Genomic DNA, 67,358 nt, shown 5'->3' on the forward strand with positions numbered 1-67,358 from the left:
GGCAACGCGACCGGGGGGGGGGGGGGGGGGCCGGGACCCTCCTCTGCGTCCTCCTGTGGCCCAGTCCAAGGGGCCTGGGCCTGGCCGGGGCTGCATTGGACCCCGACCACCCTGGCGTGTGGACTCGCTAAAAATCGGCGATTAGATATTGGATTCCAGCTTCATTGAGGTCATTTCACTAATGAGTGCACCGGAAAGAGTTTCCTAATCCATCTGTGAGGGTGGCAACTGAAAGAGAATTTGAAAGCTGACAGAATAGGCGAGGAAAGGCATAGGAGATTTCCACACCCAGTAAGGAAGCCTTTCCCGAAATGGAAGAAAGAAACGAGCAAACAGAAACACCGGTAGCCCGCCAGGATCAGAGTCTGCCCCCGAGAGAAAGTACCCTGACCAGGTTCACCCGTGGGTGGGTGGCGAGCTAGCGGCATTCAGAAGAGCGAGGCCCGCAGTCTGTGCAGAAGACACCTGCACTCGGGTGTGTGTGGCGGCACGATTCACAAGCAGCTCCAGATGTTAAGCCAAGGAGAAGCCAGGGAGTTCCCAACGCCCCAGGTGTCCTCAGCCCACGACTGGCTGCTGGGGGAATGCGAAGCCCGGCTCCTTGTCTCAGAGCGGGACAACCAGGAGGTGTGACGTACACCCCGGGGTTCCCAGGAGGATCAGGCTGAAGCTGGGACTTGGCCTGAAAGTGTCCCCTCGCATGGCCACCCCCTTCCCCTTCCTGCTCCTCTACTCCTGGTGCCCCTCCATCCAGGGGCCAGACCTTAAAGAGTCACCCGCAAGAGAATCCTGGTCCCAAAGGAGCCTTCTGGGGGACCCGTGCTGAGAGAGGTTGTGGGCATGGCCCGCTGGGGCTCTGCCCGACCCAGGGCTGAGAGATGCAACCTCCCAGCTCTGGGTCCCTGCAGGGGAAGCGTTGGCAAGCACAGGGCCAGTCCTCCAAAGGCCCAGGTGCAGGGAGCCCAGGCCAAGCAGCCTGTGGAAGAAGCCACCCCGGGAAGACGACTGCAGGCCACGGCCCTTCCCACCTCCTCCTCCTCCTCCTCCTGCTCCTCCACCCCCCCCGACCTCCCACCCCCCACCCCCGACATGGCGCAGGGCTCAGAGACACCTCAGACACTTGCTACCCAAAGTGCAAAGGGCATCAGTTGCTCCTCCAAACCCCCCCCCCCTGCCCAGCAGACCGCGTTGTCCAGCCAGCCCCCGGGCCTCCCTGGGGTGCCCAGCACAAAAGTGCAGACAACCACCGGACCCTCAATCTCAGTTTTCGGATGTTTTTGCCACTCTAAGGACCCGCAGGCCAGCTGGGCCTTCTGGCAGGACAGAGAGCCCCGGAATCCGACGTGGAGAGCTGGGTGTACGTCCCCACGAGGAGGCGGTCCCCACCTCCGCGGCTCTCCCCTTGCGGGGGGGGGGGGGAAAGCAGCCACGGGGCCTCAGAGAAGACACCAGGCTGGGCGCCCGCCCCACAGTGGGGGCACGTCCCCCGCAGGCCACTTAGCGACGGCCGCCGGCCGGCGGACGGTTGGGTGGCGCGAGACGCTGCGGCCGCCCTGCTACCGGGTTCCTGGGAGGGCGTCCTGGAACCAGCGTCCACACCAAGCCCTTGGAAGGCCCAGGCGACGGAGGAGCCCCGTCAGGCAGGGGCCGAGGACGGTGACGGCCCGGGCGGGGAGGAGCGTGTCAGGCAGGGGCAGAGGACGGTGACAGGTGACAGGCCGGGCGGGAAGGAGTCAGTCAGGCAGGGGCCGAGGAGGAGACGGGCTGGGTAAGGGTTAGGGTTAGAGTCAGGGCACAAGTCACAATCGCAAAGACCTGGAAGCGACCCGAGTGCCCATCGACCCACGAGTGCGTAAATGAAATGTGGCGCGTGGACACCACGGAGTGCTATTCAGCTAGGAGGAGCAGCGGTGAGAGGGCACCTCTCGTGGTTCTCCTGGCCAGAGCTGGAACCCGTTCCAGTAAGCCAGGTAGCCCAAGAATGGACACACGAGCACCACGTGCTCGCGCTCACCAGCAAATGGGTACGAACCGATGGACACCTAAGTGGACACAGAGGAATCACCTTCATCGGGTGGGTGTCGGGCGGGTGGGGGGAGGGGATGGGCATACACCTCCATTAGGAATGGGGTGGGTGCGCACCGACTGGGGGATGGGCGCACTTGAGGCTCTGACCCGAGGGGGGAGGCAGGGAGAGGGCAACGTACCCGACCCTAACATTGGTACCCCCACAATACGCTGGAACGACATCAGAGGTAAATGAATAAGAACACAGGGGGGAGGGGGGCACGGGCAACACATGTCACCTTAATACTTGGACTCCCATCATCTGCTTGAAAAGAGAGAGAAAAGAAAATGCAATCATAGAGATAAGAGACACTTTTTAAAGATAATGAATCCGAAGAGAAAAGTAAAAGGAGGCCTGTGGAGCAGGTCTGGGTGTGACTCCGGATCCCCCAACATCAGGTGCCACCACCAAAGATTCCTACGTGTAGCCCATAGAACCCCAAAAGCAACGGGACGAGTTCTGGTCACATACTCCCTCCAAATGACATCCTGGCCTTCTTCTGGAACTCCCTCCCCTCTCAGACTCTCAAGGTTTCCTCCAGCGTGTCGGTTCCCACAGAGCAGACCTTTGGTCTGAGACCTGACAGTCCAGAAGCCACGCATGCTGCCGCGTGACGGCGGTGTCGCGGCTTGGGACAAGAGGAGGCCCCACGGTGCGGGCTGGGGCGCCAGGCACCGCGGCGGGCGCTGAGGGTGGGGGTGACCCCCACCCCGGGCCGCCGCCTCGCTCCCAGAGAGGGGACAGAACAGGAGGCAAAACAAAAAAAAAAAAAAGAAGAAGCCGACGGCACCCGGTATTCCCAGGCGGTCTCCCATCCAAGTACTAACCAGGCCCGACCCTGCTTAGCTTCCCAGACCAGACGAGGTCGGGCGCGTTCAGGGTGGTGTGGCCCTAGACGGCGGAGGGCGCCCCTGCCCCGCTCAAGAAGCCGAGCCTCTCTGCACTTCCCCGCCGCCTCCTCCCGCCCCAGGCCCCGCACCGGCGCTGACCCGCGCCGGGCCGGGCCTGTTGAGTTCACCGGCCGGGTCCGGCGGGCTCCGAGGGACGGGGGTGACAGGCGGGGCGGGGCGGGGCGGGCAGGGAGCGGTGGGCCGGGGTGGGGGGCTGTCTCTCTATACACACACAAACACACACACACACACACTCACACTCACTCACTCACACTCACACAAGATGCGCCTCCACGGCTGGACTCGCCAAGGTGGAGACCTTCCAGCCCCCTTCCTCTCCTCGCCTGGCCTCCTTCCCCTACCCGCCCCCCACCCCCAGCTCGTGGCCGCCCCCGCCGCCGCCGCCGCCGCCGCCGCCGCCGCCGCAGCCGCCGCCGATTGCGCACGGGCGGATCGCCCGCCCTTTGACCCCAGGCAGGGGCCGCCCTCCCCGACAACCCCTTTCAGCTGGGCCCCCCACCCTGTGGGTGGGCTGCCGCCTATTCCGCCGGGCCCGGGCTGGAGCACAGCGCATGGGGGAGGGGAGCGAGTGTATGGGGCGTCTCTCTCCCTCTCTAGGGATGTGTCCCATGGGTGGGGTGGCGTGGTTTGTGGGGCGCTGAAGAAATCAGTCCCCTCCATCTCCTACCTCTGGAAAACGCCCAAGCCCTTGGAGAACTGCCGGCAACGCGACCGGGGGGGGGGGGGGGGGGGGGCCGGGACCCTCCTCTGCGTCCTCCTGTGGCCCAGTCCAAGGGGCCTGGGCCTGGCCGGGGCTGCATTGGACCCCGACCACCCTGGCGTGTGGACTCGCTAAAAATCGGCGATTAGATATTGGATTCCAGCTTCATTGAGGTCATTTCACTAATGAGTGCACCGGAAAGAGTTTCCTAATCCATCTGTGAGGGTGGCAACTGAAAGAGAATTTGAAAGCTGACAGAATAGGCGAGGAAAGGCATAGGAGATTTCCACACCCAGTAAGGAAGCCTTTCCCGAAATGGAAGAAAGAAACGAGCAAACAGAAACACCGGTAGCCCGCCAGGATCAGAGTCTGCCCCCGAGAGAAAGTACCCTGACCAGGTTCACCCGTGGGTGGGTGGCGAGCTAGCGGCATTCAGAAGAGCGAGGCCCGCAGTCTGTGCAGAAGACACCTGCACTCGGGTGTGTGTGGCGGCACGATTCACAAGCAGCTCCAGATGTTAAGCCAAGGAGAAGCCAGGGAGTTCCCAACGCCCCAGGTGTCCTCAGCCCACGACTGGCTGCTGGGGGAATGCGAAGCCCGGCTCCTTGTCTCAGAGCGGGACAACCAGGAGGTGTGACGTACACCCCGGGGTTCCCAGGAGGATCAGGCTGAAGCTGGGACTTGGCCTGAAAGTGTCCCCTCGCATGGCCACCCCCTTCCCCTTCCTGCTCCTCTACTCCTGGTGCCCCTCCATCCAGGGGCCAGACCTTAAAGAGTCACCCGCAAGAGAATCCTGGTCCCAAAGGAGCCTTCTGGGGGACCCGTGCTGAGAGAGGTTGTGGGCATGGCCCGCTGGGGCTCTGCCCGACCCAGGGCTGAGAGATGCAACCTCCCAGCTCTGGGTCCCTGCAGGGGAAGCGTTGGCAAGCACAGGGCCAGTCCTCCAAAGGCCCAGGTGCAGGGAGCCCAGGCCAAGCAGCCTGTGGAAGAAGCCACCCCGGGAAGACGACTGCAGGCCACGGCCCTTCCCACCTCCTCCTCCTCCTCCTCCTGCTCCTCCACCCCCCCGACCTCCCACCCCCCACCCCCGACATGGCGCAGGGCTCAGAGACACCTCAGACACTTGCTACCCAAAGTGCAAAGGGCATCAGTTGCTCCTCCAAACCCCCCCCCCCTGCCCAGCAGACCGCGTTGTCCAGCCAGCCCCCGGGCCTCCCTGGGGTGCCCAGCACAAAAGTGCAGACAACCACCGGACCCTCAATCTCAGTTTTCGGATGTTTTTGCCACTCTAAGGACCCGCAGGCCAGCTGGGCCTTCTGGCAGGACAGAGAGCCCCGGAATCCGACGTGGAGAGCTGGGTGTACGTCCCCACGAGGAGGCGGTCCCCACCTCCGCGGCTCTCCCCTTGCGGGGGGGGGGGGAAAGCAGCCACGGGGCCTCAGAGAAGACACCAGGCTGGGCGCCCGCCCCACAGTGGGGGCACGTCCCCCGCAGGCCACTTAGCGACGGCCGCCGGCCGGCGGACGGTTGGGTGGCGCGAGACGCTGCGGCCGCCCTGCTACCGGGTTCCTGGGAGGGCGTCCTGGAACCAGCGTCCACACCAAGCCCTTGGAAGGCCCAGGCGACGGAGGAGCCCCGTCAGGCAGGGGCCGAGGACGGTGACGGCCCGGGCGGGGAGGAGCGTGTCAGGCAGGGGCAGAGGACGGTGACAGGTGACAGGCCGGGCGGGAAGGAGTCAGTCAGGCAGGGGCCGAGGAGGAGACGGGCTGGGTAAGGGTTAGGGTTAGAGTCAGGGCACAAGTCACAATCGCAAAGACCTGGAAGCGACCCGAGTGCCCATCGACCCACGAGTGCGTAAATGAAATGTGGCGCGTGGACACCACGGAGTGCTATTCAGCTAGGAGGAGCAGCGGTGAGAGGGCACCTCTCGTGGTTCTCCTGGCCAGAGCTGGAACCCGTTCCAGTAAGCCAGGTAGCCCAAGAATGGACACACGAGCACCACGTGCTCGCGCTCACCAGCAAATGGGTACGAACCGATGGACACCTAAGTGGACACAGAGGAATCACCTTCATCGGGTGGGTGTCGGGCGGGTGGGGGGAGGGGATGGGCATACACCTCCATTAGGAATGGGGTGGGTGCGCACCGACTGGGGGATGGGCGCACTTGAGGCTCTGACCCGAGGGGGGAGGCAGGGAGAGGGCAACGTACCCGACCCTAACATTGGTACCCCCACAATACGCTGGAACGACATCAGAGGTAAATGAATAAGAACACAGGGGGGAGGGGGGCACGGGCAACACATGTCACCTTAATACTTGGACTCCCATCATCTGCTTGAAAAGAGAGAGAAAAGAAAATGCAATCATAGAGATAAGAGACACTTTTTAAAGATAATGAATCCGAAGAGAAAAGTAAAAGGAGGCCTGTGGAGCAGGTCTGGGTGTGACTCCGGATCCCCCAACATCAGGTGCCACCACCAAAGATTCCTACGTGTAGCCCATAGAACCCCAAAAGCAACGGGACGAGTTCTGGTCACATACTCCCTCCAAATGACATCCTGGCCTTCTTCTGGAACTCCCTCCCCTCTCAGACTCTCAAGGTTTCCTCCAGCGTGTCGGTTCCCACAGAGCAGACCTTTGGTCTGAGACCTGACAGTCCAGAAGCCACGCATGCTGCCGCGTGACGGCGGTGTCGCGGCTTGGGACAAGAGGAGGCCCCACGGTGCGGGCTGGGGCGCCAGGCACCGCGGCGGGCGCTGAGGGTGGGGGTGACCCCCACCCCGGGCCGCCGCCTCGCTCCCAGAGAGGGGACAGAACAGGAGGCAAAACAAAAAAAAAAAAAAGAAGAAGCCGACGGCACCCGGTATTCCCAGGCGGTCTCCCATCCAAGTACTAACCAGGCCCGACCCTGCTTAGCTTCCCAGACCAGACGAGGTCGGGCGCGTTCAGGGTGGTGTGGCCCTAGACGGCGGAGGGCGCCCCTGCCCCGCTCAAGAAGCCGAGCCTCTCTGCACTTCCCCGCCGCCTCCTCCCGCCCCAGGCCCCGCACCGGCGCTGACCCGCGCCGGGCCGGGCCTGTTGAGTTCACCGGCCGGGTCCGGCGGGCTCCGAGGGACGGGGGTGACAGGCGGGGCGGGGCGGGGCGGGCAGGGAGCGGTGGGCCGGGGTGGGGGGCTGTCTCTCTATACACACACAAACACACACACACACACACTCACACTCACTCACTCACACTCACACAAGATGCGCCTCCACGGCTGGACTCGCCAAGGTGGAGACCTTCCAGCCCCCTTCCTCTCCTCGCCTGGCCTCCTTCCCCTACCCGCCCCCCACCCCCAGCTCGTGGCCGCCCCCGCCGCCGCCGCCGCCGCCGCCGCAGCCGCCGCCGATTGCGCACGCGCGGATCGCCCGCCCTTTGACCCCAGGCAGGGGCCGCCCTCCCCGACAACCCCTTTCAGCTGGGCCCCCCACCCTGTGGGTGGGCTGCCGCCTATTCCCCCGGGCCCGGGCTGGGGCACAGCGCATGGGGGAGGGGAGCGAGTGTATGGGGCGTCTCTCTCTCTCTCTAGGGATGTGTCCCATGGGTGGGGTGGCGTGGTTTGTGGGGCGCTGAAGAAATCAGTCCCCTCCATCTCCTACCTCTGGAAAACGCCCAAGCCCTTGGAGAACTGCCGGCAACGCGACGGGGGGGGGGGGGGGCCGGGACCCTCCTCTGCGTCCTCCTGTGGCCCAGTCCAAGGGGCCTGGGCCTGGCCGGGGCTGCATTGGACCCCGACCACCCTGGCGTGTGGACTCGCTAAAAATCGGCGATTAGATATTGGATTCCAGCTTCATTGAGGTCATTTCACTAATGAGTGCACCGGAAAGAGTTTCCTAATCCATCTGTGAGGGTGGCAACTGAAAGAGAATTTGAAAGCTGACAGAATAGGCGAGGAAAGGCATAGGAGATTTCCACACCCAGTAAGGAAGCCTTTCCCGAAATGGAAGAAAGAAACGAGCAAACAGAAACACCGGTAGCCCGCCAGGATCAGAGTCTGCCCCCGAGAGAAAGTACCCTGACCAGGTTCACCCGTGGGTGGGTGGCGAGCTAGCGGCATTCAGAAGAGCGAGGCCCGCAGTCTGTGCAGAAGACACCTGCACTCGGGTGTGTGTGGCGGCACGATTCACAAGCAGCTCCAGATGTTAAGCCAAGGAGAAGCCAGGGAGTTCCCAACGCCCCAGGTGTCCTCAGCCCACGACTGGCTGCTGGGGGAATGCGAAGCCCGGCTCCTTGTCTCAGAGCGGGACAACCAGGAGGTGTGACGTACACCCCGGGGTTCCCAGGAGGATCAGGCTGAAGCTGGGACTTGGCCTGAAAGTGTCCCCTCGCATGGCCACCCCCTTCCCCTTCCTGCTCCTCTACTCCTGGTGCCCCTCCATCCAGGGGCCAGACCTTAAAGAGTCACCCGCAAGAGAATCCTGGTCCCAAAGGAGCCTTCTGGGGGACCCGTGCTGAGAGAGGTTGTGGGCATGGCCCGCTGGGGCTCTGCCCGACCCAGGGCTGAGAGATGCAACCTCCCAGCTCTGGGTCCCTGCAGGGGAAGCGTTGGCAAGCACAGGGCCAGTCCTCCAAAGGCCCAGGTGCAGGGAGCCCAGGCCAAGCAGCCTGTGGAAGAAGCCACCCCGGGAAGACGACTGCAGGCCACGGCCCTTCCCACCTCCTCCTCCTCCTCCTCCTGCTCCTCCACCCCCCCGACCTCCCACCCCCCACCCCCGACATGGCGCAGGGCTCAGAGACACCTCAGACACTTGCTACCCAAAGTGCAAAGGGCATCAGTTGCTCCTCCAAACCCCCCCCCCCTGCCCAGCAGACCGCGTTGTCCAGCCAGCCCCCGGGCCTCCCTGGGGTGCCCAGCACAAAAGTGCAGACAACCACCGGACCCTCAATCTCAGTTTTCGGATGTTTTTGCCACTCTAAGGACCCGCAGGCCAGCTGGGCCTTCTGGCAGGACAGAGAGCCCCGGAATCCGACGTGGAGAGCTGGGTGTACGTCCCCACGAGGAGGCGGTCCCCACCTCCGCGGCTCTCCCCTTGCGGGGGGGGGGGGAAGCAGCCACGGGGCCTCAGAGAAGACACCAGGCTGGGCGCCCGCCCCACAGTGGGGGCACGTCCCCCGCAGGCCACTTAGCGACGGCCGCCGGCCGGCGGACGGTTGGGTGGCGCGAGACGCTGCGGCCGCCCTGCTACCGGGTTCCTGGGAGGGCGTCCTGGAACCAGCGTCCACACCAAGCCCTTGGAAGGCCCAGGCGACGGAGGAGCCCCGTCAGGCAGGGGCCGAGGACGGTGACGGCCCGGGCGGGGAGGAGCGTGTCAGGCAGGGGCAGAGGACGGTGACAGGCCGGGCGGGAAGGAGTCAGTCAGGCAGGGGCCGAGGAGGAGACGGGCTGGGTAAGGGTTAGGGTTAGAGTCAGGGCACAAGTCACAATCGCAAAGACCTGGAAGCGACCCGAGTGCCCATCGACCCACGAGTGCGTAAATGAAATGTGGCGCGTGGACACCACGGAGTGCTATTCAGCTAGGAGGAGCAGCGGTGAGAGGGCACCTCTCGTGGTTCTCCTGGCCAGAGCTGGAACCCGTTCCAGTAAGCCAGGTAGCCCAAGAATGGACACACGAGCACCACGTGCTCGCGCTCACCAGCAAATGGGTACGAACCGATGGACACCTAAGTGGACACAGAGGAATCACCTTCATCGGGTGGGTGTCGGGCGGGTGGGGGGAGGGGATGGGCATACACCTCCATTAGGAATGGGGTGGGTGCGCACCGACTGGGGGATGGGCGCACTTGAGGCTCTGACCCGAGGGGGGAGGCAGGGAGAGGGCAACGTACCCGACCCTAACATTGGTACCCCCACAATACGCTGGAACGACATCAGAGGTAAATGAATAAGAACACAGGGGGGAGGGGGGCACGGGCAACACATGTCACCTTAATACTTGGACTCCCATCATCTGCTTGAAAAGAGAGAGAAAAGAAAATGCAATCATAGAGATAAGAGACACTTTTTAAAGATAATGAATCCGAAGAGAAAAGTAAAAGGAGGCCTGTGGAGCAGGTCTGGGTGTGACTCCGGATCCCCCAACATCAGGTGCCACCACCAAAGATTCCTACGTGTAGCCCATAGAACCCCAAAAGCAACGGGACGAGTTCTGGTCACATACTCCCTCCAAATGACATCCTGGCCTTCTTCTGGAACTCCCTCCCCTCTCAGACTCTCAAGGTTTCCTCCAGCGTGTCGGTTCCCACAGAGCAGACCTTTGGTCTGAGACCTGACAGTCCAGAAGCCACGCATGCTGCCGCGTGACGGCGGTGTCGCGGCTTGGGACAAGAGGAGGCCCCACGGTGCGGGCTGGGGCGCCAGGCACCGCGGCGGGCGCTGAGGGTGGGGGTGACCCCCACCCCGGGCCGCCGCCTCGCTCCCAGAGAGGGGACAGAACAGGAGGCAAAACAAAAAAAAAAAAAAGAAGAAGCCGACGGCACCCGGTATTCCCAGGCGGTCTCCCATCCAAGTACTAACCAGGCCCGACCCTGCTTAGCTTCCCAGACCAGACGAGGTCGGGCGCGTTCAGGGTGGTGTGGCCCTAGACGGCGGAGGGCGCCCCTGCCCCGCTCAAGAAGCCGAGCCTCTCTGCACTTCCCCGCCGCCTCCTCCCGCCCCAGGCCCCGCACCGGCGCTGACCCGCGCCGGGCCGGGCCTGTTGAGTTCACCGGCCGGGTCCGGCGGGCTCCGAGGGACGGGGGTGACAGGCGGGGCGGGGCGGGGCGGGCAGGGAGCGGTGGGCCGGGGTGGGGGGCTGTCTCTCTATACACACACAAACACACACACACACACACTCACACTCACTCACTCACACTCACACAAGATGCGCCTCCACGGCTGGACTCGCCAAGGTGGAGACCTTCCAGCCCCCTTCCTCTCCTCGCCTGGCCTCCTTCCCCTACCCGCCCCCCACCCCCAGCTCGTGGCCGCCCCCGCCGCCGCCGCCGCCGCCGCAGCCGCCGCAGCCGCCGCCGATTGCGCACGCGCGGATCGCCCGCCCTTTGACCCCAGGCAGGGGCCGCCCTCCCCGACAACCCCTTTCAGCTGGGCCCCCCACCCTGTGGGTGGGCTGCCGCCTATTCCCCCGGGCCCGGGCTGGGGCACAGCGCATGGGGGAGGGGAGCGAGTGTATGGGGCGTCTCTCTCCCTCTCTAGGGATGTGTCCCATGGGTGGGGTGGCGTGGTTTGTGGGGCGCTGAAGAAATCAGTCCCCTCCATCTCCTACCTCTGGAAAACGCCCAAGCCCTTGGAGAACTGCCGGCAACGCGACGGGGGGGGGGGGGGGGGGCCGGGACCCTCCTCTGCGTCCTCCTGTGGCCCAGTCCAAGGGGCCTGGGCCTGGCCGGGGCTGCATTGGACCCCGACCACCCTGGCGTGTGGACTCGCTAAAAATCGGCGATTAGATATTGGATTCCAGCTTCATTGAGGTCATTTCACTAATGAGTGCACCGGAAAGAGTTTCCTAATCCATCTGTGAGGGTGGCAACTGAAAGAGAATTTGAAAGCTGACAGAATAGGCGAGGAAAGGCATAGGAGATTTCCACACCCAGTAAGGAAGCCTTTCCCGAAATGGAAGAAAGAAACGAGCAAACAGAAACACCGGTAGCCCGCCAGGATCAGAGTCTGCCCCCGAGAGAAAGTACCCTGACCAGGTTCACCCGTGGGTGGGTGGCGAGCTAGCGGCATTCAGAAGAGCGAGGCCCGCAGTCTGTGCAGAAGACACCTGCACTCGGGTGTGTGTGGCGGCACGATTCACAAGCAGCTCCAGATGTTAAGCCAAGGAGAAGCCAGGGAGTTCCCAACGCCCCAGGTGTCCTCAGCCCACGACTGGCTGCTGGGGGAATGCGAAGCCCGGCTCCTTGTCTCAGAGCGGGACAACCAGGAGGTGTGACGTACACCCCGGGGTTCCCAGGAGGATCAGGCTGAAGCTGGGACTTGGCCTGAAAGTGTCCCCTCGCATGGCCACCCCCTTCCCCTTCCTGCTCCTCTACTCCTGGTGCCCCTCCATCCAGGGGCCAGACCTTAAAGAGTCACCCGCAAGAGAATCCTGGTCCCAAAGGAGCCTTCTGGGGGACCCGTGCTGAGAGAGGTTGTGGGCATGGCCCGCTGGGGCTCTGCCCGACCCAGGGCTGAGAGATGCAACCTCCCAGCTCTGGGTCCCTGCAGGGGAAGCGTTGGCAAGCACAGGGCCAGTCCTCCAAAGGCCCAGGTGCAGGGAGCCCAGGCCAAGCAGCCTGTGGAAGAAGCCACCCCGGGAAGACGACTGCAGGCCACGGCCCTTCCCACCTCCTCCTCCTCCTCCTCCTGCTCCTCCACCCCCCCGACCTCCCACCCCCCACCCCCGACATGGCGCAGGGCTCAGAGACACCTCAGACACTTGCTACCCAAAGTGCAAAGGGCATCAGTTGCTCCTCCAAACCCCCCCCCCCTGCCCAGCAGACCGCGTTGTCCAGCCAGCCCCCGGGCCTCCCTGGGGTGCCCAGCACAAAAGTGCAGACAACCACCGGACCCTCAATCTCAGTTTTCGGATGTTTTTGCCACTCTAAGGACCCGCAGGCCAGCTGGGCCTTCTGGCAGGACAGAGAGCCCCGGAATCCGACGTGGAGAGCTGGGTGTACGTCCCCACGAGGAGGCGGTCCCCACCTCCGCGGCTCTCCCCTTGCGGGGGGGGGGGGGAAAGCAGCCACGGGGCCTCAGAGAAGACACCAGGCTGGGCGCCCGCCCCACAGTGGGGGCACGTCCCCCGCAGGCCACTTAGCGACGGCCGCCGGCCGGCGGACGGTTGGGTGGCGCGAGACGCTGCGGCCGCCCTGCTACCGGGTTCCTGGGAGGGCGTCCTGGAACCAGCGTCCACACCAAGCCCTTGGAAGGCCCAGGCGACGGAGGAGCCCCGTCAGGCAGGGGCCGAGGACGGTGACGGCCCGGGCGGGGAGGAGCGTGTCAGGCAGGGGCAGAGGACGGTGACAGGTGACAGGCCGGGCGGGAAGGAGTCAGTCAGGCAGGGGCCGAGGAGGAGACGGGCTGGGTAAGGGTTAGGGTTAGAGTCAGGGCACAAGTCACAATCGCAAAGACCTGGAAGCGACCCGAGTGCCCATCGACCCACGAGTGCGTAAATGAAATGTGGCGCGTGGACACCACGGAGTGCTATTCAGCTAGGAGGAGCAGCGGTGAGAGGGCACCTCTCGTGGTTCTCCTGGCCAGAGCTGGAACCCGTTCCAGTAAGCCAGGTAGCCCAAGAATGGACACACGAGCACCACGTGCTCGCGCTCACCAGCAAATGGGTACGAACCGATGGACACCTAAGTGGACACAGAGGAATCACCTTCATCGGGTGGGTGTCGGGCGGGTGGGGGGAGGGGATGGGCATACACCTCCATTAGGAATGGGGTGGGTGCGCACCGACTGGGGGATGGGCGCACTTGAGGCTCTGACCCGAGGGGGGAGGCAGGGAGAGGGCAACGTACCCGACCCTAACATTGGTACCCCCACAATACGCTGGAACGACATCAGAGGTAAATGAATAAGAACACAGGGGGGAGGGGGGCACGGGCAACACATGTCACCTTAATACTTGGACTCCCATCATCTGCTTGAAAAGAGAGAGAAAAGAAAATGCAATCATAGAGATAAGAGACACTTTTTAAAGATAATGAATCCGAAGAGAAAAGTAAAAGGAGGCCTGTGGAGCAGGTCTGGGTGTGACTCCGGATCCCCCAACATCAGGTGCCACCACCAAAGATTCCTACGTGTAGCCCATAGAACCCCAAAAGCAACGGGACGAGTTCTGGTCACATACTCCCTCCAAATGACATCCTGGCCTTCTTCTGGAACTCCCTCCCCTCTCAGACTCTCAAGGTTTCCTCCAGCGTGTCGGTTCCCACAGAGCAGACCTTTGGTCTGAGACCTGACAGTCCAGAAGCCACGCATGCTGCCGCGTGACGGCGGTGTCGCGGCTTGGGACAAGAGGAGGCCCCACGGTGCGGGCTGGGGCGCCAGGCACCGCGGCGGGCGCTGAGGGTGGGGGTGACCCCCACCCCGGGCCGCCGCCTCGCTCCCAGAGAGGGGACAGAACAGGAGGCAAAACAAAAAAAAAAAAAAGAAGAAGCCGACGGCACCCGGTATTCCCAGGCGGTCTCCCATCCAAGTACTAACCAGGCCCGACCCTGCTTAGCTTCCCAGACCAGACGAGGTCGGGCGCGTTCAGGGTGGTGTGGCCCTAGACGGCGGAGGGCGCCCCTGCCCCGCTCAAGAAGCCGAGCCTCTCTGCACTTCCCCGCCGCCTCCTCCCGCCCCAGGCCCCGCACCGGCGCTGACCCGCGCCGGGCCGGGCCTGTTGAGTTCACCGGCCGGGTCCGGCGGGCTCCGAGGGACGGGGGTGACAGGCGGGGCGGGGCGGGGCGGGCAGGGAGCGGTGGGCCGGGGTGGGGGGCTGTCTCTCTATACACACACAAACACACACACACACACACTCACACTCACTCACTCACACTCACACAAGATGCGCCTCCACGGCTGGACTCGCCAAGGTGGAGACCTTCCAGCCCCCTTCCTCTCCTCGCCTGGCCTCCTTCCCCTACCCGCCCCCCACCCCCAGCTCGTGGCCGCCCCCGCCGCCGCCGCCGCCGCCGCAGCCGCCGCCGATTGCGCACGCGCGGATCGCCCGCCCTTTGACCCCAGGCAGGGGCCGCCCTCCCCGACAACCCCTTTCAGCTGGGCCCCCCACCCTGTGGGTGGGCTGCCGCCTATTCCCCCGGGCCCGGGCTGGGGCACAGCGCATGGGGGAGGGGAGCGAGTGTATGGGGCGTCTCTCTCTCTCTCTAGGGATGTGTCCCATGGGTGGGGTGGCGTGGTTTGTGGGGCGCTGAAGAAATCAGTCCCCTCCATCTCCTACCTCTGGAAAAACGCCCAAGCCCTTGGAGAACTGCCGGCAACGCGACCGGGGGGGGGGGGGGGGGGGGGGCCGGGACCCTCCTCTGCGTCCTCCTGTGGCCCAGTCCAAGGGGCCTGGGCCTGGCCGGGGCTGCATTGGACCCCGACCACCCTGGCGTGTGGACTCGCTAAAAATCGGCGATTAGATATTGGATTCCAGCTTCATTGAGGTCATTTCACTAATGAGTGCACCGGAAAGAGTTTCCTAATCCATCTGTGAGGGTGGCAACTGAAAGAGAATTTGAAAGCTGACAGAATAGGCGAGGAAAGGCATAGGAGATTTCCACACCCAGTAAGGAAGCCTTTCCCGAAATGGAAGAAAGAAACGAGCAAACAGAAACACCGGTAGCCCGCCAGGATCAGAGTCTGCCCCCGAGAGAAAGTACCCTGACCAGGTTCACCCGTGGGTGGGTGGCGAGCTAGCGGCATTCAGAAGAGCGAGGCCCGCAGTCTGTGCAGAAGACACCTGCACTCGGGTGTGTGTGGCGGCACGATTCACAAGCAGCTCCAGATGTTAAGCCAAGGAGAAGCCAGGGAGTTCCCAACGCCCCAGGTGTCCTCAGCCCACGACTGGCTGCTGGGGGAATGCGAAGCCCGGCTCCTTGTCTCAGAGCGGGACAACCAGGAGGTGTGACGTACACCCCGGGGTTCCCAGGAGGATCAGGCTGAAGCTGGGACTTGGCCTGAAAGTGTCCCCTCGCATGGCCACCCCCTTCCCCTTCCTGCTCCTCTACTCCTGGTGCCCCTCCATCCAGGGGCCAGACCTTAAAGAGTCACCCGCAAGAGAATCCTGGTCCCAAAGGAGCCTTCTGGGGGACCCGTGCTGAGAGAGGTTGTGGGCATGGCCCGCTGGGGCTCTGCCCGACCCAGGGCTGAGAGATGCAACCTCCCAGCTCTGGGTCCCTGCAGGGGAAGCGTTGGCAAGCACAGGGCCAGTCCTCCAAAGGCCCAGGTGCAGGGAGCCCAGGCCAAGCAGCCTGTGGAAGAAGCCACCCCGGGAAGACGACTGCAGGCCACGGCCCTTCCCACCTCCTCCTCCTCCTCCTCCTGCTCCTCCACCCCCCCCCGACCTCCCACCCCCCACCCCCGACATGGCGCAGGGCTCAGAGACACCTCAGACACTTGCTACCCAAAGTGCAAAGGGCATCAGTTGCTCCTCCAAACCCCCCCCCCTGCCCAGCAGACCGCGTTGTCCAGCCAGCCCCCGGGCCTCCCTGGGGTGCCCAGCACAAAAGTGCAGACAACCACCGGACCCTCAATCTCAGTTTTCGGATGTTTTTGCCACTCTAAGGACCCGCAGGCCAGCTGGGCCTTCTGGCAGGACAGAGAGCCCCGGAATCCGACGTGGAGAGCTGGGTGTACGTCCCCACGAGGAGGCGGTCCCCACCTCCGCGGCTCTCCCCTTGCGGGGGGGGGGGGGAAAGCAGCCACGGGGCCTCAGAGAAGACACCAGGCTGGGCGCCCGCCCCACAGTGGGGGCACGTCCCCCGCAGGCCACTTAGCGACGGCCGCCGGCCGGCGGACGGTTGGGTGGCGCGAGACGCTGCGGCCGCCCTGCTACCGGGTTCCTGGGAGGGCGTCCTGGAACCAGCGTCCACACCAAGCCCTTGGAAGGCCCAGGCGACGGAGGAGCCCCGTCAGGCAGGGGCCGAGGACGGTGACGGCCCGGGCGGGGAGGAGCGTGTCAGGCAGGGGCAGAGGACGGTGACAGGTGACAGGCCGGGCGGGAAGGAGTCAGTCAGGCAGGGGCCGAGGAGGAGACGGGCTGGGTAAGGGTTAGGGTTAGAGTCAGGGCACAAGTCACAATCGCAAAGACCTGGAAGCGACCCGAGTGCCCATCGACCCACGAGTGCGTAAATGAAATGTGGCGCGTGGACACCACGGAGTGCTATTCAGCTAGGAGGAGCAGCGGTGAGAGGGCACCTCTCGTGGTTCTCCTGGCCAGAGCTGGAACCCGTTCCAGTAAGCCAGGTAGCCCAAGAATGGACACACGAGCACCACGTGCTCGCGCTCACCAGCAAATGGGTACGAACCGATGGACACCTAAGTGGACACAGAGGAATCACCTTCATCGGGTGGGTGTCGGGCGGGTGGGGGGAGGGGATGGGCATACACCTCCATTAGGAATGGGGTGGGTGCGCACCGACTGGGGGATGGGCGCACTTGAGGCTCTGACCCGAGGGGGGAGGCAGGGAGAGGGCAACGTACCCGACCCTAACATTGGTACCCCCACAATACGCTGGAACGACATCAGAGGTAAATGAATAAGAACACAGGGGGGAGGGGGGCACGGGCAACACATGTCACCTTAATACTTGGACTCCCATCATCTGCTTGAAAAGAGAGAGAAAAGAAAATGCAATCATAGAGATAAGAGACACTTTTTAAAGATAATGAATCCGAAGAGAAAAGTAAAAGGAGGCCTGTGGAGCAGGTCTGGGTGTGACTCCGGATCCCCCAACATCAGGTGCCACCACCAAAGATTCCTACGTGTAGCCCATAGAACCCCAAAAGCAACGGGACGAGTTCTGGTCACATACTCCCTCCAAATGACATCCTGGCCTTCTTCTGGAACTCCCTCCCCTCTCAGACTCTCAAGGTTTCCTCCAGCGTGTCGGTTCCCACAGAGCAGACCTTTGGTCTGAGACCTGACAGTCCAGAAGCCACGCATGCTGCCGCGTGACGGCGGTGTCGCGGCTTGGGACAAGAGGAGGCCCCACGGTGCGGGCTGGGGCGCCAGGCACCGCGGCGGGCGCTGAGGGTGGGGGTGACCCCCACCCCGGGCCGCCGCCTCGCTCCCAGAGAGGGGACAGAACAGGAGGCAAAACAAAAAAAAAAAAAAGAAGAAGCCGACGGCACCCGGTATTCCCAGGCGGTCTCCCATCCAAGTACTAACCAGGCCCGACCCTGCTTAGCTTCCCAGACCAGACGAGGTCGGGCGCGTTCAGGGTGGTGTGGCCCTAGACGGCGGAGGGCGCCCCTGCCCCGCTCAAGAAGCCGAGCCTCTCTGCACTTCCCCGCCGCCTCCTCCCGCCCCAGGCCCCGCACCGGCGCTGACCCGCGCCGGGCCGGGCCTGTTGAGTTCACCGGCCGGGTCCGGCGGGCTCCGAGGGACGGGGGTGACAGGCGGGGCGGGGCGGGGCGGGCAGGGAGCGGTGGGCCGGGGTGGGGGGCTGTCTCTCTATACACACACAAACACACACACACACACACTCACACTCACTCACTCACACTCACACAAGATGCGCCTCCACGGCTGGACTCGCCAAGGTGGAGACCTTCCAGCCCCCTTCCTCTCCTCGCCTGGCCTCCTTCCCCTACCCGCCCCCCACCCCCAGCTCGTGGCCGCCCCCGCCGCCGCCGCCGCCGCCGCAGCCGCCGCCGATTGCGCACGCGCGGATCGCCCGCCCTTTGACCCCAGGCAGGGGCCGCCCTCCCCGACAACCCCTTTCAGCTGGGCCCCCCACCCTGTGGGTGGGCTGCCGCCTATTCCCCCGGGCCCGGGCTGGGGCACAGCGCATGGGGGAGGGGAGCGAGTGTATGGGGCGTCTCTCTCTCTCTCTAGGGATGTGTCCCATGGGTGGGGTGGCGTGGTTTGTGGGGCGCTGAAGAAATCAGTCCCCTCCATCTCCTACCTCTGGAAAACGCCCAAGCCCTTGGAGAACTGCCGGCAACGCGACCGGGGGGGGGGGGGGGGGGGGCCGGGACCCTCCTCTGCGTCCTCCTGTGGCCCAGTCCAAGGGGCCTGGGCCTGGCCGGGGCTGCATTGGACCCCGACCACCCTGGCGTGTGGACTCGCTAAAAATCGGCGATTAGATATTGGATTCCAGCTTCATTGAGGTCATTTCACTAATGAGTGCACCGGAAAGAGTTTCCTAATCCATCTGTGAGGGTGGCAACTGAAAGAGAATTTGAAAGCTGACAGAATAGGCGAGGAAAGGCATAGGAGATTTCCACACCCAGTAAGGAAGCCTTTCCCGAAATGGAAGAAAGAAACGAGCAAACAGAAACACCGGTAGCCCGCCAGGATCAGAGTCTGCCCCCGAGAGAAAGTACCCTGACCAGGTTCACCCGTGGGTGGGTGGCGAGCTAGCGGCATTCAGAAGAGCGAGGCCCGCAGTCTGTGCAGAAGACACCTGCACTCGGGTGTGTGTGGCGGCACGATTCACAAGCAGCTCCAGATGTTAAGCCAAGGAGAAGCCAGGGAGTTCCCAACGCCCCAGGTGTCCTCAGCCCACGACTGGCTGCTGGGGGAATGCGAAGCCCGGCTCCTTGTCTCAGAGCGGGACAACCAGGAGGTGTGACGTACACCCCGGGGTTCCCAGGAGGATCAGGCTGAAGCTGGGACTTGGCCTGAAAGTGTCCCCTCGCATGGCCACCCCCTTCCCCTTCCTGCTCCTCTACTCCTGGTGCCCCTCCATCCAGGGGCCAGACCTTAAAGAGTCACCCGCAAGAGAATCCTGGTCCCAAAGGAGCCTTCTGGGGGACCCGTGCTGAGAGAGGTTGTGGGCATGGCCCGCTGGGGCTCTGCCCGACCCAGGGCTGAGAGATGCAACCTCCCAGCTCTGGGTCCCTGCAGGGGAAGCGTTGGCAAGCACAGGGCCAGTCCTCCAAAGGCCCAGGTGCAGGGAGCCCAGGCCAAGCAGCCTGTGGAAGAAGCCACCCCGGGAAGACGACTGCAGGCCACGGCCCTTCCCACCTCCTCCTCCTCCTCCTCCTGCTCCTCCACCCCCCCGACCTCCCACCCCCCACCCCCGACATGGCGCAGGGCTCAGAGACACCTCAGACACTTGCTACCCAAAGTGCAAAGGGCATCAGTTGCTCCTCCAAACCCCCCCCCTTTGCCCAGCAGACCGCGTTGTCCAGCCAGCCCCCGGGCCTCCCTGGGGTGCCCAGCACAAAAGTGCAGACAACCACCGGACCCTCAATCTCAGTTTTCGGATGTTTTTGCCACTCTAAGGACCCGCAGGCCAGCTGGGCCTTCTGGCAGGACAGAGAGCCCCGGAATCCGACGTGGAGAGCTGGGTGTACGTCCCCACGAGGAGGCGGTCCCCACCTCCGCGGCTCTCCCCTTGCGGGGGGGGGGGGGAAAGCAGCCACGGGGCCTCAGAGAAGACACCAGGCTGGGCGCCCGCCCCACAGTGGGGGCACGTCCCCCGCAGGCCACTTAGCGACGGCCGCCGGCCGGCGGACGGTTGGGTGGCGCGAGACGCTGCGGCCGCCCTGCTACCGGGTTCCTGGGAGGGCGTCCTGGAACCAGCGTCCACACCAAGCCCTTGGAAGGCCCAGGCGACGGAGGAGCCCCGTCAGGCAGGGGCCGAGGACGGTGACGGCCCGGGCGGGGAGGAGCGTGTCAGGCAGGGGCAGAGGACGGTGACAGGCCGGGCGGGAAGGAGTCAGTCAGGCAGGGGCCGAGGAGGAGACGGGCTGGGTAAGGGTTAGGGTTAGAGTCAGGGCACAAGTCACAATCGCAAAGACCTGGAAGCGACCCGAGTGCCCATCGACCCACGAGTGCGTAAATGAAATGTGGCGCGTGGACACCACGGAGTGCTATTCAGCTAGGAGGAGCAGCGGTGAGAGGGCACCTCTCGTGGTTCTCCTGGCCAGAGCTGGAACCCGTTCCAGTAAGCCAGGTAGCCCAAGAATGGACACACGAGCACCACGTGCTCGCGCTCACCAGCAAATGGGTACGAACCGATGGACACCTAAGTGGACACAGAGGAATCACCTTCATCGGGTGGGTGTCGGGCGGGTGGGGGGAGGGGATGGGCATACACCTCCATTAGGAATGGGGTGGGTGCGCACCGACTGGGGGATGGGCGCACTTGAGGCTCTGACCCGAGGGGGGAGGCAGGGAGAGGGCAACGTACCCGACCCTAACATTGGTACCCCCACAATACGCTGGAACGACATCAGAGGTAAATGAATAAGAACACAGGGGGGAGGGGGGCACGGGCAAGACATGTCACCTTAATACTTGGACTCCCATCATCTGCTTGAAAAGAGAGAGAAAAGAAAATGCAATCATAGAGATAAGAGACACTTTTTAAAGATAATGAATCCGAAGAGAAAAGTAAAAGGAGGCCTGTGGAGCAGGTCTGGGTGTGACTCCGGATCCCCCAACATCAGGTGCCACCACCAAAGATTCCTACGTGTAGCCCATAGAACCCCAAAAGCAACGGGACGAGTTCTGGTCACATACTCCCTCCAAATGACATCCTGGCCTTCTTCTGGAACTCCCTCCCCTCTCAGACTCTCAAGGTTTCCTCCAGCGTGTCGGTTCCCACAGAGCAGACCTTTGGTCTGAGACCTGACAGTCCAGAAGCCACGCATGCTGCCGCGTGACGGCGGTGTCGCGGCTTGGGACAAGAGGAGGCCCCACGGTGCGGGCTGGGGCGCCAGGCACCGCGGCGGGCGCTGAGGGTGGGGGTGACCCCCACCCCGGGCCGCCGCCTCGCTCCCAGAGAGGGGACAGAACAGGAGGCAAAACAAAAAAAAAAAAAAGAAGAAGCCGACGGCACCCGGTATTCCCAGGCGGTCTCCCATCCAAGTACTAACCAGGCCCGACCCTGCTTAGCTTCCCAGACCAGACGAGGTCGGGCGCGTTCAGGGTGGTGTGGCCCTAGACGGCGGAGGGCGCCCCTGCCCCGCTCAAGAAGCCGAGCCTCTCTGCACTTCCCCGCCGCCTCCTCCCGCCCCAGGCCCCGCACCGGCGCTGACCCGCGCCGGGCCGGGCCTGTTGAGTTCACCGGCCGGGTCCGGCGGGCTCCGAGGGACGGGGGTGACAGGCGGGGCGGGGCGGGGCGGGCAGGGAGCGGTGGGCCGGGGTGGGGGGCTGTCTCTCTATACACACACAAACACACACACACACACACTCACACTCACTCACTCACACTCACACAAGATGCGCCTCCACGGCTGGACTCGCCAAGGTGGAGACCTTCCAGCCCCCTTCCTCTCCTCGCCTGGCCTCCTTCCCCTACCCGCCCCCCACCCCCAGCTCGTGGCCGCCCCCGCCGCCGCCGCCGCCGCCGCAGCCGCCGCCGATTGCGCACGCGCGGATCGCCCGCCCTTTGACCCCAGGCAGGGGCCGCCCTCCCCGACAACCCCTTTCAGCTGGGCCCCCCACCCTGTGGGTGGGCTGCCGCCTATTCCCCCGGGCCCGGGCTGGGGCACAGCGCATGGGGGAGGGGAGCGAGTGTATGGGGCGTCTCTCTCCCTCTCTAGGGATGTGTCCCATGGGTGGGGTGGCGTGGTTTGTGGGGCGCTGAAGAAATCAGTCCCCTCCATCTCCTACCTCTGGAAAACGCCCAAGCCCTTGGAGAACTGCCGGCAACGCGACGGGGGGGGGGGGGCCGGGACCCTCCTCTGCGTCCTCCTGTGGCCCAGTCCAAGGGGCCTGGGCCTGGCCGGGGCTGCATTGGACCCCGACCACCCTGGCGTGTGGACTCGCTAAAAATCGGCGATTAGATATTGGATTCCAGCTTCATTGAGGTCATTTCACTAATGAGTGCACCGGAAAGAGTTTCCTAATCCATCTGTGAGGGTGGCAACTGAAAGAGAATTTGAAAGCTGACAGAATAGGCGAGGAAAGGCATAGGAGATTTCCACACCCAGTAAGGAAGCCTTTCCCGAAATGGAAGAAAGAAACGAGCAAACAGAAACACCGGTAGCCCGCCAGGATCAGAGTCTGCCCCCGAGAGAAAGTACCCTGACCAGGTTCACCCGTGGGTGGGTGGCGAGCTAGCGGCATTCAGAAGAGCGAGGCCCGCAGTCTGTGCAGAAGACACCTGCACTCGGGTGTGTGTGGCGGCACGATTCACAAGCAGCTCCAGATGTTAAGCCAAGGAGAAGCCAGGGAGTTCCCAACGCCCCAGGTGTCCTCAGCCCATGACTGGCTGCTGGGGGAATGCGAAGCCCGGCTCCTTGTCTCAGAGCGGGACAACCAGGAGGTGTGACGTACACCCCGGGGTTCCCAGGAGGATCAGGCTGAAGCTGGGACTTGGCCTGAAAGTGTCCCCTCGCATGGCCACCCCCTTCCCCTTCCTGCTCCTCTACTCCTGGTGCCCCTCCATCCAGGGGCCAGACCTTAAAGAGTCACCCGCAAGAGAATCCTGGTCCCAAAGGAGCCTTCTGGGGGACCCGTGCTGAGAGAGGTTGTGGGCATGGCCCGCTGGGGCTCTGCCCGACCCAGGGCTGAGAGATGCAACCTCCCAGCTCTGGGTCCCTGCAGGGGAAGCGTTGGCAAGCACAGGGCCAGTCCTCCAAAGGCCCAGGTGCAGGGAGCCCAGGCCAAGCAGCCTGTGGAAGAAGCCACCCCGGGAAGACGACTGCAGGCCACGGCCCTTCCCACCTCCTCCTCCTCCTCCTCCTGCTCCTCCACCCCCCCCCCGACCTCCCACCCCCCACCCCCGACATGGCGCAGGGCTCAGAGACACCTCAGACACTTGCTACCCAAAGTGCAAAGGGCATCAGTTGCTCCTCCAAACCCCCCCCCCCTGCCCAGCAGACCGCGTTGTCCAGCCAGCCCCCGGGCCTCCCTGGGGTGCCCAGCACAAAAGTGCAGACAACCACCGGACCCTCAATCTCAGTTTTCGGATGTTTTTGCCACTCTAAGGACCCGCAGGCCAGCTGGGCCTTCTGGCAGGACAGAGAGCCCCGGAATCCGACGTGGAGAGCTGGGTGTACGTCCCCACGAGGAGGCGGTCCCCACCTCCGCGGCTCTCCCCTTGCGGGGGGGGGGGGGAAAGCAGCCACGGGGCCTCAGAGAAGACACCAGGCTGGGCGCCCGCCCCACAGTGGGGGCACGTCCCCCGCAGGCCACTTAGCGACGGCCGCCGGCCGGCGGACGGTTGGGTGGCGCGAGACGCTGCGGCCGCCCTGCTACCGGGTTCCTGGGAGGGCGTCCTGGAACCAGCGTCCACACCAAGCCCTTGGAAGGCCCAGGCGACGGAGGAGCCCCGTCAGGCAGGGGCCGAGGACGGTGACGGCCCGGGCGGGGAGGAGCGTGTCAGGCAGGGGCAGAGGACGGTGACAGGTGACAGGCCGGGCGGGAAGGAGTCAGTCAGGCAGGGGCCGAGGAGGAGACGGGCTGGGTAAGGGTTAGGGTTAGAGTCAGGGCACAAGTCACAATCGCAAAGACCTGGAAGCGACCCGAGTGCCCATCGACCCACGAGTGCGTAAATGAAATGTGGCGCGTGGACACCACGGAGTGCTATTCAGCTAGGAGGAGCAGCGGTGAGAGGGCACCTCTCGTGGTTCTCCTGGCCAGAGCTGGAACCCGTTCCAGTAAGCCAGGTAGCCCAAGAATGGACACACGAGCACCACGTGCTCGCGCTCACCAGCAAATGGGTACGAACCGATGGACACCTAAGTGGACACAGAGGAATCACCTTCATCGGGTGGGTGTCGGGCGGGTGGGGGGAGGGGATGGGCATACACCTCCATTAGGAATGGGGTGGGTGCGCACCGACTGGGGGATGGGCGCACTTGAGGCTCTGACCCGAGGGGGGAGGCAGGGAGAGGGCAACGTACCCGACCCTAACATTGGTACCCCCACAATACGCTGGAACGACATCAGAGGTAAATGAATAAGAACACAGGGGGGAGGGGGGCACGGGCAACACATGTCACCTTAATACTTGGACTCCCATCATCTGCTTGAAAAGAGAGAGAAAAGAAAATGCAATCATAGAGATAAGAGACACTTTTTAAAGATAATGAATCCGAAGAGAAAAGTAAAAGGAGGCCTGTGGAGCAGGTCTGGGTGTGACTCCGGATCCCCCAACATCAGGTGCCACCACCAAAGATTCCTACGTGTAGCCCATAGAACCCCAAAAGCAACGGGACGAGTTCTGGTCACATACTCCCTCCAAATGACATCCTGGCCTTCTTCTGGAACTCCCTCCCCTCTCAGACTCTCAAGGTTTCCTCCAGCGTGTCGGTTCCCACAGAGCAGACCTTTGGTCTGAGACCTGACAGTCCAGAAGCCACGCATGCTGCCGCGTGACGGCGGTGTCGCGGCTTGGGACAAGAGGAGGCCCCACGGTGCGGGCTGGGGCGCCAGGCACCGCGGCGGGCGCTGAGGGTGGGGGTGACCCCGACCCCGGGCCGCCGCCTCGCTCCCAGAGAGGGGACAGAACAGGAGGCAAAACAAAAAAAAAAAAAAGAAGAAGCCGACGGCACCCGGTATTCCCAGGCGGTCTCCCATCCAAGTACTAACCAGGCCCGACCCTGCTTAGCTTCCCAGACCAGACGAGGTCGGGCGCGTTCAGGGTGGTGTGGCCCTAGACGGCGGAGGGCGCCCCTGCCCCGCTCAAGAAGCCGAGCCTCTCTGCACTTCCCCGCCGCCTCCTCCCGCCCCAGGCCCCGCACCGGCGCTGACCCGCGCCGGGCCGGGCCTGTTGAGTTCACCGGCCGGGTCCGGCGGGCTCCGAGGGACGGGGGTGACAGGCGGGGCGGGGCGGGGCGGGCAGGGAGCGGTGGGCCGGGGTGGGGGGCTGTCTCTCTATACACACACAAACACACACACACACACACTCACACTCACTCACTCACACTCACACAAGATGCGCCTCCACGGCTGGACTCGCCAAGGTGGAGACCTTCCAGCCCCCTTCCTCTCCTCGCCTGGCCTCCTTCCCCTACCCGCCCCCCACCCCCAGCTCGTGGCCGCCCCCGCCGCCGCCGCCGCCGCCGCAGCCGCCGCCGATTGCGCACGCGCGGATCGCCCGCCCTTTGACCCCAGGCAGGGGCCGCCCTCCCCGACAACCCCTTTCAGCTGGGCCCCCCACCCTGTGGGTGGGCTGCCGCCTATTCCCCCAGGCCCGGGCTGGGGCACAGCGCATGGGGGAGGGGAGCGAGTGTATGGGGCGTCTCTCTCTCTCTCTAGGGATGTGTCCCATGGGTGGGGTGGCGTGGTTTGTGGGGCGCTGAAGAAATCAGTCCCCTCCATCTCCTACCTCTGGAAAACGCCCAAGCCCTTGGAGAACTGCCGGCAACGCGACCGGGGGGGGGGAGGGGGGCCGGGACCCTCCTCTGCGTCCTCCTGTGGCCCAGTCCAAGGGGCCTGGGCCTGGCCGGGGCTGCATTGGACCCCGACCACCCTGGCGTGTGGACTCGCTAAATATCGGCGATTAGATATTGGATTCCAGCTTCATTGAGGTCATTTCACTAATGAGTGCACCGGAAAGAGTTTCCTAATCCATCTGTGAGGGTGGCAACTGAAAGAGAATTTGAAAGCTGACAGAATAGGCGAGGAAAGGCATAGGAGATTTCCACACCCAGTAAGGAAGCCTTTCCCGAAATGGAAGAAAGAAACGAGCAAACAGAAACACCGGTAGCCCGCCAGGATCAGAGTCTGCCCCCGAGAGAAAGTACCCTGACCAGGTTCACCCGTGGGTGGGTGGCGAGCTAGCGGCATTCAGAAGAGCGAGGCCCGCAGTCTGTGCAGAAGACACCTGCACTCGGGTGTGTGTGGCGGCACGATTCACAAGCAGCTCCAGATGTTAAGCCAAGGAGAAGCCAGGGAGTTCCCAACGCCCCAGGTGTCCTCAGCCCACGACTGGCTGCTGGGGGAATGCGAAGCCCGGCTCCTTGTCTCAGAGCGGGACAACCAGGAGGTGTGACGTACACCCCGGGGTTCCCAGGAGGATCAGGCTGAAGCTGGGACTTGGCCTGAAAGTGTCCCCTCGCATGGCCACCCCCTTCCCCTTCCTGCTCCTCTACTCCTGGTGCCCCTCCATCCAGGGGCCAGACCTTAAAGAGTCACCCGCAAGAGAATCCTGGTCCCAAAGGAGCCTTCTGGGGGACCCGTGCTGAGAGAGGTTGTGGGCATGGCCCGCTGGGGCTCTGCCCGACCCAGGGCTGAGAGATGCAACCTCCCAGCTCTGGGTCCCTGCAGGGGAAGCGTTGGCAAGCACAGGGCCAGTCCTCCAAAGGCCCAGGTGCAGGGAGCCCAGGCCAAGCAGCCTGTGGAAGAAGCCACCCCGGGAAGACGACTGCAGGCCACGGCCCTTCCCACCTCCTCCTCCTCCTCCTCCTGCTCCTCCACCCCCCCGACCTCCCACCCCCCACCCCCGACATGGCGCAGGGCTCAGAGACACCTCAGACACTTGCTACCCAAAGTGCAAAGGGCATCAGTTGCTCCTCCAAACCCCCCCCCTTTGCCCAGCAGACCGCGTTGTCCAGCCAGCCCCCGGGCCTCCCTGGGGTGCCCAGCACAAAAGTGCAGACAACCACCGGACCCTCAATCTCAGTTTTCGGATGTTTTTGCCACTCTAAGGACCCGCAGGCCAGCTGGGCCTTCTGGCAGGACAGAGAGCCCCGGAATCCGACGTGGAGAGCTGGGTGTACGTCCCCACGAGGAGGCGGTCCCCACCTCCGCGGCTCTCCCCTTGCGGGGGGGGGGGGGAAAGCAGCCACGGGGCCTCAGAGAAGACACCAGGCTGGGCGCCCGCCCCACAGTGGGGGCACGTCCCCCGCAGGCCACTTAGCGACGGCCGCCGGCCGGCGGACGGTTGGGTGGCGCGAGACGCTGCGGCCGCCCTGCTACCGGGTTCCTGGGAGGGCGTCCTGGAACCAGCGTCCACACCAAGCCCTTGGAAGGCCCAGGCGACGGAGGAGCCCCGTCAGGCAGGGGCCGAGGACGGTGACGGCCCGGGCGGGGAGGAGCGTGTCAGGCAGGGGCAGAGGACGGTGACAGGCCGGGCGGGAAGGAGTCAGTCAGGCAGGGGCCGAGGAGGAGACGGGCTGGGTAAGGGTTAGGGTTAGAGTCAGGGCACAAGTCACAATCGCAAAGACCTGGAAGCGACCCGAGTGCCCATCGACCCACGAGTGCGTAAATGAAATGTGGCGCGTGGACACCACGGAGTGCTATTCAGCTAGGAGGAGCAGCGGTGAGAGGGCACCTCTCGTGGTTCTCCTGGCCAGAGCTGGAACCCGTTCCAGTAAGCCAGGTAGCCCAAGAATGGACACACGAGCACCACGTGCTCGCGCTCACCAGCAAATGGGTACGAACCGATGGACACCTAAGTGGACACAGAGGAATCACCTTCATCGGGTGGGTGTCGGGCGGGTGGGGGGAGGGGATGGGCATACACCTCCATTAGGAATGGGGTGGGTGCGCACCGACTGGGGGATGGGCGCACTTGAGGCTCTGACCCGAGGGGGGAGGCAGGGAGAGGGCAACGTACCCGACCCTAACATTGGTACCCCCACAATACGCTGGAACGACATCAGAGGTAAATGAATAAGAACACAGGGGGGAGGGGGGCACGGGCAACACATGTCACCTTAATACTTGGACTCCCATCATCTGCTTGAAAAGAGAGAGAAAAGAAAATGCAATCATAGAGATAAGAGACACTTTTTAAAGATAATGAATCCGAAGAGAAAAGTAAAAGGAGGCCTGTGGAGCAGGTCTGGGTGTGACTCCGGATCCCCCAACATCAGGTGCCACCACCAAAGATTCCTACGTGTAGCCCATAGAACCCCAAAAGCAACGGGACGAGTTCTGGTCACATACTCCCTCCAAATGACATCCTGGCCTTCTTCTGGAACTCCCTCCCCTCTCAGACTCTCAAGGTTTCCTCCAGCGTGTCGGTTCCCACAGAGCAGACCTTTGGTCTGAGACCTGACAGTCCAGAAGCCACGCATGCTGCCGCGTGACGGCGGTGTCGCGGCTTGGGACAAGAGGAGGCCCCACGGTGCGGGCTGGGGCGCCAGGCACCGCGGCGGGCGCTGAGGGTGGGGGTGACCCCCACCCCGGGCCGCCGCCTCGCTCCCAGAGAGGGGACAGAACAGGAGGCAAAACAAAAAAAAAAAAAAGAAGAAGCCGACGGCACCCGGTATTCCCAGGCGGTCTCCCATCCAAGTACTAACCAGGCCCGACCCTGCTTAGCTTCCCAGACCAGACGAGGTCGGGCGCGTTCAGGGTGGTGTGGCCCTAGACGGCGGAGGGCGCCCCTGCCCCGCTCAAGAAGCCGAGCCTCTCTGCACTTCCCCGCCGCCTCCTCCCGCCCCAGGCCCCGCACCGGCGCTGACCCGCGCCGGGCCGGGCCTGTTGAGTTCACCGGCCGGGTCCGGCGGGCTCCGAGGGACGGGGGTGACAGGCGGGGCGGGGCGGGGCGGGCAGGGAGCGGTGGGCCGGGGTGGGGGGCTGTCTCTCTATACACACACAAACACACACACACACACACTCACACTCACTCACTCACACTCACACAAGATGCGCCTCCACGGCTGGACTCGCCAAGGTGGAGACCTTCCAGCCCCCTTCCTCTCCTCGCCTGGCCTCCTTCCCCTACCCGCCCCCCACCCCCAGCTCGTGGCCGCCCCCGCCGCCGCCGCCGCCGCCGCCGCAGCCGCCGCCGATTGCGCACGCGCGGATCGCCCGCCCTTTGACCCCAGGCAGGGGCCGCCCTCCCCGACAACCCCTTTCAGCTGGGCCCCCCACCCTGTGGGTGGGCTGCCGCCTATTCCCCCGGGCCCGGGCTGGGGCACAGCGCATGGGGGAGGGGAGCGAGTGTATGGGGCGTCTCTCTCCCTCTCTAGGGATGTGTCCCATGGGTGGGGTGGCGTGGTTTGTGGGGCGCTGAAGAAATCAGTCCCCTCCATCTCCTACCTCTGGAAAACGCCCAAGCCCTTGGAGAACTGCCGGCAACGCGACCGGGGGGGGGGGGGGGGCCGGGACCCTCCTCTGCGTCCTCCTGTGGCCCAGTCCAAGGGGCCTGGGCCTGGCCGGGGCTGCATTGGACCCCGACCACCCTGGCGTGTGGACTCGCTAAAAATCGGCGATTAGATATTGGATTCCAGCTTCATTGAGGTCATTTCACTAATGAGTGCACCGGAAAGAGTTTCCTAATCCATCTGTGAGGGTGGCAACTGAAAGAGAATTTGAAAGCTGACAGAATAGGCGAGGAAAGGCATAGGAGATTTCCACACCCAGTAAGGAAGCCTTTCCCGAAATGGAAGAAAGAAACGAGCAAACAGAAACACCGGTAGCCCGCCAGGATCAGAGTCTGCCCCCGAGAGAAAGTACCCTGACCAGGTTCACCCGTGGGTGGGTGGCGAGCTAGCGGCATTCAGAAGAGCGAGGCCCGCAGTCTGTGCAGAAGACACCTGCACTCGGGTGTGTGTGGCGGCACGATTCACAAGCAGCTCCAGATGTTAAGCCAAGGAGAAGCCAGGGAGTTCCCAACGCCCCAGGTGTCCTCAGCCCACGACTGGCTGCTGGGGGAATGCGAAGCCCGGCTCCTTGTCTCAGAGCGGGACAACCAGGAGGTGTGACGTACACCCCGGGGTTCCCAGGAGGATCAGGCTGAAGCTGGGACTTGGCCTGAAAGTGTCCCCTCGCATGGCCACCCCCTTCCCCTTCCTGCTCCTCTACTCCTGGTGCCCCTCCATCCAGGGGCCAGACCTTAAAGAGTCACCCGCAAGAGAATCCTGGTCCCAAAGGAGCCTTCTGGGGGACCCGTGCTGAGAGAGGTTGTGGGCATGGCCCGCTGGGGCTCTGCCCGACCCAGGGCTGAGAGATGCAACCTCCCAGCTCTGGGTCCCTGCAGGGGAAGCGTTGGCAAGCACAGGGCCAGTCCTCCAAAGGCCCAGGTGCAGGGAGCCCAGGCCAAGCAGCCTGTGGAAGAAGCCACCCCGGGAAGACGACTGCAGGCCACGGCCCTTCCCACCTCCTCCTCCTCCTCCTCCTGCTCCTCCACCCCCCCGACCTCCCACCCCCCACCCCCGACATGGCGCAGGGCTCAGAGACACCTCAGACACTTGCTACCCAAAGTGCAAAGGGCATCAGTTGCTCCTCCAAACCCCCCCCCCCTGCCCAGCAGACCGCGTTGTCCAGCCAGCCCCCGGGCCTCCCTGGGGTGCCCAGCACAAAAGTGCAGACAACCACCGGACCCTCAATCTCAGTTTTCGGATGTTTTTGCCACTCTAAGGACCCGCAGGCCAGCTGGGCCTTCTGGCAGGACAGAGAGCCCCGGAATCCGACGTGGAGAGCTGGGTGTACGTCCCCACGAGGAGGCGGTCCCCACCTCCGCGGCTCTCCCCTTGCGGGGGGGGGGGGGAAAGCAGCCACGGGGCCTCAGAGAAGACACCAGGCTGGGCGCCCGCCCCACAGTGGGGGCACGTCCCCCGCAGGCCACTTAGCGACGGCCGCCGGCCGGCGGACGGTTGGGTGGCGCGAGACGCTGCGGCCGCCCTGCTACCGGGTTCCTGGGAGGGCGTCCTGGAACCAGCGTCCACACCAAGCCCTTGGAAGGCCCAGGCGACGGAGGAGCCCCGTCAGGCAGGGGCCGAGGACGGTGACGGCCCGGGCGGGGAGGAGCGTGTCAGGCAGGGGCAGAGGACGGTGACAGGCCGGGCGGGAAGGAGTCAGTCAGGCAGGGGCCGAGGAGGAGACGGGCTGGGTAAGGGTTAGGGTTAGAGTCAGGGCACAAGTCACAATCGCAAAGACCTGGAAGCGACCCGAGTGCCCATCGACCCACGAGTGCGTAAATGAAATGTGGCGCGTGGACACCACGGAGTGCTATTCAGCTAGGAGGAGCAGCGGTGAGAGGGCACCTCTCGTGGTTCTCCTGGCCAGAGCTGGAACCCGTTCCAGTAAGCCAGGTAGCCCAAGAATGGACACACGAGCACCACGTGCTCGCGCTCACCAGCAAATGGGTACGAACCGATGGACACCTAAGTGGACACAGAGGAATCACCTTCATCGGGTGGGTGTCGGGCGGGTGGGGGGAGGGGATGGGCATACACCTCCATTAGGAATGGGGTGGGTGCGCACCGACTGGGGGATGGGCGCACTTGAGGCTCTGACCCGAGGGGGGAGGCAGGGAGAGGGCAACGTACCCGACCCTAACATTGGTACCCCCACAATACGCTGGAACGACATCAGAGGTAAATGAATAAGAACACAGGGGGGAGGGGGGCACGGGCAACACATGTCACCTTAATACTTGGACTCCCATCATCTGCTTGAAAAGAGAGAGAAAAGAAAATGCAATCATAGAGATAAGAGACACTTTTTAAAGATAATGAATCCGAAGAGAAAAGTAAAAGGAGGCCTGTGGAGCAGGTCTGGGTGTGACTCCGGATCCCCCAACATCAGGTGCCACCACCAAAGATTCCTACGTGTAGCCCATAGAACCCCAAAAGCAACGGGACGAGTTCTGGTCACATACTCCCTCCAAATGACATCCTGGCCTTCTTCTGGAACTCCCTCCCCTCTCAGACTCTCAAGGTTTCCTCCAGCGTGTCGGTTCCCACAGAGCAGACCTTTGGTCTGAGACCTGACAGTCCAGAAGCCACGCATGCTGCCGCGTGACGGCGGTGTCGCGGCTTGGGACAAGAGGAGGCCCCACGGTGCGGGCTGGGGCGCCAGGCACCGCGGCGGGCGCTGAGGGTGGGGGTGACCCCCACCCCGGGCCGCCGCCTCGCTCCCAGAGAGGGGACAGAACAGGAGGCAAAACAAAAAAAAAAAAAAGAAGAAGCCGACGGCACCCGGTATTCCCAGGCGGTCTCCCATCCAAGTACTAACCAGGCCCGACCCTGCTTAGCTTCCCAGACCAGACGAGGTCGGGCGCGTTCAGGGTGGTGTGGCCCTAGACGGCGGAGGGCGCCCCTGCCCCGCTCAAGAAGCCGAGCCTCTCTGCACTTCCCCGCCGCCTCCTCCCGCCCCAGGCCCCGCACCGGCGCTGACCCGCGCTGGGCCGGGCCTGTTGAGTTCACCGGCCGGGTCCGGCGGGCTCCGAGGGACGGGGGTGACAGGCGGGGCGGGGCGGGGCGGGCAGGGAGCGGTGGGCCGGGGTGGGGGGCTGTCTCTCTATACACACACAAACACACACACACACACACTCACACTCACTCACTCACACTCACACAAGATGCGCCTCCACGGCTGGACTCGCCAAGGTGGAGACCTTCCAGCCCCCTTCCTCTCCTCGCCTGGCCTCCTTCCCCTACCCGCCCCCCACCCCCAGCTCGTGGCCGCCCCCGCCGCCGCCGCCGCCGCCGCCGCAGCCGCCGCCGATTGCGCACGCGCGGATCGCCCGCCCTTTGACCCCAGGCAGGGGCCGCCCTCCCCGACAACCCCTTTCAGCTGGGCCCCCCACCCTGTGGGTGGGCTGCCGCCTATTCCCCCGGGCCCGGGCTGGGGCACAGCGCATGGGGGAGGGGAGCGAGTGTATGGGGCGTCTCTCTCCCTCTCTAGGGATGTGTCCCATGGGTGGGGTGGCGTGGTTTGTGGGGCGCTGAAGAAATCAGTCCCCTCCATCTCCTACCTCTGGAAAACGCCCAAGCCCTTGGAGAACTGCCGGCAACGCGACGGGGGGGGGGGGGGGGCCGGGACCCTCCTCTGCGTCCTCCTGTGGCCCAGTCCAAGGGGCCTGGGCCTGGCCGGGGCTGCATTGGACCCCGACCACCCTGGCGTGTGGACTCGCTAAAAATCGGCGATTAGATATTGGATTCCAGCTTCATTGAGGTCATTTCACTAATGAGTGCACCGGAAAGAGTTTCCTAATCCATCTGTGAGGGTGGCAACTGAAAGAGAATTTGAAAGCTGACAGAATAGGCGAGGAAAGGCATAGGAGATTTCCACACCCAGTAAGGAAGCCTTTCCCGAAATGGAAGAAAGAAACGAGCAAACAGAAACACCGGTAGCCCGCCAGGATCAGAGTCTGCCCCCGAGAGAAAGTACCCTGACCAGGTTCACCCGTGGGTGGGTGGCGAGCTAGCGGCATTCAGAAGAGCGAGGCCCGCAGTCTGTGCAGAAGACACCTGCACTCGGGTGTGTGTGGCGGCACGATTCACAAGCAGCTCCAGATGTTAAGCCAAGGAGAAGCCAGGGAGTTCCCAACGCCCCAGGTGTCCTCAGCCCACGACTGGCTGCTGGGGGAATGCGAAGCCCGGCTCCTTGTCTCAGAGCGGGACAACCAGGAGGTGTGACGTACACCCCGGGGTTCCCAGGAGGATCAGGCTGAAGCTGGGACTTGGCCTGAAAGTGTCCCCTCGCATGGCCACCCCCTTCCCCTTCCTGCTCCTCTACTCCTGGTGCCCCTCCATCCAGGGGCCAGACCTTAAAGAGTCACCCGCAAGAGAATCCTGGTCCCAAAGGAGCCTTCTGGGGGACCCGTGCTGAGAGAGGTTGTGGGCATGGCCCGCTGGGGCTCTGCCCGACCCAGGGCTGAGAGATGCAACCTCCCAGCTCTGGGTCCCTGCAGGGGAAGCGTTGGCAAGCACAGGGCCAGTCCTCCAAAGGCCCAGGTGCAGGGAGCCCAGGCCAAGCAGCCTGTGGAAGAAGCCACCCCGGGAAGACGACTGCAGGCCACGGCCCTTCCCACCTCCTCCTCCTCCTCCTCCTGCTCCTCCACCCCCCCCGACCTCCCACCCCCCACCCCCGACATGGCGCAGGGCTCAGAGACACCTCAGACACTTGCTACCCAAAGTGCAAAGGGCATCAGTTGCTCCTCCAAACCCCCCCCCCCTGCCCAGCAGACCGCGTTGTCCAGCCAGCCCCCGGGCCTCCCTGGGGTGCCCAGCACAAAAGTGCAGACAACCACCGGACCCTCAATCTCAGTTTTCGGATGTTTTTGCCACTCTAAGGACCCGCAGGCCAGCTGGGCCTTCTGGCAGGACAGAGAGCCCCGGAATCCGACGTGGAGAGCTGGGTGTACGTCCCCACGAGGAGGCGGTCCCCACCTCCGCGGCTCTCCCCTTGCGGGGGGGGGGGGGAAAGCAGCCACGGGGCCTCAGAGAAGACACCAGGCTGGGCGCCCGCCCCACAGTGGGGGCACGTCCCCCGCAGGCCACTTAGCGACGGCCGCCGGCCGGCGGACGGTTGGGTGGCGCGAGACGCTGCGGCCGCCCTGCTACCGGGTTCCTGGGAGGGCGTCCTGGAACCAGCGTCCACACCAAGCCCTTGGAAGGCCCAGGCGACGGAGGAGCCCCGTCAGGCAGGGGCCGAGGACGGTGACGGCCCGGGCGGGGAGGAGCGTGTCAGGCAGGGGCAGAGGACGGTGACAGGTGACAGGCCGGGCGGGAAGGAGTCAGTCAGGCAGGGGCCGAGGAGGAGACGGGCTGGGTAAGGGTTAGGGTTAGAGTCAGGGCACAAGTCACAATCGCAAAGACCTGGAAGCGACCCGAGTGCCCATCGACCCACGAGTGCGTAAATGAAATGTGGCGCGTGGACACCACGGAGTGCTATTCAGCTAGGAGGAGCAGCGGTGAGAGGGCACCTCTCGTGGTTCTCCTGGCCAGAGCTGGAACCCGTTCCAGTAAGCCAGGTAGCCCAAGAATGGACACACGAGCACCACGTGCTCGCGCTCACCAGCAAATGGGTACGAACCGATGGACACCTAAGTGGACACAGAGGAATCACCTTCATCGGGTGGGTGTCGGGCGGGTGGGGGGAGGGGATGGGCATACACCTCCATTAGGAATGGGGTGGGTGCGCACCGACTGGGGGATGGGCGCACTTGAGGCTCTGACCCGAGGGGGGAGGCAGGGAGAGGGCAACGTACCCGACCCTAACATTGGTACCCCCACAATACGCTGGAACGACATCAGAGGTAAATGAATAAGAACACAGGGGGGAGGGGGGCACGGGCAACACATGTCACCTTAATACTTGGACTCCCATCATCTGCTTGAAAAGAGAGAGAAAAGAAAATGCAATCATAGAGATAAGAGACACTTTTTAAAGATAATGAATCCGAAGAGAAAAGTAAAAGGAGGCCTGTGGAGCAGGTCTGGGTGTGACTCCGGATCCCCCAACATCAGGTGCCACCACCAAAGATTCCTACGTGTAGCCCATAGAACCCCAAAAGCAACGGGACGAGTTCTGGTCACATACTCCCTCCAAATGACATCCTGGCCTTCTTCTGGAACTCCCTCCCCTCTCAGACTCTCAAGGTTTCCTCCAGCGTGTCGGTTCCCACAGAGCAGACCTTTGGTCTGAGACCTGACAGTCCAGAAGCCACGCATGCTGCCGCGTGACGGCGGTGTCGCGGCTTGGGACAAGAGGAGGCCCCACGGTGCGGGCTGGGGCGCCAGGCACCGCGGCGGGCGCTGAGGGTGGGGGTGACCCCCACCCCGGGCCGCCGCCTCGCTCCCAGAGAGGGGACAGAACAGGAGGCAAAACAAAAAAAAAAAAAAGAAGAAGCCGACGGCACCCGGTATTCCCAGGCGGTCTCCCATCCAAGTACTAACCAGGCCCGACCCTGCTTAGCTTCCCAGACCAGACGAGGTCGGGCGCGTTCAGGGTGGTGTGGCCCTAGACGGCGGAGGGCGCCCCTGCCCCGCTCAAGAAGCCGAGCCTCTCTGCACTTCCCCGCCGCCTCCTCCCGCCCCAGGCCCCGCACCGGCGCTGACCCGCGCCGGGCCGGGCCTGTTGAGTTCACCGGCCGGGTCCGGCGGGCTCCGAGGGACGGGGGTGACAGGCGGGGCGGGGCGGGGCGGGCAGGGAGCGGTGGGCCGGGGTGGGGGGCTGTCTCTCTATACACACACAAACACACACACACACACACTCACACTCACTCACTCACACTCACACAAGATGCGCCTCCACGGCTGGACTCGCCAAGGTGGAGACCTTCCAGCCCCCTTCCTCTCCTCGCCTGGCCTCCTTCCCCTACCCGCCCCCCACCCCCAGCTCGTGGCCGCCCCCGCCGCCGCCGCCGCCGCCGCCGCCGCCGCCGCAGCCGCCGCCGATTGCGCACGGGCGGATCGCCCGCCCTTTGACCCCAGGCAGGGGCCGCCCTCCCCGACAACCCCTTTCAGCTGGGCCCCCCACCCTGTGGGTGGGCTGCCGCCTATTCCGCCGGGCCCGGGCTGGAGCACAGCGCATGGGGGAGGGGAGCGAGTGTATGGGGCGTCTCTCTCCCTCTCTAGGGATGTGTCCCATGGGTGGGGTGGCGTGGTTTGTGGGGCGCTGAAGAAATCAGTCCCCTCCATCTCCTACCTCTGGAAAACGCCCAAGCCCTTGGAGAACTGCCGGCAACGCGACCGGGGGGGGGGGGGGGGGGGGGCCGGGACCCTCCTCTGCGTCCTCCTGTGGCCCAGTCCAAGGGGCCTGGGCCTGGCCGGGGCTGCATTGGACCCCGACCACCCTGGCGTGTGGACTCGCTAAAAATCGGCGATTAGATATTGGATTCCAGCTTCATTGAGGTCATTTCACTAATGAGTGCACCGGAAAGAGTTTCCTAATCCATCTGTGAGGGTGGCAACTGAAAGAGAATTTGAAAGCTGACAGAATAGGCGAGGAAAGGCATAGGAGATTTCCACACCCAGTAAGGAAGCCTTTCCCGAAATGGAAGAAAGAAACGAGCAAACAGAAACACCGGTAGCCCGCCAGGATCAGAGTCTGCCCCCGAGAGAAAGTACCCTGACCAGGTTCACCCGTGGGTGGGTGGCGAGCTAGCGGCATTCAGAAGAGCGAGGCCCGCAGTCTGTGCAGAAGACACCTGCACTCGGGTGTGTGTGGCGGCACGATTCACAAGCAGCTCCAGATGTTAAGCCAAGGAGAAGCCAGGGAGTTCCCAACGCCCCAGGTGTCCTCAGCCCACGACTGGCTGCTGGGGGAATGCGAAGCCCGGCTCCTTGTCTCAGAGCGGGACAACCAGGAGGTGTGACGTACACCCCGGGGTTCCCAGGAGGATCAGGCTGAAGCTGGGACTTGGCCTGAAAGTGTCCCCTCGCATGGCCACCCCCTTCCCCTTCCTGCTCCTCTACTCCTGGTGCCCCTCCATCCAGGGGCCAGACCTTAAAGAGTCACCCGCAAGAGAATCCTGGTCCCAAAGGAGCCTTCTGGGGGACCCGTGCTGAGAGAGGTTGTGGGCATGGCCCGCTGGGGCTCTGCCCGACCCAGGGCTGAGAGATGCAACCTCCCAGCTCTGGGTCCCTGCAGGGGAAGCGTTGGCAAGCACAGGGCCAGTCCTCCAAAGGCCCAGGTGCAGGGAGCCCAGGCCAAGCAGCCTGTGGAAGAAGCCACCCCGGGAAGACGACTGCAGGCCACGGCCCTTCCCACCTCCTCCTCCTCCTCCTCCTGCTCCTCCACCCCCCCGACCTCCCACCCCCCACCCCCGACATGGCGCAGGGCTCAGAGACACCTCAGACACTTGCTACCCAAAGTGCAAAGGGCATCAGTTGCTCCTCCAAACCCCCCCCCCCTGCCCAGCAGACCGCGTTGTCCAGCCAGCCCCCGGGCCTCCCTGGGGTGCCCAGCACAAAAGTGCAGACAACCACCGGACCCTCAATCTCAGTTTTCGGATGTTTTTGCCACTCTAAGGACCCGCAGGCCAGCTGGGCCTTCTGGCAGGACAGAGAGCCCCGGAATCCGACGTGGAGAGCTGGGTGTACGTCCCCACGAGGAGGCGGTCCCCACCTCCGCGGCTCTCCCCTTGCGGGGGGGGGGGGAAAGCAGCCACGGGGCCTCAGAGAAGACACCAGGCTGGGCGCCCGCCCCACAGTGGGGGCACGTCCCCCGCAGGCCACTTAGCGACGGCCGCCGGCCGGCGGACGGTTGGGTGGCGCGAGACGCTGCGGCCGCCCTGCTACCGGGTTCCTGGGAGGGCGTCCTGGAACCAGCGTCCACACCAAGCCCTTGGAAGGCCCAGGCGACGGAGGAGCCCCGTCAGGCAGGGGCCGAGGACGGTGACGGCCCGGGCGGGGAGGAGCGTGTCAGGCAGGGGCAGAGGACGGTGACAGGTGACAGGCCGGGCGGGAAGGAGTCAGTCAGGCAGGGGCCGAGGAGGAGACGGGCTGGGTAAGGGTTAGGGTTAGAGTCAGGGCACAAGTCACAATCGCAAAGACCTGGAAGCGACCCGAGTGCCCATCGACCCACGAGTGCGTAAATGAAATGTGGCGCGTGGACACCACGGAGTGCTATTCAGCTAGGAGGAGCAGCGGTGAGAGGGCACCTCTCGTGGTTCTCCTGGCCAGAGCTGGAACCCGTTCCAGTAAGCCAGGTAGCCCAAGAATGGACACACGAGCACCACGTGCTCGCGCTCACCAGCAAATGGGTACGAACCGATGGACACCTAAGTGGACACAGAGGAATCACCTTCATCGGGTGGGTGTCGGGCGGGTGGGGGGAGGGGATGGGCATACACCTCCATTAGGAATGGGGTGGGTGCGCACCGACTGGGGGATGGGCACACTTGAGGCTCTGACCCGAGGGGGGAGGCAGGGAGAGGGCAACGTACCCGACCCTAACATTGGTACCCCCACAATACGCTGGAACGACATCAGAGGTAAATGAATAAGAACACAGGGGGGAGGGGGGCACGGGCAACACATGTCACCTTAATACTTGGACTCCCATCATCTGCTTGAAAAGAGAGAGAAAAGAAAATGCAATCATAGAGATAAGAGACACTTTTTAAAGATAATGAATCCGAAGAGAAAAGTAAAAGGAGGCCTGTGGAGCAGGTCTGGGTGTGACTCCGGATCCCCCAACATCAGGTGCCACCACCAAAGATTCCTACGTGTAGCCCATAGAACCCCAAAAGCAACGGGACGAGTTCTGGTCACATACTCCCTCCAAATGACATCCTGGCCTTCTTCTGGAACTCCCTCCCCTCTCAGACTCTCAAGGTTTCCTCCAGCGTGTCGGTTCCCACAGAGCAGACCTTTGGTCTGAGACCTGACAGTCCAGAAGCCACGCATGCTGCCGCGTGACGGCGGTGTCGCGGCTTGGGACAAGAGGAGGCCCCACGGTGCGGGCTGGGGCGCCAGGCACCGCGGCGGGCGCTGAGGGTGGGGGTGACCCCCACCCCGGGCCGCCGCCTCGCTCCCAGAGAGGGGACAGAACAGGAGGCAAAACAAAAAAAAAAAAAAGAAGAAGCCGACGGCACCCGGTATTCCCAGGCGGTCTCCCATCCAAGTACTAACCAGGCCCGACCCTGCTTAGCTTCCCAGACCAGACGAGGTCGGGCGCGTTCAGGGTGGTGTGGCCCTAGACGGCGGAGGGCGCCCCTGCCCCGCTCAAGAAGCCGAGCCTCTCTGCACTTCCCCGCCGCCTCCTCCCGCCCCAGGCCCCGCACCGGCGCTGACCCGCGCCGGGCCGGGCCTGTTGAGTTCACCGGCCGGGTCCGGCGGGCTCCGAGGGACGGGGGTGACAGGCGGGGCGGGGCGGGGCGGGCAGGGAGCGGTGGGCCGGGGTGGGGGGCTGTCTCTCTATACACACACAAACACACACACACACACACTCACACTCACTCACTCACACTCACACAAGATGCGCCTCCACGGCTGGACTCGCCAAGGTGGAGACCTTCCAGCCCCCTTCCTCTCCTCGCCTGGCCTCCTTCCCCTACCCGCCCCCCACCCCCAGCTCGTGGCCGCCCCCGCCGCCGCCGCCGCCGCCGCCGCAGCCGCCGCCGATTGCGCACGCGCGGATCGCCCGCCCTTTGACCCCAGGCAGGGGCCGCCCTCCCCGACAACCCCTTTCAGCTGGGCCCCCCACCCTGTGGGTGGGCTGCCGCCTATTCCCCCGGGCCCGGGCTGGGGCACAGCGCATGGGGGAGGGGAGCGAGTGTATGGGGCGTCTCTCTCTCTCTCTAGGGATGTGTCCCATGGGTGGGGTGGCGTGGTTTGTGGGGCGCTGAAGAAATCAGTCCCCTCCATCTCCTACCTCTGGAAAACGCCCAAGCCCTTGGAGAACTGCCGGCAACGCGACGGGGGGGGGGGGGGGGGCCGGGACCCTCCTCTGCGTCCTCCTGTGGCCCAGTCCAAGGGGCCTGGGCCTGGCCGGGGCTGCATTGGACCCCGACCACCCTGGCGTGTGGACTCGCTAAAAATCGGCGATTAGATATTGGATTCCAGCTTCATTGAGGTCATTTCACTAATGAGTGCACCGGAAAGAGTTTCCTAATCCATCTGTGAGGGTGGCAACTGAAAGAGAATTTGAAAGCTGACAGAATAGGCGAGGAAAGGCATAGGAGATTTCCACACCCAGTAAGGAAGCCTTTCCCGAAATGGAAGAAAGAAACGAGCAAACAGAAACACCGGTAGCCCGCCAGGATCAGAGTCTGCCCCCGAGAGAAAGTACCCTGACCAGGTTCACCCGTGGGTGGGTGGCGAGCTAGCGGCATTCAGAAGAGCGAGGCCCGCAGTCTGTGCAGAAGACACCTGCACTCGGGTGTGTGTGGCGGCACGATTCACAAGCAGCTCCAGATGTTAAGCCAAGGAGAAGCCAGGGAGTTCCCAACGCCCCAGGTGTCCTCAGCCCACGACTGGCTGCTGGGGGAATGCGAAGCCCGGCTCCTTGTCTCAGAGCGGGACAACCAGGAGGTGTGACGTACACCCCGGGGTTCCCAGGAGGATCAGGCTGAAGCTGGGACTTGGCCTGAAAGTGTCCCCTCGCATGGCCACCCCCTTCCCCTTCCTGCTCCTCTACTCCTGGTGCCCCTCCATCCAGGGGCCAGACCTTAAAGAGTCACCCGCAAGAGAATCCTGGTCCCAAAGGAGCCTTCTGGGGGACCCGTGCTGAGAGAGGTTGTGGGCATGGCCCGCTGGGGCTCTGCCCGACCCAGGGCTGAGAGATGCAACCTCCCAGCTCTGGGTCCCTGCAGGGGAAGCGTTGGCAAGCACAGGGCCAGTCCTCCAAAGGCCCAGGTGCAGGGAGCCCAGGCCAAGCAGCCTGTGGAAGAAGCCACCCCGGGAAGACGACTGCAGGCCACGGCCCTTCCCACCTCCTCCTCCTCCTCCTCCTGCTCCTCCACCCCCCCGACCTCCCACCCCCCACCCCCGACATGGCGCAGGGCTCAGAGACACCTCAGACACTTGCTACCCAAAGTGCAAAGGGCATCAGTTGCTCCTCCAAACCCCCCCCCCCTGCCCAGCAGACCGCGTTGTCCAGCCAGCCCCCGGGCCTCCCTGGGGTGCCCAGCACAAAAGTGCAGACAACCACCGGACCCTCAATCTCAGTTTTCGGATGTTTTTGCCACTCTAAGGACCCGCAGGCCAGCTGGGCCTTCTGGCAGGACAGAGAGCCCCGGAATCCGACGTGGAGAGCTGGGTGTACGTCCCCACGAGGAGGCGGTCCCCACCTCCGCGGCTCTCCCCTTGCGGGGGGGGGGGGGGGAAAGCAGCCACGGGGCCTCAGAGAAGACACCAGGCTGGGCGCCCGCCCCACAGTGGGGGCACGTCCCCCGCAGGCCACTTAGCGACGGCCGCCGGCCGGCGGACGGTTGGGTGGCGCGAGACGCTGCGGCCGCCCTGCTACCGGGTTCCTGGGAGGGCGTCCTGGAACCAGCGTCCACACCAAGCCCTTGGAAGGCCCAGGCGACGGAGGAGCCCCGTCAGGCAGGGGCCGAGGACGGTGACGGCCCGGGCGGGGAGGAGCGTGTCAGGCAGGGGCAGAGGACGGTGACAGGTGACAGGCCGGGCGGGAAGGAGTCAGTCAGGCAGGGGCCGAGGAGGAGACGGGCTGGGTAAGGGTTAGGGTTAGAGTCAGGGCACAAGTCACAATCGCAAAGACCTGGAAGCGACCCGAGTGCCCATCGACCCACGAGTGCGTAAATGAAATGTGGCGCGTGGACACCACGGAGTGCTATTCAGCTAGGAGGAGCAGCGGTGAGAGGGCACCTCTCGTGGTTCTCCTGGCCAGAGCTGGAACCCGTTCCAGTAAGCCAGGTAGCCCAAGAATGGACACACGAGCACCACGTGCTCGCGCTCACCAGCAAATGGGTACGAACCGATGGACACCTAAGTGGACACAGAGGAATCACCTTCATCGGGTGGGTGTCGGGCGGGTGGGGGGAGGGGATGGGCATACACCTCCATTAGGAATGGGGTGGGTGCGCACCGACTGGGGGATGGGCGCACTTGAGGCTCTGACCCGAGGGGGGAGGCAGGGAGAGGGCAACGTACCCGACCCTAACATTGGTACCCCCACAATACGCTGGAACGACATCAGAGGTAAATGAATAAGAACACAGGGGGGAGGGGGGCACGGGCAACACATGTCACCTTAATACTTGGACTCCCATCATCTGCTTGAAAAGAGAGAGAAAAGAAAATGCAATCATAGAGATAAGAGACACTTTTTAAAGATAATGAATCCGAAGAGAAAAGTAAAAGGAGGCCTGTGGAGCAGGTCTGGGTGTGACTCCGGATCCCCCAACATCAGGTGCCACCACCAAAGATTCCTACGTGTAGCCCATAGAACCCCAAAAGCAACGGGACGAGTTCTGGTCACATACTCCCTCCAAATGACATCCTGGCCTTCTTCTGGAACTCCCTCCCCTCTCAGACTCTCAAGGTTTCCTCCAGCGTGTCGGTTCCCACAGAGCAGACCTTTGGTCTGAGACCTGACAGTCCAGAAGCCACGCATGCTGCCGCGTGACGGCGGTGTCGCGGCTTGGGACAAGAGGAGGCCCCACGGTGCGGGCTGGGGCGCCAGGCACCGCGGCGGGCGCTGAGGGTGGGGGTGACCCCCACCCCGGGCCGCCGCCTCGCTCCCAGAGAGGGGACAGAACAGGAGGCAAAACAAAAAAAAAAAAAAGAAGAAGCCGACGGCACCCGGTATTCCCAGGCGGTCTCCCATCCAAGTACTAACCAGGCCCGACCCTGCTTAGCTTCCCAGACCAGACGAGGTCGGGCGCGTTCAGGGTGGTGTGGCCCTAGACGGCGGAGGGCGCCCCTGCCCCGCTCAAGAAGCCGAGCCTCTCTGCACTTCCCCGCCGCCTCCTCCCGCCCCAGGCCCCGCACCGGCGCTGACCCGCGCCGGGCCGGGCCTGTTGAGTTCACCGGCCGGGTCCGGCGGGCTCCGAGGGACGGGGGTGACAGGCGGGGCGGGGCGGGGCGGGCAGGGAGCGGTGGGCCGGGGTGGGGGGCTGTCTCTCTATACACACACAAACACACACACACACACACTCACACTCACTCACTCACACTCACACAAGATGCGCCTCCACGGCTGGACTCGCCAAGGTGGAGACCTTCCAGCCCCCTTCCTCTCCTCGCCTGGCCTCCTTCCCCTACCCGCCCCCCACCCCCAGCTCGTGGCCGCCCCCGCCGCCGCCGCCGCCGCCGCCGCCGCCGCCGCAGCCGCCGCCGATTGCGCACGGGCGGATCGCCCGCCCTTTGACCCCAGGCAGGGGCCGCCCTCCCCGACAACCCCTTTCAGCTGGGCCCCCCACCCTGTGGGTGGGCTGCCGCCTATTCCGCCGGGCCCGGGCTGGAGCACAGCGCATGGGGGAGGGGAGCGAGTGTATGGGGCGTCTCTCTCCCTCTCTAGGGATGTGTCCCATGGGTGGGGTGGCGTGGTTTGTGGGGCGCTGAAGAAATCAGTCCCCTCCATCTCCTACCTCTGGAAAACGCCCAAGCCCTTGGAGAACTGCCGGCAACGCGACCGGGGGGGGGGGGGGGGCCGGGACCCTCCTCTGCGTCCTCCTGTGGCCCAGTCCAAGGGGCCTGGGCCTGGCCGGGGCTGCATTGGACCCCGACCACCCTGGCGTGTGGACTCGCTAAAAATCGGCGATTAGATATTGGATTCCAGCTTCATTGAGGTCATTTCACTAATGAGTGCACCGGAAAGAGTTTCCTAATCCATCTGTGAGGGTGGCAACTGAAAGAGAATTTGAAAGCTGACAGAATAGGCGAGGAAAGGCATAGGAGATTTCCACACCCAGTAAGGAAGCCTTTCCCGAAATGGAAGAAAGAAACGAGCAAACAGAAACACCGGTAGCCCGCCAGGATCAGAGTCTGCCCCCGAGAGAAAGTACCCTGACCAGGTTCACCCGTGGGTGGGTGGCGAGCTAGCGGCATTCAGAAGAGCGAGGCCCGCAGTCTGTGCAGAAGACACCTGCACTCGGGTGTGTGTGGCGGCACGATTCACAAGCAGCTCCAGATGTTAAGCCAAGGAGAAGCCAGGGAGTTCCCAACGCCCCAGGTGTCCTCAGCCCACGACTGGCTGCTGGGGGAATGCGAAGCCCGGCTCCTTGTCTCAGAGCGGGACAACCAGGAGGTGTGACGTACACCCCGGGGTTCCCAGGAGGATCAGGCTGAAGCTGGGACTTGGCCTGAAAGTGTCCCCTCGCATGGCCACCCCCTTCCCCTTCCTGCTCCTCTACTCCTGGTGCCCCTCCATCCAGGGGCCAGACCTTAAAGAGTCACCCGCAAGAGAATCCTGGTCCCAAAGGAGCCTTCTGGGGGACCCGTGCTGAGAGAGGTTGTGGGCATGGCCCGCTGGGGCTCTGCCCGACCCAGGGCTGAGAGATGCAACCTCCCAGCTCTGGGTCCCTGCAGGGGAAGCGTTGGCAAGCACAGGGCCAGTCCTCCAAAGGCCCAGGTGCAGGGAGCCCAGGCCAAGCAGCCTGTGGAAGAAGCCACCCCGGGAAGACGACTGCAGGCCACGGCCCTTCCCACCTCCTCCTCCTCCTCCTCCTGCTCCTCCACCCCCCCGACCTCCCACCCCCCACCCCCGACATGGCGCAGGGCTCAGAGACACCTCAGACACTTGCTACCCAAAGTGCAAAGGGCATCAGTTGCTCCTCCAAACCCCCCCCCCCTGCCCAGCAGACCGCGTTGTCCAGCCAGCCCCCGGGCCTCCCTGGGGTGCCCAGCACAAAAGTGCAGACAACCACCGGACCCTCAATCTCAGTTTTCGGATGTTTTTGCCACTCTAAGGACCCGCAGGCCAGCTGGGCCTTCTGGCAGGACAGAGAGCCCCGGAATCCGACGTGGAGAGCTGGGTGTACGTCCCCACGAGGAGGCGGTCCCCACCTCCGCGGCTCTCCCCTTGCGGGGGGGGGGGGAAAGCAGCCACGGGGCCTCAGAGAAGACACCAGGCTGGGCGCCCGCCCCACAGTGGGGGCACGTCCCCCGCAGGCCACTTAGCGACGGCCGCCGGCCGGCGGACGGTTGGGTGGCGCGAGACGCTGCGGCCGCCCTGCTACCGGGTTCCTGGGAGGGCGTCCTGGAACCAGCGTCCACACCAAGCCCTTGGAAGGCCCAGGCGACGGAGGAGCCCCGTCAGGCAGGGGCCGAGGACGGTGACGGCCCGGGCGGGGAGGAGCGTGTCAGGCAGGGGCAGAGGACGGTGACAGGTGACAGGCCGGGCGGGAAGGAGTCAGTCAGGCAGGGGCCGAGGAGGAGACGGGCTGGGTAAGGGTTAGGGTTAGAGTCAGGGCACAAGTCACAATCGCAAAGACCTGGAAGCGACCCGAGTGCCCATCGACCCACGAGTGCGTAAATGAAATGTGGCGCGTGGACACCACGGAGTGCTATTCAGCTAGGAGGAGCAGCGGTGAGAGGGCACCTCTCGTGGTTCTCCTGGCCAGAGCTGGAACCCGTTCCAGTAAGCCAGGTAGCCCAAGAATGGACACACGAGCACCACGTGCTCGCGCTCACCAGCAAATGGGTACGAACCGATGGACACCTAAGTGGACACAGAGGAATCACCTTCATCGGGTGGGTGTCGGGCGGGTGGGGGGAGGGGATGGGCATACACCTCCATTAGGAATGGGGTGGGTGCGCACCGACTGGGGGATGGGCGCACTTGAGGCTCTGACCCGAGGGGGGAGGCAGGGAGAGGGCAACGTACCCGACCCTAACATTGGTACCCCCACAATACGCTGGAACGACATCAGAGGTAAATGAATAAGAACACAGGGGGGAGGGGGGCACGGGCAACACATGTCACCTTAATACTTGGACTCCCATCATCTGCTTGAAAAGAGAGAGAAAAGAAAATGCAATCATAGAGATAAGAGACACTTTTTAAAGATAATGAATCCGAAGAGAAAAGTAAAAGGAGGCCTGTGGAGCAGGTCTGGGTGTGACTCCGGATCCCCCAACATCAGGTGCCACCACCAAAGATTCCTACGTGTAGCCCATAGAACCCCAAAAGCAACGGGACGAGTTCTGGTCACATACTCCCTCCAAATGACATCCTGGCCTTCTTCTGGAACTCCCTCCCCTCTCAGACTCTCAAGGTTTCCTCCAGCGTGTCGGTTCCCACAGAGCAGACCTTTGGTCTGAGACCTGACAGTCCAGAAGCCACGCATGCTGCCGCGTGACGGCGGTGTCGCGGCTTGGGACAAGAGGAGGCCCCACGGTGCGGGCTGGGGCGCCAGGCACCGCGGCGGGCGCTGAGGGTGGGGGTGACCCCCACCCCGGGCCGCCGCCTCGCTCCCAGAGAGGGGACAGAACAGGAGGCAAAACAAAAAAAAAAAAAAGAAGAAGCCGACGGCACCCGGTATTCCCAGGCGGTCTCCCATCCAAGTACTAACCAGGCCCGACCCTGCTTAGCTTCCCAGACCAGACGAGGTCGGGCGCGTTCAGGGTGGTGTGGCCCTAGACGGCGGAGGGCGCCCCTGCCCCGCTCAAGAAGCCGAGCCTCTCTGCACTTCCCCGCCGCCTCCTCCCGCCCCAGGCCCCGCACCGGCGCTGACCCGCGCCGGGCCGGGACTGTTGAGTTCACCGGCCGGGTCCGGCGGGCTCCGAGGGACGGGGGTGACAGGCGGGGCGGGGCGGGGCGGGCAGGGAGCGGTGGGCCGGGGTGGGGGGCTGTCTCTCTATACACACACAAACACACACACACACACACTCACACTCACTCACTCACACTCACACAAGATGCGCCTCCACGGCTGGACTCGCCAAGGTGGAGACCTTCCAGCCCCCTTCCTCTCCTCGCCTGGCCTCCTTCCCCTACCCGCCCCCCACCCCCAGCTCGTGGCCGCCCCCGCCGCCGCCGCCGCCGCCGCCGCAGCCGCCGCCGATTGCGCACGCGCGGATCGCCCGCCCTTTGACCCCAGGCAGGGGCCGCCCTCCCCGACAACCCCTTTCAGCTGGGCCCCCCACCCTGTGGGTGGGCTGCCGCCTATTCCCCCGGGCCCGGGCTGGGGCACAGCGCATGGGGGAGGGGAGCGAGTGTATGGGGCGTCTCTCTCTCTCTCTAGGGATGTGTCCCATGGGTGGGGTGGCGTGGTTTGTGGGGCGCTGAAGAAATCAGTCCCCTCCATCTCCTACCTCTGGAAAACGCCCAAGCCCTTGGAGAACTGCCGGCAACGCGACGGGGGGGGGGGGGGGGCCGGGACCCTCCTCTGCGTCCTCCTGTGGCCCAGTCCAAGGGGCCTGGGCCTGGCCGGGGCTGCATTGGACCCCGACCACCCTGGCGTGTGGACTCGCTAAAAATCGGCGATTAGATATTGGATTCCAGCTTCATTGAGGTCATTTCACTAATGAGTGCACCGGAAAGAGTTTCCTAATCCATCTGTGAGGGTGGCAACTGAAAGAGAATTTGAAAGCTGACAGAATAGGCGAGGAAAGGCATAGGAGATTTCCACACCCAGTAAGGAAGCCTTTCCCGAAATGGAAGAAAGAAACGAGCAAACAGAAACACCGGTAGCCCGCCAGGATCAGAGTCTGCCCCCGAGAGAAAGTACCCTGACCAGGTTCACCCGTGGGTGGGTGGCGAGCTAGCGGCATTCAGAAGAGCGAGGCCCTGCAGAAGACACCTGCACTCGGGTGTGTGTGGCGGCACGATTCACAAGCAGCTCCAGATGTTAAGCCAAGGAGAAGCCAGGGAGTTCCCAACGCCCCAGGTGTCCTCAGCCCACGACTGGCTGCTGGGGGAATGCGAAGCCCGGCTCCTTGTCTCAGAGCGGGACAACCAGGAGGTGTGACGTACACCCCGGGGTTCCCAGGAGGATCAGGCTGAAGCTGGGACTTGGCCTGAAAGTGTCCCCTCGCATGGCCACCCCCTTCCCCTTCCTGCTCCTCTACTCCTGGTGCCCCTCCATCCAGGGGCCAGACCTTAAAGAGTCACCCGCAAGAGAATCCTGGTCCCAAAGGAGCCTTCTGGGGGACCCGTGCTGAGAGAGGTTGTGGGCATGGCCCGCTGGGGCTCTGCCCGACCCAGGGCTGAGAGATGCAACCTCCCAGCTCTGGGTCCCTGCAGGGGAAGCGTTGGCAAGCACAGGGCCAGTCCTCCAAAGGCCCAGGTGCAGGGAGCCCAGGCCAAGCAGCCTGTGGAAGAAGCCACCCCGGGAAGACGACTGCAGGCCACGGCCCTTCCCACCTCCTCCTCCTCCTCCTCCTGCTCCTCCACCCCCCCGACCTCCCACCCCCCACCCCCGACATGGCGCAGGGCTCAGAGACACCTCAGACACTTGCTACCCAAAGTGCAAAGGGCATCAGTTGCTCCTCCAAACCCCCCCCCCCTGCCCAGCAGACCGCGTTGTCCAGCCAGCCCCCGGGCCTCCCTGGGGTGCCCAGCACAAAAGTGCAGACAACCACCGGACCCTCAATCTCAGTTTTCGGATGTTTTTGCCACTCTAAGGACCCGCAGGCCAGCTGGGCCTTCTGGCAGGACAGAGAGCCCCGGAATCCGACGTGGAGAGCTGGGTGTACGTCCCCACGAGGAGGCGGTCCCCACCTCCGCGGCTCTCCCCTTGCGGGGGGGGGGGAAAGCAGCCACGGGGCCTCAGAGAAGACACCAGGCTGGGCGCCCGCCCCACAGTGGGGGCACGTCCCCCGCAGGCCACTTAGCGACGGCCGCCGGCCGGCGGACGGTTGGGTGGCGCGAGACGCTGCGGCCGCCCTGCTACCGGGTTCCTGGGAGGGCGTCCTGGAACCAGCGTCCACACCAAGCCCTTGGAAGGCCCAGGCGACGGAGGAGCCCCGTCAGGCAGGGGCCGAGGACGGTGACGGCCCGGGCGGGGAGGAGCGTGTCAGGCAGGGGCAGAGGACGGTGACAGGTGACAGGCCGGGCGGGAAGGAGTCAGTCAGGCAGGGGCCGAGGAGGAGACGGGCTGGGTAAGGGTTAGGGTTAGAGTCAGGGCACAAGTCACAATCGCAAAGACCTGGAAGCGACCCGAGTGCCCATCGACCCACGAGTGCGTAAATGAAATGTGGCGCGTGGACACCACGGAGTGCTATTCAGCTAGGAGGAGCAGCGGTGAGAGGGCACCTCTCGTGGTTCTCCTGGCCAGAGCTGGAACCCGTTCCAGTAAGCCAGGTAGCCCAAGAATGGACACACGAGCACCACGTGCTCGCGCTCACCAGCAAATGGGTACGAACCGATGGACACCTAAGTGGACACAGAGGAATCACCTTCATCGGGTGGGTGTCGGGCGGGTGGGGGGAGGGGATGGGCATACACCTCCATTAGGAATGGGGTGGGTGCGCACCGACTGGGGGATGGGCGCACTTGAGGCTCTGACCCGAGGGGGGAGGCAGGGAGAGGGCAACGTACCCGACCCTAACATTGGTACCCCCACAATACGCTGGAACGACATCAGAGGTAAATGAATAAGAACACAGGGGGGAGGGGGGCACGGGCAACACATGTCACCTTAATACTTGGACTCCCATCATCTGCTTGAAAAGAGAGAGAAAAGAAAATGCAATCATAGAGATAAGAGACACTTTTTAAAGATAATGAATCCGAAGAGAAAAGTAAAAGGAGGCCTGTGGAGCAGGTCTGGGTGTGACTCCGGATCCCCCAACATCAGGTGCCACCACCAAAGATTCCTACGTGTAGCCCATAGAACCCCAAAAGCAACGGGACGAGTTCTGGTCACATACTCCCTCCAAATGACATCCTGGCCTTCTTCTGGAACTCCCTCCCCTCTCAGACTCTCAAGGTTTCCTCCAGCGTGTCGGTTCCCACAGAGCAGACCTTTGGTCTGAGACCTGACAGTCCAGAAGCCACGCATGCTGCCGCGTGACGGCGGTGTCGCGGCTTGGGACAAGAGGAGGCCCCACGGTGCGGGCTGGGGCGCCAGGCACCGCGGCGGGCGCTGAGGGTGGGGGTGACCCCCACCCCGGGCCGCCGCCTCGCTCCCAGAGAGGGGACAGAACAGGAGGCAAAACAAAAAAAAAAAAAAGAAGAAGCCGACGGCACCCGGTATTCCCAGGCGGTCTCCCATCCAAGTACTAACCAGGCCCGACCCTGCTTAGCTTCCCAGACCAGACGAGGTCGGGCGCGTTCAGGGTGGTGTGGCCCTAGACGGCGGAGGGCGCCCCTGCCCCGCTCAAGAAGCCGAGCCTCTCTGCACTTCCCCGCCGCCTCCTCCCGCCCCAGGCCCCGCACCGGCGCTGACCCGCGCCGGGCCGGGCCTGTTGAGTTCACCGGCCGGGTCCGGCGGGCTCCGAGGGACGGGGGTGACAGGCGGGGCGGGGCGGGGCGGGCAGGGAGCGGTGGGCCGGGGTGGGGGGCTGTCTCTCTATACACACACAAACACACACACACACACACTCACACTCACTCACTCACACTCACACAAGATGCGCCTCCACGGCTGGACTCGCCAAGGTGGAGACCTTCCAGCCCCCTTCCTCTCCTCGCCTGGCCTCCTTCCCCTACCCGCCCCCCACCCCCAGCTCGTGGCCGCCCCCGCCGCCGCCGCCGCCGCCGCAGCCGCCGCCGATTGCGCACGCGCGGATCGCCCGCCCTTTGACCCCAGGCAGGGGCCGCCCTCCCCGACAACCCCTTTCAGCTGGGCCCCCCACCCTGTGGGTGGGCTGCCGCCTATTCCCCCGGGCCCGGGCTGGGGCACAGCGCATGGGGGAGGGGAGCGAGTGTATGGGGCGTCTCTCTCTCTCTCTAGGGATGTGTCCCATGGGTGGGGTGGCGTGGTTTGTGGGGCGCTGAAGAAATCAGTCCCCTCCATCTCCTACCTCTGGAAAACGCCCAAGCCCTTGGAGAACTGCCGGCAACGCGACGGGGGGGGGGGGGGGGGGCCCGGGACCCTCCTCTGCGTCCTCCTGTGGCCCAGTCCAAGGGGCCTGGGCCTGGCCGGGGCTGCATTGGACCCCGACCACCCTGGCGTGTGGACTCGCTAAAAATCGGCGATTAGATATTGGATTCCAGCTTCATTGAGGTCATTTCACTAATGAGTGCACCGGAAAGAGTTTCCTAATCCATCTGTGAGGGTGGCAACTGAAAGAGAATTTGAAAGCTGACAGAATAGGCGAGGAAAGGCATAGGAGATTTCCACACCCAGTAAGGAAGCCTTTCCCGAAATGGAAGAAAGAAACGAGCAAACAGAAACACCGGTAGCCCGCCAGGATCAGAGTCTGCCCCCGAGAGAAAGTACCCTGACCAGGTTCACCCGTGGGTGGGTGGCGAGCTAGCGGCATTCAGAAGAGCGAGGCCCGCAGTCTGTGCAGAAGACACCTGCACTCGGGTGTGTGTGGCGGCACGATTCACAAGCAGCTCCAGATGTTAAGCCAAGGAGAAGCCAGGGAGTTCCCAACGCCCCAGGTGTCCTCAGCCCACGACTGGCTGCTGGGGGAATGCGAAGCCCGGCTCCTTGTCTCAGAGCGGGACAACCAGGAGGTGTGACGTACACCCCGGGGTTCCCAGGAGGATCAGGCTGAAGCTGGGACTTGGCCTGAAAGTGTCCCCTCGCATGGCCACCCCCTTCCCCTTCCTGCTCCTCTACTCCTGGTGCCCCTCCATCCAGGGGCCAGACCTTAAAGAGTCACCCGCAAGAGAATCCTGGTCCCAAAGGAGCCTTCTGGGGGACCCGTGCTGAGAGAGGTTGTGGGCATGGCCCGCTGGGGCTCTGCCCGACCCAGGGCTGAGAGATGCAACCTCCCAGCTCTGGGTCCCTGCAGGGGAAGCGTTGGCAAGCACAGGGCCAGTCCTCCAAAGGCCCAGGTGCAGGGAGCCCAGGCCAAGCAGCCTGTGGAAGAAGCCACCCCGGGAAGACGACTGCAGGCCACGGCCCTTCCCACCTCCTCCTCCTCCTCCTCCTGCTCCTCCACCCCCCCGACCTCCCACCCCCCACCCCCGACATGGCGCAGGGCTCAGAGACACCTCAGACACTTGCTACCCAAAGTGCAAAGGGCATCAGTTGCTCCTCCAAACCCCCCCCCCCTGCCCAGCAGACCGCGTTGTCCAGCCAGCCCCCGGGCCTCCCTGGGGTGCCCAGCACAAAAGTGCAGACAACCACCGGACCCTCAATCTCAGTTTTCGGATGTTTTTGCCACTCTAAGGACCCGCAGGCCAGCTGGGCCTTCTGGCAGGACAGAGAGCCCCGGAATCCGACGTGGAGAGCTGGGTGTACGTCCCCACGAGGAGGCGGTCCCCACCTCCGCGGCTCTCCCCTTGCGGGGGGGGGGGGAAAGCAGCCACGGGGCCTCAGAGAAGACACCAGGCTGGGCGCCCGCCCCACAGTGGGGGCACGTCCCCCGCAGGCCACTTAGGGACGGCCGCCGGCCGGCGGACGGTTGGGTGGCGCGAGACGCTGCGGCCGCCCTGCTACCGGGTTCCTGGGAGGGCGTCCTGGAACCAGCGTCCACACCAAGCCCTTGGAAGGCCCAGGCGACGGAGGAGCCCCGTCAGGCAGGGGCCGAGGACGGTGACGGCCCGGGCGGGGAGGAGCGTGTCAGGCAGGGGCAGAGGACGGTGACAGGTGACAGGCCGGGCGGGAAGGAGTCAGTCAGGCAGGGGCCGAGGAGGAGACGGGCTGGGTAAGGGTTAGGGTTAGAGTCAGGGCACAAGTCACAATCGCAAAGACCTGGAAGCGACCCGAGTGCCCATCGACCCACGAGTGCGTAAATGAAATGTGGCGCGTGGACACCACGGAGTGCTATTCAGCTAGGAGGAGCAGCGGTGAGAGGGCACCTCTCGTGGTTCTCCTGGCCAGAGCTGGAACCCGTTCCAGTAAGCCAGGTAGCCCAAGAATGGACACACGAGCACCACGTGCTCGCGCTCACCAGCAAATGGGTACGAACCGATGGACACCTAAGTGGACACAGAGGAATCACCTTCATCGGGTGGGTGTCGGGCGGGTGGGGGGAGGGGATGGGCATACACCTCCATTAGGAATGGGGTGGGTGCGCACCGACTGGGGGATGGGCGCACTTGAGGCTCTGACCCGAGGGGGGAGGCAGGGAGAGGGCAACGTACCCGACCCTAACATTGGTACCCCCACAATACGCTGGAACGACATCAGAGGTAAATGAATAAGAACACAGGGGGGAGGGGGGCACGGGCAACACATGTCACCTTAATACTTGGACTCCCATCATCTGCTTGAAAAGAGAGAGAAAAGAAAATGCAATCATAGAGATAAGAGACACTTTTTAAAGATAATGAATCCGAAGAGAAAAGTAAAAGGAGGCCTGTGGAGCAGGTCTGGGTGTGACTCCGGATCCCCCAACATCAGGTGCCACCACCAAAGATTCCTACGTGTAGCCCATAGAACCCCAAAAGCAACGGGACGAGTTCTGGTCACATACTCCCTCCAAATGACATCCTGGCCTTCTTCTGGAACTCCCTCCCCTCTCAGACTCTCAAGGTTTCCTCCAGCGTGTCGGTTCCCACAGAGCAGACCTTTGGTCTGAGACCTGACAGTCCAGAAGCCACGCATGCTGCCGCGTGACGGCGGTGTCGCGGCTTGGGACAAGAGGAGGCCCCACGGTGCGGGCTGGGGCGCCAGGCACCGCGGCGGGCGCTGAGGGTGGGGGTGACCCCCACCCCGGGCCGCCGCCTCGCTCCCAGAGAGGGGACAGAACAGGAGGCAAAACAAAAAAAAAAAAAAGAAGAAGCCGACGGCACCCGGTATTCCCAGGCGGTCTCCCATCCAAGTACTAACCAGGCCCGACCCTGCTTAGCTTCCCAGACCAGACGAGGTCGGGCGCGTTCAGGGTGGTGTGGCCCTAGACGGCGGAGGGCGCCCCTGCCCCGCTCAAGAAGCCGAGCCTCTCTGCACTTCCCCGCCGCCTCCTCCCGCCCCAGGCCCCGCACCGGCGCTGACCCGCGCCGGGCCGGGCCTGTTGAGTTCACCGGCCGGGTCCGGCGGGCTCCGAGGGACGGGGGTGACAGGCGGGGCGGGGCGGGGCGGGCAGGGAGCGGTGGGCCGGGGTGGGGGGCTGTCTCTCTATACACACACAAACACACACACACACACACTCACACTCACTCACTCACACTCACACAAGATGCGCCTCCACGGCTGGACTCGCCAAGGTGGAGACCTTCCAGCCCCCTTCCTCTCCTCGCCTGGCCTCCTTCCCCTACCCGCCCCCCACCCCCAGCTCGTGGCCGCCCCCGCCGCCGCCCGCCGCCGCCGATTGCGCACGCGCGGATCGCCCGCCCTTTGACCCCAGGCAGGGGCCGCCCTCCCCGACAACCCCTTTCAGCTGGGCCCCCCACCCTGTGGGTGGGCTGCCGCCTATTCCCCCGGGCCCGGGCTGGGGCACAGCGCATGGGGGAGGGGAGCGAGTGTATGGGGCGTCTCTCTCTCTCTCTAGGGATGTGTCCCATGGGTGGGGTGGCGTGGTTTGTGGGGCGCTGAAGAAATCAGTCCCCTCCATCTCCTACCTCTGGAAAACGCCCAAGCCCTTGGAGAACTGCCGGCAACGCGACCGGGGGGGGGGGGGGGGGCCGGGACCCTCCTCTGCGTCCTCCTGTGGCCCAGTCCAAGGGGCCTGGGCCTGGCCGGGGCTGCATTGGACCCCGACCACCCTGGCGTGTGGACTCGCTAAAAATCGGCGATTAGATATTGGATTCCAGCTTCATTGAGGTCATTTCACTAATGAGTGCACCGGAAAGAGTTTCCTAATCCATCTGTGAGGGTGGCAACTGAAAGAGAATTTGAAAGCTGACAGAATAGGCGAGGAAAGGCATAGGAGATTTCCACACAGATTTCCACACCCAGTAAGGAAGCCTTTCCCGAAATGGAAGAAAGAAACGAGCAAACAGAAACACCGGTAGCCCGCCAGGATCAGAGTCTGCCCCCGAGAGAAAGTACCCTGACCAGGTTCACCCGTGGGTGGGTGGCGAGCTAGCGGCATTCAGAAGAGCGAGGCCCGCAGTCTGTGCAGAAGACACCTGCACTCGGGTGTGTGTGGCGGCACGATTCACAAGCAGCTCCAGATGTTAAGCCAAGGAGAAGCCAGGGAGTTCCCAACGCCCCAGGTGTCCTCAGCCCACGACTGGCTGCTGGGGGAATGCGAAGCCCGGCTCCTTGTCTCAGAGCGGGACAACCAGGAGGTGTGACGTACACCCCGGGGTTCCCAGGAGGATCAGGCTGAAGCTGGGACTTGGCCTGAAAGTGTCCCCTCGCATGGCCACCCCCTTCCCCTTCCTGCTCCTCTACTCCTGGTGCCCCTCCATCCAGGGGCCAGACCTTAAAGAGTCACCCGCAAGAGAATCCTGGTCCCAAAGGAGCCTTCTGGGGGACCCGTGCTGAGAGAGGTTGTGGGCATGGCCCGCTGGGGCTCTGCCCGACCCAGGGCTGAGAGATGCAACCTCCCAGCTCTGGGTCCCTGCAGGGGAAGCGTTGGCAAGCACAGGGCCAGTCCTCCAAAGGCCCAGGTGCAGGGAGCCCAGGCCAAGCAGCCTGTGGAAGAAGCCACCCCGGGAAGACGACTGCAGGCCACGGCCCTTCCCACCTCCTCCTCCTCCTCCTCCTGCTCCTCCACCCCCCCGACCTCCCACCCCCCACCCCCGACATGGCGCAGGGCTCAGAGACACCTCAGACACTTGCTACCCAAAGTGCAAAGGGCATCAGTTGCTCCTCCAAACCCCCCCCCCCTGCCCAGCAGACCGCGTTGTCCAGCCAGCCCCCGGGCCTCCCTGGGGTGCCCAGCACAAAAGTGCAGACAACCACCGGACCCTCAATCTCAGTTTTCGGATGTTTTTGCCACTCTAAGGACCCGCAGGCCAGCTGGGCCTTCTGGCAGGACAGAGAGCCCCGGAATCCGACGTGGAGAGCTGGGTGTACGTCCCCACGAGGAGGCGGTCCCCACCTCCGCGGCTCTCCCCTTGCGGGGGGGGGGGGAAAGCAGCCACGGGGCCTCAGAGAAGACACCAGGCTGGGCGCCCGCCCCACAGTGGGGGCACGTCCCCCGCAGGCCACTTAGCGACGGCCGCCGGCCGGCGGACGGTTGGGTGGCGCGAGACGCTGCGGCCGCCCTGCTACCGGGTTCCTGGGAGGGCGTCCTGGAACCAGCGTCCACACCAAGCCCTTGGAAGGCCCAGGCGACGGAGGAGCCCCGTCAGGCAGGGGCCGAGGACGGTGACGGCCCGGGCGGGGAGGAGCGTGTCAGGCAGGGGCAGAGGACGGTGACAGGCCGGGCGGGAAGGAGTCAGTCAGGCAGGGGCCGAGGAGGAGACGGGCTGGGTAAGGGTTAGGGTTAGAGTCAGGGCACAAGTCACAATCGCAAAGACCTGGAAGCGACCCGAGTGCCCATCGACCCACGAGTGCGTAAATGAAATGTGGCGCGTGGACACCACGGAGTGCTATTCAGCTAGGAGGAGCAGCGGTGAGAGGGCACCTCTCGTGGTTCTCCTGGCCAGAGCTGGAACCCGTTCCAGTAAGCCAGGTAGCCCAAGAATGGACACACGAGCACCACGTGCTCGCGCTCACCAGCAAATGGGTACGAACCGATGGACACCTAAGTGGACACAGAGGAATCACCTTCATCGGGTGGGTGTCGGGCGGGTGGGGGGAGGGGATGGGCATACACCTCCATTAGGAATGGGGTGGGTGCGCACCGACTGGGGGATGGGCGCACTTGAGGCTCTGACCCGAGGGGGGAGGCAGGGAGAGGGCAACGTACCCGACCCTAACATTGGTACCCCCACAATACGCTGGAACGACATCAGAGGTAAATGAATAAGAACACAGGGGGGAGGGGGGCACGGGCAACACATGTCACCTTAATACTTGGACTCCCATCATCTGCTTGAAAAGAGAGAGAAAAGAAAATGCAATCATAGAGATAAGAGACACTTTTTAAAGATAATGAATCCGAAGAGAAAAGTAAAAGGAGGCCTGTGGAGCAGGTCTGGGTGTGACTCCGGATCCCCCAACATCAGGTGCCACCACCAAAGATTCCTACGTGTAGCCCATAGAACCCCAAAAGCAACGGGACGAGTTCTGGTCACATACTCCCTCCAAATGACATCCTGGCCTTCTTCTGGAACTCCCTCCCCTCTCAGACTCTCAAGGTTTCCTCCAGCGTGTCGGTTCCCACAGAGCAGACCTTTGGTCTGAGACCTGACAGTCCAGAAGCCACGCATGCTGCCGCGTGACGGCGGTGTCGCGGCTTGGGACAAGAGGAGGCCCCACGGTGCGGGCTGGGGCGCCAGGCACCGCGGCGGGCGCTGAGGGTGGGGGTGACCCCCACCCCGGGCCGCCGCCTCGCTCCCAGAGAGGGGACAGAACAGGAGGCAAAACAAAAAAAAAAAAAAAGAAGAAGCCGACGGCACCCGGTATTCCCAGGCGGTCTCCCATCCAAGTACTAACCAGGCCCGACCCTGCTTAGCTTCCCAGACCAGACGAGGTCGGGCGCGTTCAGGGTGGTGTGGCCCTAGACGGCGGAGGGCGCCCCTGCCCCGCTCAAGAAGCCGAGCCTCTCTGCACTTCCCCGCCGCCTCCTCCCGCCCCAGGCCCCGCACCGGCGCTGACCCGCGCCGGGCCGGGCCTGTTGAGTTCACCGGCCGGGTCCGGCGGGCTCCGAGGGACGGGGGTGACAGGCGGGGCGGGGCGGGGCGGGCAGGGAGCGGTGGGCCGGGGTGGGGGGCTGTCTCTCTATACACACACAAACACACACACACACACACTCACACTCACTCACTCACACTCACACAAGATGCGCCTCCACGGCTGGACTCGCCAAGGTGGAGACCTTCCAGCCCCCTTCCTCTCCTCGCCTGGCCTCCTTCCCCTACCCGCCCCCCACCCCCAGCTCGTGGCCGCCCCGCAAACGCCCGCCGCCGCCGATTGCGCACGCGCGGATCGCCCGCCCTTTGACCCCAGGCAGGGGCCGCCCTCCCCGACAACCCCTTTCAGCTGGGCCCCCCCCCCACCCTGTGGGTGGGCTGCCGCCTATTCCCCCGGGCCCGGGCTGGGGCACAGCGCATGGGGGAGGGGAGCGAGTGTATGGGGCGTCTCTCTCTCTCTCTAGGGATGTGTCCCATGGGTGGGGTGGCGTGGTTTGTGGGGCGCTGAAGAAATCAGTCCCCTCCATCTCCTACCTCTGGAAAACGCCCAAGCCCTTGGAGAACTGCCGGCAACGCGACGGGGGGGGGGGGGGGGGCCGGGACCCTCCTCTGCGTCCTCCTGTGGCCCAGTCCAAGGGGCCTGGGCCTGGCCGGGGCTGCATTGGACCCCGACCACCCTGGCGTGTGGACTCGCTAAAAATCGGCGATTAGATATTGGATTCCAGCTTCATTGAGGTCATTTCACTAATGAGTGCACCGGAAAGAGTTTCCTAATCCATCTGTGAGGGTGGCAACTGAAAGAGAATTTGAAAGCTGACAGAATAGGCGAGGAAAGGCATAGGAGATTTCCACACCCAGTAAGGAAGCCTTTCCCGAAATGGAAGAAAGAAACGAGCAAACAGAAACACCGGTAGCCCGCCAGGATCAGAGTCTGCCCCCGAGAGAAAGTACCCTGACCAGGTTCACCCGTGGGTGGGTGGCGAGCTAGCGGCATTCAGAAGAGCGAGGCCCGCAGTCTGTGCAGAAGACACCTGCACTCGGGTGTGTGTGGCGGCACGATTCACAAGCAGCTCCAGATGTTAAGCCAAGGAGAAGCCAGGGAGTTCCCAACGCCCCAGGTGTCCTCAGCCCACGACTGGCTGCTGGGGGAATGCGAAGCCCGGCTCCTTGTCTCAGAGCGGGACAACCAGGAGGTGTGACGTACACCCCGGGGTTCCCAGGAGGATCAGGCTGAAGCTGGGACTTGGCCTGAAAGTGTCCCCTCGCATGGCCACCCCCTTCCCCTTCCTGCTCCTCTACTCCTGGTGCCCCTCCATCCAGGGGCCAGACCTTAAAGAGTCACCCGCAAGAGAATCCTGGTCCCAAAGGAGCCTTCTGGGGGACCCGTGCTGAGAGAGGTTGTGGGCATGGCCCGCTGGGGCTCTGCCCGACCCAGGGCTGAGAGATGCAACCTCCCAGCTCTGGGTCCCTGCAGGGGAAGCGTTGGCAAGCACAGGGCCAGTCCTCCAAAGGCCCAGGTGCAGGGAGCCCAGGCCAAGCAGCCTGTGGAAGAAGCCACCCCGGGAAGACGACTGCAGGCCACGGCCCTTCCCACCTCCTCCTCCTCCTCCTCCTGCTCCTCCACCCCCCCCCCGACCTCCCACCCCCCACCCCCGACATGGCGCAGGGCTCAGAGACACCTCAGACACTTGCTACCCAAAGTGCAAAGGGCATCAGTTGCTCCTCCAAACCCCCCCCCCCTGCCCAGCAGACCGCGTTGTCCAGCCAGCCCCCGGGCCTCCCTGGGGTGCCCAGCACAAAAGTGCAGACAACCACCGGACCCTCAATCTCAGTTTTCGGATGTTTTTGCCACTCTAAGGACCCGCAGGCCAGCTGGGCCTTCTGGCAGGACAGAGAGCCCCGGAATCCGACGTGGAGAGCTGGGTGTACGTCCCCACGAGGAGGCGGTCCCCACCTCCGCGGCTCTCCCCTTGCGGGGGGGGGGGGAAAGCAGCCACGGGGCCTCAGAGAAGACACCAGGCTGGGCGCCCGCCCCACAGTGGGGGCACGTCCCCCGCAGGCCACTTAGCGACGGCCGCCGGCCGGCGGACGGTTGGGTGGCGCGAGACGCTGCGGCCGCCCTGCTACCGGGTTCCTGGGAGGGCGTCCTGGAACCAGCGTCCACACCAAGCCCTTGGAAGGCCCAGGCGACGGAGGAGCCCCGTCAGGCAGGGGCCGAGGACGGTGACGGCCCGGGCGGGGAGGAGCGTGTCAGGCAGGGGCAGAGGACGGTGACAGGTGACAGGCCGGGCGGGAAGGAGTCAGTCAGGCAGGGGCCGAGGAGGAGACGGGCTGGGTAAGGGTTAGGGTTAGAGTCAGGGCACAAGTCACAATCGCAAAGACCTGGAAGCGACCCGAGTGCCCATCGACCCACGAGTGCGTAAATGAAATGTGGCGCGTGGACACCACGGAGTGCTATTCAGCTAGGAGGAGCAGCGGTGAGAGGGCACCTCTCGTGGTTCTCCTGGCCAGAGCTGGAACCCGTTCCAGTAAGCCAGGTAGCCCAAGAATGGACACACGAGCACCACGTGCTCGCGCTCACCAGCAAATGGGTACGAACCGATGGACACCTAAGTGGACACAGAGGAATCACCTTCATCGGGTGGGTGTCGGGCGGGTGGGGGGAGGGGATGGGCATACACCTCCATTAGGAATGGGGTGGGTGCGCACCGACTGGGGGATGGGCGCACTTGAGGCTCTGACCCGAGGGGGGAGGCAGGGAGAGGGCAACGTACCCGACCCTAACATTGGTACCCCCACAATACGCTGGAACGACATCAGAGGTAAATGAATAAGAACACAGGGGGGAGGGGGGCACGGGCAACACATGTCACCTTAATACTTGGACTCCCATCATCTGCTTGAAAAGAGAGAGAAAAGAAAATGCAATCATAGAGATAAGAGACACTTTTTAAAGATAATGAATCCGAAGAGAAAAGTAAAAGGAGGCCTGTGGAGCAGGTCTGGGTGTGACTCCGGATCCCCCAACATCAGGTGCCACCACCAAAGATTCCTACGTGTAGCCCATAGAACCCCAAAAGCAACGGGACGAGTTCTGGTCACATACTCCCTCCAAATGACATCCTGGCCTTCTTCTGGAACTCCCTCCCCTCTCAGACTCTCAAGGTTTCCTCCAGCGTGTCGGTTCCCACAGAGCAGACCTTTGGTCTGAGACCTGACAGTCCAGAAGCCACGCATGCTGCCGCGTGACGGCGGTGTCGCGGCTTGGGACAAGAGGAGGCCCCACGGTGCGGGCTGGGGCGCCAGGCACCGCGGCGGGCGCTGAGGGTGGGGGTGACCCCCACCCCGGGCCGCCGCCTCGCTCCCAGAGAGGGGACAGAACAGGAGGCAAAACAAAAAAAAAAAAAAGAAGAAGCCGACGGCACCCGGTATTCCCAGGCGGTCTCCCATCCAAGTACTAACCAGGCCCGACCCTGCTTAGCTTCCCAGACCAGACGAGGTCGGGCGCGTTCAGGGTGGTGTGGCCCTAGACGGCGGAGGGCGCCCCTGCCCCGCTCAAGAAGCCGAGCCTCTCTGCACTTCCCCGCCGCCTCCTCCCGCCCCAGGCCCCGCACCGGCGCTGACCCGCGCCGGGCCGGGCCTGTTGAGTTCACCGGCCGGGTCCGGCGGGCTCCGAGGGACGGGGGTGACAGGCGGGGCGGGGCGGGGCGGGCAGGGAGCGGTGGGCCGGGGTGGGGGGCTGTCTCTCTATACACACACAAACACACACACACACACACTCACACTCACTCACTCACACTCACACAAGATGCGCCTCCACGGCTGGACTCGCCAAGGTGGAGACCTTCCAGCCCCCTTCCTCTCCTCGCCTGGCCTCCTTCCCCTACCCGCCCCCCACCCCCAGCTCGTGGCCGCCCCCGCCGCCGCCCGCCGCCGCGGATTGCGCACGCGCGGATCGCCCGCCCTTTGACCCCAGGCAGGGGCCGCCCTCCCCGACAACCCCTTTCAGCTGGGCCCCCCACCCTGTGGGTGGGCTGCCGCCTATTCCCCCGGGCCCGGGCTGGGGCACAGCGCATGGGGGAGGGGAGCGAGTGTATGGGGCGTCTCTCTCTCTCTCTAGGGATGTGTCCCATGGGTGGGGTGGCGTGGTTTGTGGGGCGCTGAAGAAATCAGTCCCCTCCATCTCCTACCTCTGGAAAACGCCCAAGCCCTTGGAGAACTGCCGGCAACGCGACGGGGGGGGGGGGGGGGCCGGGACCCTCCTACCCTCCTCTGCGTCCTCCTGTGGCCCAGTCCAAGGGGCCTGGGCCTGGCCGGGGCTGCATTGGACCCCGACCACCCTGGCGTGTGGACTCGCTAAAAATCGGCGATTAGATATTGGATTCCAGCTTCATTGAGGTCATTTCACTAATGAGTGCACCGGAAAGAGTTTCCTAATCCATCTGTGAGGGTGGCAACTGAAAGAGAATTTGAAAGCTGACAGAATAGGCGAGGAAAGGCATAGGAGATTTCCACACCCAGTAAGGAAGCCTTTCCCGAAATGGAAGAAAGAAACGAGCAAACAGAAACACCGGTAGCCCGCCAGGATCAGAGTCTGCCCCCGAGAGAAAGTACCCTGACCAGGTTCACCCGTGGGTGGGTGGCGAGCTAGCGGCATTCAGAAGAGCGAGGCCCGCAGTCTGTGCAGAAGACACCTGCACTCGGGTGTGTGTGGCGGCACGATTCACAAGCAGCTCCAGATGTTAAGCCAAGGAGAAGCCAGGGAGTTCCCAACGCCCCAGGTGTCCTCAGCCCACGACTGGCTGCTGGGGGAATGCGAAGCCCGGCTCCTTGTCTCAGAGCGGGACAACCAGGAGGTGTGACGTACACCCCGGGGTTCCCAGGAGGATCAGGCTGAAGCTGGGACTTGGCCTGAAAGTGTCCCCTCGCATGGCCACCCCCTTCCCCTTCCTGCTCCTCTACTCCTGGTGCCCCTCCATCCAGGGGCCAGACCTTAAAGAGTCACCCGCAAGAGAATCCTGGTCCCAAAGGAGCCTTCTGGGGGACCCGTGCTGAGAGAGGTTGTGGGCATGGCCCGCTGGGGCTCTGCCCGACCCAGGGCTGAGAGATGCAACCTCCCAGCTCTGGGTCCCTGCAGGGGAAGCGTTGGCAAGCACAGGGCCAGTCCTCCAAAGGCCCAGGTGCAGGGAGCCCAGGCCAAGCAGCCTGTGGAAGAAGCCACCCCGGGAAGACGACTGCAGGCCACGGCCCTTCCCACCTCCTCCTCCTCCTCCTCCTGCTCCTCCACCCCCCCGACCTCCCACCCCCCACCCCCGACATGGCGCAGGGCTCAGAGACACCTCAGACACTTGCTACCCAAAGTGCAAAGGGCATCAGTTGCTCCTCCAAACCCCCCCCCCCTGCCCAGCAGACCGCGTTGTCCAGCCAGCCCCCGGGCCTCCCTGGGGTGCCCAGCACAAAAGTGCAGACAACCACCGGACCCTCAATCTCAGTTTTCGGATGTTTTTGCCACTCTAAGGACCCGCAGGCCAGCTGGGCCTTCTGGCAGGACAGAGAGCCCCGGAATCCGACGTGGAGAGCTGGGTGTACGTCCCCACGAGGAGGCGGTCCCCACCTCCGCGGCTCTCCCCTTGCGGGGGGGGGGGGAAAGCAGCCACGGGGCCTCAGAGAAGACACCAGGCTGGGCGCCCGCCCCACAGTGGGGGCACGTCCCCCGCAGGCCACTTAGCGACGGCCGCCGGCCGGCGGACGGTTGGGTGGCGCGAGACGCTGCGGCCGCCCTGCTACCGGGTTCCTGGGAGGGCGTCCTGGAACCAGCGTCCACACCAAGCCCTTGGAAGGCCCAGGCGACGGAGGAGCCCCGTCAGGCAGGGGCCGAGGACGGTGACGGCCCGGGCGGGGAGGAGCGTGTCAGGCAGGGGCAGAGGACGGTGACAGGCCGGGCGGGAAGGAGTCAGTCAGGCAGGGGCCGAGGAGGAGACGGGCTGGGTAAGGGTTAGGGTTAGAGTCAGGGCACAAGTCACAATCGCAAAGACCTGGAAGCGACCCGAGTGCCCATCGACCCACGAGTGCGTAAATGAAATGTGGCGCGTGGACACCACGGAGTGCTATTCAGCTAGGAGGAGCAGCGGTGAGAGGGCACCTCTCGTGGTTCTCCTGGCCAGAGCTGGAACCCGTTCCAGTAAGCCAGGTAGCCCAAGAATGGACACACGAGCACCACGTGCTCGCGCTCACCAGCAAATGGGTACGAACCGATGGACACCTAAGTGGACACAGAGGAATCACCTTCATCGGGTGGGTGTCGGGCGGGTGGGGGGAGGGGATGGGCATACACCTCCATTAGGAATGGGGTGGGTGCGCACCGACTGGGGGATGGGCGCACTTGAGGCTCTGACCCGAGGGGGGAGGCAGGGAGAGGGCAACGTACCCGACCCTAACATTGGTACCCCCACAATACGCTGGAACGACATCAGAGGTAAATGAATAAGAACACAGGGGGGAGGGGGGCACGGGCAACACATGTCACCTTAATACTTGGACTCCCATCATCTGCTTGAAAAGAGAGAGAAAAGAAAATGCAATCATAGAGATAAGAGACACTTTTTAAAGATAATGAATCCGAAGAGAAAAGTAAAAGGAGGCCTGTGGAGCAGGTCTGGGTGTGACTCCGGATCCCCCAACATCAGGTGCCACCACCAAAGATTCCTACGTGTAGCCCATAGAACCCCAAAAGCAACGGGACGAGTTCTGGTCACATACTCCCTCCAAATGACATCCTGGCCTTCTTCTGGAACTCCCTCCCCTCTCAGACTCTCAAGGTTTCCTCCAGCGTGTCGGTTCCCACAGAGCAGACCTTTGGTCTGAGACCTGACAGTCCAGAAGCCACGCATGCTGCCGCGTGACGGCGGTGTCGCGGCTTGGGACAAGAGGAGGCCCCACGGTGCGGGCTGGGGCGCCAGGCACCGCGGCGGGCGCTGAGGGTGGGGGTGACCCCCACCCCGGGCCGCCGCCTCGCTCCCAGAGAGGGGACAGAACAGGAGGCAAAACAAAAAAAAAAAAAAGAAGAAGCCGACGGCACCCGGTATTCCCAGGCGGTCTCCCATCCAAGTACTAACCAGGCCCGACCCTGCTTAGCTTCCCAGACCAGACGAGGTCGGGCGCGTTCAGGGTGGTGTGGCCCTAGACGGCGGAGGGCGCCCCTGCCCCGCTCAAGAAGCCGAGCCTCTCTGCACTTCCCCGCCGCCTCCTCCCGCCCCAGGCCCCGCACCGGCGCTGACCCGCGCCGGGCCGGGCCTGTTGAGTTCACCGGCCGGGTCCGGCGGGCTCCGAGGGACGGGGGTGACAGGCGGGGCGGGGCGGGGCGGGCAGGGAGCGGTGGGCCGGGGTGGGGGGCTGTCTCTCTATACACACACAAACACACACACACACACACTCACACTCACTCACTCACACTCACACAAGATGCGCCTCCACGGCTGGACTCGCCAAGGTGGAGACCTTCCAGCCCCCTTCCTCTCCTCGCCTGGCCTCCTTCCCCTACCCGCCCCCCACCCCCAGCTCGTGGCCGCCCCCGCCGCCGCCCGCCGCCGCGGATTGCGCACGCGCGGATCGCCCGCCCTTTGACCCCAGGCAGGGGCCGCCCTCCCCGACAACCCCTTTCAGCTGGGCCCCCCACCCTGTGGGTGGGCTGCCGCCTATTCCCCCGGGCCCGGGCTGGGGCACAGCGCATGGGGGAGGGGAGCGAGTGTATGGGGCGTCTCTCTCTCTCTCTAGGGATGTGTCCCATGGGTGGGGTGGCGTGGTTTGTGGGGCGCTGAAGAAATCAGTCCCCTCCATCTCCTACCTCTGGAAAACGCCCAAGCCCTTGGAGAACTGCCGGCAACGCGACGGGGGGGGGGGGGGGGGCCGGGACCCTCCTCTGCGTCCTCCTGTGGCCCAGTCCAAGGGGCCTGGGCCTGGCCGGGGCTGCATTGGACCCCGACCACCCTGGCGTGTGGACTCGCTAAAAATCGGCGATTAGATATTGGATTCCAGCTTCATTGAGGTCATTTCACTAATGAGTGCACCGGAAAGAGTTTCCTAATCCATCTGTGAGGGTGGCAACTGAAAGAGAATTTGAAAGCTGACAGAATAGGCGAGGAAAGGCATAGGAGATTTCCACACCCAGTAAGGAAGCCTTTCCCGAAATGGAAGAAAGAAACGAGCAAACAGAAACACCGGTAGCCCGCCAGGATCAGAGTCTGCCCCCGAGAGAAAGTACCCTGACCAGGTTCACCCGTGGGTGGGTGGCGAGCTAGCGGCATTCAGAAGAGCGAGGCCCGCAGTCTGTGCAGAAGACACCTGCACTCGGGTGTGTGTGGCGGCACGATTCACAAGCAGCTCCAGATGTTAAGCCAAGGAGAAGCCAGGGAGTTCCCAACGCCCCAGGTGTCCTCAGCCCACGACTGGCTGCTGGGGGAATGCGAAGCCCGGCTCCTTGTCTCAGAGCGGGACAACCAGGAGGTGTGACGTACACCCCGGGGTTCCCAGGAGGATCAGGCTGAAGCTGGGACTTGGCCTGAAAGTGTCCCCTCGCATGGCCACCCCCTTCCCCTTCCTGCTCCTCTACTCCTGGTGCCCCTCCATCCAGGGGCCAGACCTTAAAGAGTCACCCGCAAGAGAATCCTGGTCCCAAAGGAGCCTTCTGGGGGACCCGTGCTGAGAGAGGTTGTGGGCATGGCCCGCTGGGGCTCTGCCCGACCCAGGGCTGAGAGATGCAACCTCCCAGCTCTGGGTCCCTGCAGGGGAAGCGTTGGCAAGCACAGGGCCAGTCCTCCAAAGGCCCAGGTGCAGGGAGCCCAGGCCAAGCAGCCTGTGGAAGAAGCCACCCCGGGAAGACGACTGCAGGCCACGGCCCTTCCCACCTCCTCCTCCTCCTCCTCCTGCTCCTCCACCCCCCCCCCGACCTCCCACCCCCCACCCCCGACATGGCGCAGGGCTCAGAGACACCTCAGACACTTGCTACCCAAAGTGCAAAGGGCATCAGTTGCTCCTCCAAACCCCCCCCCCCTGCCCAGCAGACCGCGTTGTCCAGCCAGCCCCCGGGCCTCCCTGGGGTGCCCAGCACAAAAGTGCAGACAACCACCGGACCCTCAATCTCAGTTTTCGGATGTTTTTGCCACTCTAAGGACCCGCAGGCCAGCTGGGCCTTCTGGCAGGACAGAGAGCCCCGGAATCCGACGTGGAGAGCTGGGTGTACGTCCCCACGAGGAGGCGG

The 67,358-nt window shown here is 64.0% G+C and overlaps 18 non-coding genes across 18 annotated transcripts; all 18 read right to left on the bottom strand.

The window, feature by feature from the left end:
- Nucleotides 1-2,846: 2,846 nt before the first annotated feature.
- On the bottom strand, nucleotides 2,847-2,965 carry LOC142868457 (5S ribosomal RNA). Its single transcript, XR_012917459.1, has one exon. It is a non-coding gene; the product is annotated as a 5S ribosomal RNA (ribosomal RNA).
- A 3,562-nt stretch (nucleotides 2,966-6,527) lies between these two features.
- Nucleotides 6,528-6,646, bottom strand: LOC142868458 (5S ribosomal RNA). The gene has a single exon (XR_012917460.1). It is a non-coding gene; the product is annotated as a 5S ribosomal RNA (ribosomal RNA).
- Nucleotides 6,647-10,184: 3,538 nt separating this feature from the next.
- LOC142868459 (5S ribosomal RNA) lies at nucleotides 10,185-10,303 on the bottom strand. The gene has a single exon (XR_012917461.1). It is a non-coding gene; the product is annotated as a 5S ribosomal RNA (ribosomal RNA).
- A 3,556-nt stretch (nucleotides 10,304-13,859) lies between these two features.
- Nucleotides 13,860-13,978, bottom strand: LOC142868460 (5S ribosomal RNA). Its single transcript, XR_012917462.1, has one exon. It is a non-coding gene; the product is annotated as a 5S ribosomal RNA (ribosomal RNA).
- A 3,554-nt stretch (nucleotides 13,979-17,532) lies between these two features.
- Nucleotides 17,533-17,651, bottom strand: LOC142868461 (5S ribosomal RNA). The gene has a single exon (XR_012917463.1). It is a non-coding gene; the product is annotated as a 5S ribosomal RNA (ribosomal RNA).
- Nucleotides 17,652-21,194: 3,543 nt separating this feature from the next.
- On the bottom strand, nucleotides 21,195-21,313 carry LOC142868462 (5S ribosomal RNA). The gene has a single exon (XR_012917464.1). It is a non-coding gene; the product is annotated as a 5S ribosomal RNA (ribosomal RNA).
- Nucleotides 21,314-24,858: 3,545 nt separating this feature from the next.
- Nucleotides 24,859-24,977, bottom strand: LOC142868465 (5S ribosomal RNA). Its single transcript, XR_012917466.1, has one exon. It is a non-coding gene; the product is annotated as a 5S ribosomal RNA (ribosomal RNA).
- Nucleotides 24,978-28,517: 3,540 nt separating this feature from the next.
- LOC142868466 (5S ribosomal RNA) lies at nucleotides 28,518-28,636 on the bottom strand. Its single transcript, XR_012917467.1, has one exon. It is a non-coding gene; the product is annotated as a 5S ribosomal RNA (ribosomal RNA).
- Nucleotides 28,637-32,178: 3,542 nt separating this feature from the next.
- On the bottom strand, nucleotides 32,179-32,297 carry LOC142868467 (5S ribosomal RNA). Its single transcript, XR_012917468.1, has one exon. It is a non-coding gene; the product is annotated as a 5S ribosomal RNA (ribosomal RNA).
- A 3,549-nt stretch (nucleotides 32,298-35,846) lies between these two features.
- Nucleotides 35,847-35,965, bottom strand: LOC142868468 (5S ribosomal RNA). Its single transcript, XR_012917470.1, has one exon. It is a non-coding gene; the product is annotated as a 5S ribosomal RNA (ribosomal RNA).
- A 3,562-nt stretch (nucleotides 35,966-39,527) lies between these two features.
- LOC142868469 (5S ribosomal RNA) lies at nucleotides 39,528-39,646 on the bottom strand. Its single transcript, XR_012917471.1, has one exon. It is a non-coding gene; the product is annotated as a 5S ribosomal RNA (ribosomal RNA).
- A 3,551-nt stretch (nucleotides 39,647-43,197) lies between these two features.
- On the bottom strand, nucleotides 43,198-43,316 carry LOC142868404 (5S ribosomal RNA). The gene has a single exon (XR_012917407.1). It is a non-coding gene; the product is annotated as a 5S ribosomal RNA (ribosomal RNA).
- A 3,557-nt stretch (nucleotides 43,317-46,873) lies between these two features.
- Nucleotides 46,874-46,992, bottom strand: LOC142868405 (5S ribosomal RNA). The gene has a single exon (XR_012917408.1). It is a non-coding gene; the product is annotated as a 5S ribosomal RNA (ribosomal RNA).
- Nucleotides 46,993-50,530: 3,538 nt separating this feature from the next.
- Nucleotides 50,531-50,649, bottom strand: LOC142868406 (5S ribosomal RNA). The gene has a single exon (XR_012917409.1). It is a non-coding gene; the product is annotated as a 5S ribosomal RNA (ribosomal RNA).
- A 3,547-nt stretch (nucleotides 50,650-54,196) lies between these two features.
- LOC142868407 (5S ribosomal RNA) lies at nucleotides 54,197-54,315 on the bottom strand. The gene has a single exon (XR_012917410.1). It is a non-coding gene; the product is annotated as a 5S ribosomal RNA (ribosomal RNA).
- A 3,541-nt stretch (nucleotides 54,316-57,856) lies between these two features.
- Nucleotides 57,857-57,975, bottom strand: LOC142868408 (5S ribosomal RNA). The gene has a single exon (XR_012917411.1). It is a non-coding gene; the product is annotated as a 5S ribosomal RNA (ribosomal RNA).
- A 3,540-nt stretch (nucleotides 57,976-61,515) lies between these two features.
- Nucleotides 61,516-61,634, bottom strand: LOC142868410 (5S ribosomal RNA). The gene has a single exon (XR_012917413.1). It is a non-coding gene; the product is annotated as a 5S ribosomal RNA (ribosomal RNA).
- A 3,534-nt stretch (nucleotides 61,635-65,168) lies between these two features.
- On the bottom strand, nucleotides 65,169-65,287 carry LOC142868411 (5S ribosomal RNA). The gene has a single exon (XR_012917414.1). It is a non-coding gene; the product is annotated as a 5S ribosomal RNA (ribosomal RNA).
- Between the last annotated feature and the right edge of the window lie 2,071 nt (nucleotides 65,288-67,358).

This window comes from Microcebus murinus, unplaced genomic scaffold (genome assembly GCF_040939455.1).
Source record: "Microcebus murinus isolate Inina unplaced genomic scaffold, M.murinus_Inina_mat1.0 scaf031_hap2_Mmur4.0, whole genome shotgun sequence".
Taxonomy (NCBI): Eukaryota; Metazoa; Chordata; class Mammalia; order Primates; family Cheirogaleidae; genus Microcebus; species Microcebus murinus.